This window comes from Bufo gargarizans, unplaced genomic scaffold (assembly GCF_014858855.1).
Source record: "Bufo gargarizans isolate SCDJY-AF-19 unplaced genomic scaffold, ASM1485885v1 original_scaffold_1382_pilon, whole genome shotgun sequence".
Lineage (NCBI taxonomy): Eukaryota > Metazoa > Chordata > Amphibia > Anura > Bufonidae > Bufo > Bufo gargarizans.
The window spans coordinates 11,568-83,656 of record NW_025334331.1 but is presented as its reverse complement, the minus strand read 5'-3'; the positions used below and the strand labels follow the sequence as shown (position 1 = coordinate 83,656).

At 44.3% G+C, this 72,089-nt stretch overlaps 1 protein-coding gene across 1 annotated transcript; it reads left to right on the top strand.

Annotated features, from left to right (window-relative positions):
* The first annotated feature begins 25,737 nt into the window (after nt 1-25,737).
* On the top strand, nt 25,738-71,205 carry LOC122923234 (P2Y purinoceptor 2-like). The gene is made up of 2 exons (XM_044274002.1): nt 25,738-25,881; nt 68,750-71,205. The coding sequence occupies exon 2, from the start codon at nt 68,773-68,775 to the stop codon at nt 69,820-69,822; it is 1,050 nt and encodes a 349-aa protein (XP_044129937.1). The 5' UTR covers nt 25,738-25,881; nt 68,750-68,772; the 3' UTR covers nt 69,823-71,205.
* The last annotated feature ends 884 nt before the right edge of the window (nt 71,206-72,089 follow it).

Here is a 72,089-nt window from a genome sequence, read left to right as displayed (position 1 = left end):
CCAAAATAGCTAGTTCTGCCAGGAGTACAGATATTCTAAATTCCCTACTGGGATTATCTCTACAGCAAGTAGTGGAGGGGCCAACCCGGAAGGAGGCCATTTTAGATTTAGTATTCACAAATGGGAATTTGGTATCTGATATTACTGTAGGGGAAAGCTTGGGATCTAGTGATCACCAGTCAGTGTGGTTTACTATAAGTACAGTGACTGAGTCACACCACACAAAAACAAAAAAGTTTTAGATTTTAGAAAAACTGACTTTTCTAAAATTAGATTAGAGGTATACGAGTCCCTATCAGATTGGAACAGTTTCAATGGAATCCAGGAGAAATGGGACTACTTAAAAGTGGCACTATTGAAGGCAACAGATAGTTGCATTAGGCTTGTCAGTAAAAGCAAAAAAAGGAAGAGAACACTGTGGTACTCAGCACAAGTGGCCAAAATCATAAAAAACAAAAAAAAATAGCATTTAGTAATTTATAAAAAATAAGAAAACGAGGATGACAGGCAAATTTATAAGATTAGGCAGAGAGAGGCCAAACAAGTTATAAGAGCTTCTAAAGCAGAGGCAGAAGAGAAATTAGCTCGGTCAGTGAAAAAAGCCGATAAGACATTTTTCAGATACATTAAAACAAGGAATTAACAAATTAAAAACTAAAGAAGGAAGGTATATGGAAGAAGATAAAAAACTAGCTGACTGCCTCAATAAATACTTCTGTTTAGTTTTTACAAAGGCAAATGAAGGAGAAGGACCTCAGTTAGGAAGGAAGACTAATGAATCTTTTGATGCATGTGTCTTTACAGAGGAAGAGATTCTAAGTCAGCTGTCTAAAATTAATACAAATAAGTCCCAGGGGCCTGATGGGATACACCCAAAGCTATTAAAAGAGCTCAGCGGTGAACTAGCAAAACCATTAACAGATTTAGTTAACCAATCACTGGGAACAGGAGTCGTCCCAGAAGATTGGAAATTAGCAAATGTTGTGCCCATTCACAAGAAAGGTAGTAGGGAGGAATCGGGCAACTATAGGCCAGTAAGCCTGACATCAATAGTGGGGAAATTAATGGAAACCATACTTAACCACCTCCCGACAGCTGTACGCGTATATGCGTCCGGAAGGTGGTTGCTTTATTCCTCCTGGACGCATATACGCGTCTTCTCGCGAGACGCGAGATTTCCTGTGAACGCGCGCGCACAGGCGCGCGCGCTCACAGGAACGGAAGGTAAGCGAGTGGATCTCCAGCCTGCCAGCGGCGATCGTTCGCTGGCAGGCTGGAGATCCGAATTTTTTAACCCCTAACAGGTATATTAGACGCTGTTTTCATAACAGCGTCTAATATACCTCCTACCTGGTCCTCTGGTGGTCCCTTTTGTTAGGATCGACCACCAGAGGACTCAGGTAGGTCAGTACAGTCCCACCAAACACCACACTACACTACACTACAGCCCCCCCCGTCACTTATTAACCCCTTATAAACCCCTGATCACCCATGATCACCCCATATAAACTCCATGATCACCCCCCTTTCATTGATCACCGCCCTGTCATTGATCACCCCCCTGTCAGGCTCCGTTCAGACGTCCGTATGATTTTTACGGATCCACGGATACATGGATCGGATCCGCAAAAAGCATACGGACGTCTGAATGGAGCCTTACAGGGGGGTGATCAATGACAGGCGGGTGATCACCCATATACACTCCCTGATCACCCCCTGTCATTGATCACCCCCCTGTCATTGATCACCCCCCTGTATCCATGGATCCGTAAAAATCATGCGGACGTCTGAATGGAGCCTTACAGGGGGGGTGATCAGTGACAGGGGGGTGATCACCCTGATTACCCTGATCACCCCCTGTCATTGATAACCCCCCTGTAAGGCTCCATTCAGACGTCCGCATGCGTTCTGTGGATCCGATCCATGTATCCATGGATCCGTAAAAAATCATGCGGATGTCTGAATGGAGCCTTACAGGGGGGGTGATCAGTGACAGGGGGGTGATCACCCTGATTACCCTGATCACCCCCTGTCATTGATAACCCCCCTGTAAGGCTCCATTCAGACGTCCGCATGCGTTCTGTGGATCCGATCCATGTATCCATGGATCCGTAAAAAATCATGCGGATGTCTGAATGGAGCCTTACAGCGGGGGTGATCAGTGACAGGGGGGTGATCACCCTGATCATCCCCTGTCATTGATAACCCCCCTGTAAGGCTCCATTCAGACGTCCGCATGCGTTTTGTGGATCCGATCCATGGATCCGTAAAAAATCATGCGGACGTCTGAATGGAGCCTTACAGGGGGGGTGATCAGTGACAGGGGGGTGATCACCCTGATTACCCTGATCACCCCTGTCATTGATAACCCCCCTGTAAGGCTCCATTCAGACGTCCGCATGCGTTCTGTGGATCCGATCCATGGATCCGTAAAAAATCATGCGGACGTCTGAATGGAGCCTTACCAGGGGCGTGATCAATGACAGGGGGGTGATCCGGGAGTCTATATGGGTGATTACCCCCCTGTCATTGATCACCCCCCTGTCATTGATCACCCCCTCTGTCATTGATCACCCCCCCTGTCATTGATCACCCCCCCCCCCCCCCCGGTAAGGCTCCATTCAGACATTTTTTTTGGCACAAGTTAGCGGAAATTTTTTGTTTGTTTTTGTTTTTGTTTTTTCTTACAAAGTCTCATATTCCACTAACTTGTGTCAAAAAATAAAATCTCACATGAACTCACCATACCCCTCACGGAATCCAAATGCGTAAACATTTTTAGACATTTATATTCCAGACTTCTTCTCACACTTTAGGGCCCCTAAAAAGCCAGGGCAGTATAAATACCCCACATGTGACCCCATTTCGGAAAGAAGACACCCCAAGGTATTCCGTGAGGGGCATATTGAGTCCATGAAAGATTGAAATTTTTGTCCTAAGTTAGCGGAAAGTGAGACTTTGTGAGAAAAAAACAAAAAAAAAATCAATATCCGCTAACTTATGCAAAAAAAAAAAAAATTCTAGGAACTCGCCAGGCCCCTCATTGAATACCTTGGGGTGTCTTCTTTCCAAAGTGGGGTCACATGTGGGGTATTTATACTGCCCTGGCTTTTTAGGGGCCCGAAAGTGTGAGAAGAAGTCTGGGATCCAAATGTCTAAAAATGCCCTCCTAAAAGGAATTTGGGCCGCTTTGCGCATCTAGGCTGCAAAAAAGTGTCACACATCTGGTATCGCCGTACTCAGGAGAAGTTGGGGAATGTGTTTTGGGGTGTCATTTTACATATACCCATGCTGGGTGAGATAAATATCTTGGTCAAATGCCAACTTTGTATAAAAAAATGGGAAAAGTTGTCTTTTGCCAAGATATTTCTCTCACCCAGCATGGGTATATGTAAAATGACCCCCCAAAACACATTGCCCAACTTCTCCTGAGTACGGCGATACCACATGTGTGACACTTTTTTGCAGCCAAGGTGGGCAAAGGGGCACACATTCCAAAGTGCACCTTTCGGATTTCGCAGGCCATTTTTTACACATTTTGATTGCAAGGTACTTCTTACACATTTGGGCCCCTAAATTGCCAGGGCAGTATAACTACGCCACAAGTGACCCCATTTTGGAAAGAAGACACCCCAAGGTATTCCGTGGGGGGCACGGCGAGTTCCTAGAATTTTTTATTTTTTGTCACAATTTAGCGGAAAATGATGATTTTTCTTTTTTTTTTCTTTTTTCCTTACAAAGTCTCATATTCCACTAACTTGCGACAAAAAATAAAAAATTCTAGGAACTCGCCATGCCCCTCACGGAATACCTTGGGGTGTCTTCTTTCCAAAATGGGGTCACTTGTGGCGTAGTTATACTGCCCTGGCAATTTAGGGGCCCATATGTGTGAGAAGAACTTTGCAATCAAAATGTGTAAAAAATGCCCTGCAAAATCCGAAAGGTGCACTTTGGAATATGTGCCCCTTTGCCCACCTTGGCAGCAAAAAAGTGTGACACATCTGGTATCGCCGTACTCAGGAGAAGTTGGGCAATGTGTTTTGGGGTGTCATTTTACATATACCCATGCTGGGTGAGAAAAATATCTTGGTCAAATGCCAACTTTGTATAAAAAAATGGGAAAAGTTGTCTTTTGCCAAGATATTTCTCTCACCCAGCATGGGTATATGTAAAATGTCACCCCAAATCACATTCCCCAACTTCTCCTGAGTACGGCGATACCAGATGTGTGACACTTTTTTGATGCCAAGGTGGGCAAAGGGGCACATATTCCAAAGTGCACCTTTCGGATTTCACCGGTCATTTTTTACAGATTTTGATTGCAAAGTACTTCTCACACATATGGGCCCCTAAATTGCCAGGGCAGTATAACTACGCCACAAGTGACCCCATTTTGGAAAGAAGACACCCCAAGGTATTCCGTGAGGGGCATGGCGAGTTCCTAGAATTTTTTATTTTTTGTCGCAAGTTAGTGGAATATGAGACTTTGTAAGGAAAAAAGAGAAAAAAAAAAAATCATCATTTTCCGCTAACTTGTGACAAAAAATAAAAAATTCTAGGAACTCGCCATGCCCCTCACGGAATACCTTGGGGTGTCTTCTTTCCAAAATGGGGTCACTTGTGGCGTAGTTATACTGCCCTGGCAATTTAGGGGCCCATATGTGTGAGAAGTACTTTGCAATCAAAATGTGTAAAAAATGGCCTGCAAAATCTGAAAGGTGCACTTTGGAATATGTGCCCCTTTGCCCACCTTGGCAGCAAAAAAGTGTGACACATCTGGTATCGCCGTACTCAGGAGAAGTTGGGGAATGTGTTTTGGGGTGTCATTTTACATATAACCATGCTGGATGAGAGAAATATCTTGGCAAAAGACAACTTTTCCAATTTTTTTATACAAAGTTGGCATTTGACCAAGATATTTTTCTCACCCAGCATGGGTATATGTAAAATGACACCCCAAAACACATTCCCCAACTTCTCCTGAGTACGGCGATACCAGATGTGTCACACTTTTTTGCAGCCAAGGTGGGCAAAGGGGCACATATTCCAAAGTGCACCTTTTGGATTTCACCGGTCATTTTTTACACATTTTGATTGCAAAGTTCTCACACATTTGGGCCCCTAAATTGCCAGGGCAGTATAACTACCCCACAAGTGACCCCATTTTGGAAAGAAGACACCCCAAGGTATTCTGTGAGGGGCATGGTGAGTTCCTAGAATTTTTTATTTTTTGTCGCAAGTTAGTGGAATATGAGACTTTGTAAGAAAAAAAATAAAAAAATAAATCATCATCATTTTCCGCTAACTTGTGACAAAAAATAAAAAGTTCTATGAACTCACTAGGCCCATCAGCGAATACCTTAGGGTGTCTACTTTCCGAAATGGGGTCATTTGTGGGGTGTTTCTACTGTCTGGGCATTGTAGAACCTCAGGAATCATGACAGGTGCTCAGAAAGTCAGAGCTGTTTCAAAAAGCGGAAATTCAAATTTTTGTACCATAGTTTGTAAATGCTATAACTTTTACCCAAACCATTTTTTTTTTGCCCAAACATTTTTTTTTTATCAAAGACATGTAGAACAATAAATTTGGCGAAAAATTTATATATGGATGTCATTTTTTTTTTGCAAAATTTTACAGCTGAAAGTGAAAAATGTCATTTTTTTGCAAAAAAATCGTTACATTTTGATTAATAACAAAAAAAGTAAAAATGCCAGCAGCAATGAAATACCACCAAATGAAAGCTCTATTAGTGAGAAGAAAAGGAGGTAAAATTCATTTGGGTGGTAAGTTGCATGACCGAGCGATAAACGGTGAAAGTAGTGTAGTGCCGAAGTGTAAAAAGTGCTCTGGTCATGAAGGGGGTTTCACCTAGCGGGGCTGAAGTGGTTAAGGAGAGGATTGTGGGACATCTAAAATCCCATGGATTGAAAGATGAAAAACAGCATGGGTTTACTTCAGGGAGATCATGTCAAACTAATATTATAGATTTTTTTGATTGGGTGACTAAAATAATAGATGGCGGAGGTGCAGTAGACATCGCTTATCTAGACTTTAGTAAGGCTTTTGATACTGTCCCACATAGAAGGCTTATCAATAAAGTGCAGTCTTTGGGCTTGGACTCCCATATTGTTGAATGGATTAGTCAGTGGCTGAGGGACAGACAACAGAGGGTTGTAGTCAATGGAGTATATTCAGACCAAGGTCTTGTTACCAGTGGGGTACCTCAGGGATCTGTTCTGGGACCCATATTGTTTAATATCTTTATCAGCGAAATTGCAGAAGGCCTCGATGGTAAGGTGTCTTTTTGCTGATGACACAAAGATTTGTAACAGGGTTGATGTTCCTGGAGGGATACACCAAATGGAAAAGGACTTAGGAAAACTAGAGGAATGGTCAAAAATCTGGCAACTAAAATTTAATGTTGATGTGCAAGATAATGCACCTGGGACGTAAAAACCCAAGAGCAGAATATACAATCAGTGATACAGTCCTAACCTCAGTATCTGAGGAAAGGGATTTAGGGATCATTATTTCAGAAGACTTAAAGGTAGGCAGACAATGTCACAGAGCAGCGGGAAAGGCTAGCAGAATGCTTGGGTGTATAGGGAGAGGCATTACCAGTAGACAGAGGGAGGCGCTCATGCCGCTCTACAGAGCACTAGTGAGACCTCATCTGGAGTATTCTGCTCAGTACTGGAGACCATATCTCCAGAAGGATATTGATACTTTGGAGAGAGTTCAGAGAAGAGCTACTAAACTGGTACATGGATTGCAGGATAAAACTTACCAGGAAAGATTAAAGGACCTTAACATGTATAGCTTGGAAGAAAGACGAGACAGAGGGGAGATGAGAGAAACTGCTAAATACATAAAGGGAATCAACTCGGTAAAGGAGGAGAGAATATTTAAAAGAAGGAAAACTGCTACAAGAGGACATATACAAACTGAAAAGAATGGTGTGGTATTAAACAGGCAGGAAGTGCTCAAACCCACATGCAGTTGTGCATATATATATACATACAGGGGAGCAAATCCTGCACTTGTGGCCCGTTGCTAATGACGATCCCCAGCAAAAATGCATACAGTGGCGGATGCCCGCAGCGAACCACAAATACCACAATAGACATCCTACACAAGATAGCAATTATGTGGATGTGATAATCAATATAACAATATAACAAAATAACAGTTGCACTCTGCGGTCTTACTAAACCCTCAAACTGATTTTAAAATTGAGAGATTAGCCAACATGTCCTACGGTGTAGGACATGTCTGAGCCCGAGCACCGCGCCAAGGTTTCTCAAGTAGCTCAAGAGGACATCGTTTTAAATTAGAGGGGCAAAGGTTTAAAAGTAATATCAGGAAGTATTACTTTACTGAGAGAGTAGTGGATGCATGGAATAGCCTTCCTGCAGAAGTGGTAGCTGCAAATACAGTGGAGGAGTTTAAGCATGCATGGGATAGGCATAAGGCCATCCTTCATATAAGATAGGGCCAGGGACTATCCATAGTACTCAGTAAATTGGGAAGACTAGATGGGCCAAATGGTTCTTATCTGCCGACACATTCTATGTTTCTGTTTCCCAAAATAAAGTCTGTATAGACCGGCTCTATAAAAATATCACATGACCTAACCCCTCAGGTGAACGCCGTCCAAAAAATGAAATATAAACTGTGCTTATCACTAAAAGTGCAACACCAAGCGATCAAAAAGGCGTATGCTGTTAAAGAAAATATTGATTATTGATATTTATACAAATCTCAATAATTTATATTCATAAATAGGCGTGAGTCGTCTAGTGATGCCTCCGCCTATTTATACCAAATAATCAAACACTACTGATTACCTTACTCTACACTGAACTGAACTACACTGCGGCTATTGCTGCAGCGCCTTACTACTATAACAGACTACACACTGTGCTTAAATAAAAGGTATTTATTACACACTACACGTTACAGTCTAATATTTGCTTATAATTATATATATCTATATCAATGGAATAGATATATATATTTATAGCAGCACACAGCAATATAAGTAAACACACTATAACAACACACTAATACGGTCCTAACTACGCTAACACAGTCCTCCCCAGGATCTAACTACAATTACACTTATATATACATCAATAGCCCACCCAAACTGGCTCTAAGCTGTCCCTAATGGAGTAACGAGGGGATAACACACACTCACTGCTGCTGGGGCAGGCAGGGCAGCAGTGAAGGTGTATTAAGGGATACCAGGGGATCAGGGGTAGATGACAGGGAGATATAGCAGGGGATACCAGGGTTGGTATTACAGGGGTTAAACAGGGGAGAATTCAGGGGAGCACGGGTTAACTGTGCAGGGGGTACCAGGGAGATGCAGGGGTGAATTAGGGTAAATACAGGGGTGTTGGTGGTATAGTGTAGGGGAATGATAAGGGTTAAATGCAGGGGAATAATGCAGGAGAATCGTTGGTGGTATAGAGGGAATAATAAGGGTTAATGCAGGGGAATCGTTGGTGGTATAGGGGGAATAATAAGGGTTAATGCAGGGGAATACAACGTTGGTGGTATAGGGATATGGGGACCAAAAGGGTTAATACAACGTTGGTGGTATAGGGATATGGGGACCAAAAGGGGTTAATAATACTCAGCCAATATTAACCCCTTAAGGACCCAGCCTTTTTACACCTTAGGACCAGGCCATTTTTTGCAAATCTGACCAGTGTCACTTTAAGTGCTGATAACTTTAAAACGCTTTGACTTATCCAGGCCGTTCTGACATTGTTTTTTCGTCACATATTGTACTTCATGACACTAGTAAAATTAAGTCAAAAAAATATTTTTTTTGCACCAAAAAATACCAAATTTATCAAAAATTTTGAAAAATTAGCAAATTTCAAAGTTTCAGTTTCTCTACTTCTGTAATACATAGTAATACCCCCAAAAATTGTGATGACTTTACATTCCCCATATGTCTACTTCATGTGTGAATTATTTTGGGAATGATATTTTATTTTTTGGGGATGTTATAAGGCTTAGAAGTTTAGGAGCAAATCTTGAAATTTTTCTGAAATTTACAAAAACTAAATTTTTAGGGACCATTTCAGGTCTGAAGTCGCTTTGCGAGGCTTACATAATAGAAACCACCCAAAAATGACCCCATCTAAGAAACTACACCCCTCAAGGTATTCAAAAGTGATTTTACATATGTTGTTAACCCTTTAGGTGTTGCACAAGAGTTATTGGCAAATGGGGATGAAATTTGAGAATTTCATTTTTCTGTCTAATATTTCATTTTTACCCATTTTTTCCACTAACAAAGCAAGGGTTAACAGCCAAACAAGACTGTATCTTTATTGCCCTGACTCTGCAGTTTACAGAAACACCCAATATGTGGCCGTAAACTACTGTACGGCCACACAGCGGGGCGTAGAGTGAAAGGTGCGCCGTATGGTTTTTGGAAGGTTGATTTTTATGGACTGGTTTATTTACACCATGTCCCATTTGAAGCCCCCTGATGCACCCCTAGAGTAGAAACTCCCTAAAAGTGACCCCATCTAAGAAACTACACCCCTCAAGGTATTCAAAACTGGTTTTACATACGTCGTTAACCCTTTAGGTGTTGCACAAGAGTTATTGGCAAATGGGGATGAAATTAGAAAATTTCTTTTTTTGCCTTATTTTCCATTTTAACCCATGTTTTCCACTAACAAATCAAGGGTTAACAGCCAAACAAGACTGTATCTTTATTGCCCTGACTCTGCCGTTTACAGAAACACCCAATATGTGGCCGTACACTACTGTACGGCCACACAGCGGGGCGTAGAGTGAAAGGTGCGCCGTATGGTTTTTGGAGGGCTGATTTTTATGGACTGGTTTATTTACACCATGTCCCATTTGAAGCCCCCTGATGCACCCATGGAGTAGAAACTCCCTAAAAGTGACCCCATCTAAGAAACTACACCCCTCAAGGTATTCAAAACTGGTTTTACATACGTCGTTAACCCTTTAGGTGTTGCACAAGAGTTATTGGCAAATGGGGATGAAATTAGAAAATTTCTTTTTTTGCCTTATTTTCCATTTTAACCCATGTTTTCCACTAACAAATCAAGGGTTAACAGCCAAACAAGACTGTATCTTTATTACCCTGACTCTGCCGTTTACAGAAACACCCAATATGTGGCCGCAAACTACTGTACGGCCACACAGCGGGGCGTAGAGTGAAAGGTGCGCCGTATGGTTTTTGGAGGGCTGATTTTTATGGACTGGTTTATTTACACCATGTCCCATTTGAAGCCCCCTGATGCACCCCTGGAGTAGAAACTCCCTAAAAGTGACCCCATCTAAGAAACTACACCCCTCAAGGTATTCAAAACTGGTTTTACATATGTCGTTAACCCTTTAGATGTTGCACAAGAGTTATTGGCAAATGGGGATGAAATTTGAAAATTCCATTTTTTTGCCTTATTTTCCATTTTAACCCATGTTTTCCACTAACAAAACAAGGGTTAACAGCCAAAAAAGACTGTATCTTTATTACCCTGACTCTGCCGTTTACAGAAACACCCAATATGTGGCCGTACACTACTGTACGGCCACACAGCGGGGCGTAGAGTGAAAGGTGCGCCGTTTGGTTTTTGGAGGGCTGATTTTTATGGACCGGTTTATTTACACCGTGTCCTGTTTCAACCCCCCTGATGCACCCCTGGAGTCGAAACTCCCTAAAAGTGACCCCATCTAAGAAACTACACCCCTCAAGGTATTCAAAACTGGTTTTACATACGTCGTTAACCCTTTAGGTGTTGCACAAGAGTTATTGGCAAATGGGGATGAAATTGGAAAATTTCATTTTTTTGCCTTATTTTCCATTTTAACCCATGTTTTCTACTAACAAAGCAAGGGTTAACAGCCAAACAAGACTGTATCTTTATTACCCTGACTCTGCCGTTTACAGAAACACCCAATATGTGGCCGTACACTACTGTACGGCCACACAGCGGGGCGTAGAGTGAAAGGTGCGCCGTTTGGTTTTTGGAGGGCTGATTTTTATGGACCGGTTTATTTACACCGTGTCCTGTTTCAACCCCCCTGATGCACCCCTGGAGTCGAAACTCCCTAAAAGTGACCCCATTTTGGAAACTACGGGATAAGGTGGCATTTTTTGGGGGAGTATTTTTAGGGCAAATATAATTTTTGGTTGCTCTATATTACATTTTTGTGAGGCAAGGTTACCAAAAATAGAAATTCTGATATTTCATCTCCATTTGCCATTAACTGTTGAGGAACACCTAAAGGGTTAATAAAGTTTGTATAATCATTTTTGAATACCTTGAGGGGTGTAGTTTCTTAGATGGGGTCAATTTTAGGGAGTTTTTACTCTAGGGGGGCATCAGGGGGGCTTCAAAAGGGATATGGTGTCAATAAAAAAGGCCATCAAAATCGGCCTTCCAGAAACCATGTCGGTCCTTTCCTTTTGCGGCCTCCCTTTTACGGATACAGCAGTTTACGACCACAAATGTGGCGTTTCTGTAAACTGCAGTATCAGGGTAATAAATTTTAACTTTTGTTTGGTTGTTAACCCTTGTTTTGTTACCGGAAAAAACGGACTGAAATGGAAAAGTGCCAAAAATAGCGGTTTTGGCACCGTTTTTTATTTTTATTTTTTAACCGTGTTAATCTGGGTAGTTAGGTCATGGGATATTGTTATAGAGGAGATTCTTACGGACGCGGAAATATCTAATAAGTCTACTTTTTTTTTACAATTATTTAGGTTTTTGACTATATTATCTTTTTTGATACAACATTTTTTTTTTGGGTATCTCTAAAGTCTAAGTGTCATTTTTTTTTATTTTCTTTTAGCCAATTATCTTATGTGGGGGCTCATTTTTTGCGGGATGAGCGGACGGTTTTATTGGCACTATTTTGGGGGCTATATGACTTTTTGATCGCTTGCTATTAAACTTTTTGTTATGTAAGGTGACAAAAAAATAATTTTTTTGCACCTATTTTTTTTTTTTTTTTTTACTGTGTTAATCTGGGGGGTTGGGTCATGGGGTATTTTTATAGAGGAGATTCTTACGGACGCGGCGATACCTAATAAGTCAACTTTTTTTTACAATTATTTAGGTTTTAGACTATATTATCCTTTTTGATACCCTAAAAAAAAATTGTATCTCTAAAGTCTAAGAGTCATTTTCTATTTTTTTTTTTATCTGATTATCTTATGTGGGGGCTCATTTTTTGCGGGATGAGATGACGGTTTTATTGGCACTAATTTGGGGGCTATATGACTTTTTGATCGCTTGCTATTAAACTTTTTATTATGTAAGGTGACAAAAAAAAACTTTTTTTGCACCTTTTTTTTTTTTTTCTGGACCGTGTTAATCTGGGGGGTTAGGTAATGGGGCATTTTTATAGAGGAGATTATTACTGACGCGGCAATACCTATGTCTACTTTTAATAAATTATTTTAGTTTTTTTGGGTGTCTCAAGTCTGAGAACCATTTTTTTTTATCCGATGTCAGTGCTAAATTGGGATATAAATTTAGTACTCCATGGAAGTGTGATACTCCCTGAAGCAACCGTCAATGCAGAGGCCCGGATGATCGGGGCAAGTGTCGCACTGAGTAGTCGTGTCCTTCCGTATCCCCCTCCTGCGACACACTCTGCACTTTTTTTGGGTTCGTCCCTTCTTTCCAGTATGGGGGACCACACCTGGAAAGTGTTGGCCAGGGACGATCCGGGCGCCTACAGTTCCCGAGGTACTCCGGCCTGCTCTTTCCCGGTCCGAAAAGATCAGGGCCTTGAGGACTGCCTCATAGAACTGGAGGAATGTCCCTGTGCTGCCAGCGCTTCGGGATAGTACAAAAGAGTTGTACATGGCAACCTGCACCAAGTAGACCGCAACTTTTTTGTACCATGCCCGGGTTTTGCGCATGGCGTTATATGGCTTGAGGACTTGATCAGAGAGATCAACTCCTCCCATATACCGATTGTAAGCGACGATACAATCGGGCTTGAGGACCGTTGCCGCGGTACCTCGCACAGGGACAGGGGTGATGCCGTTACCATGAATTGTGGACAGCATGAGGACATCCCTCTTGTCCTTATACCTGACCAGCAACAGGTTTCCAGTGGTAAGGGCACGGGTCTCACCCCTGGGGATAGGTACCTGGAGGGGGTGGGCAGGGAGGCCGCGTTGATTTTTCCGCACGGTCCCACAAGCGGACGTGGATCTGGCGGCAAGGGACTGGAACAAGGGGATACTGGTATAAAAGTTATCCACGTACAAGTGGTAACCCTTATCCAGCAGTGGGTACATAAGGTCCCACACAAGTTTCCCGGTAACACCCAGAGTGGGGGGACATTCTGGGGGTTGAATCCGGGAATCTCGCCCCTCGTATACACGAAATTTGTAAGTGTACCCTGAGGTACTCTCACAAATTTTGTATAGCTTCACGCCATACCTCGCCCGCTTGGAGGGCACATACTGGCGGAAAATGAGTCTCCCCTTGAACGCAATGAGAGACTCATCAACCGCGACCTCTCTTCCAGGTACATAGGCCTCCATGAATTTGGCCCCAAAGTGATCGATGACCGGCCGTATCTTGTACAGACGGTCATGGGCAGGATCACCTCGGGGGGGACATGCTGCATTATCGGAATAATGCAGACATTTCCGGATGGCCTCAAACCGGGAGCGTGTCATGGCTGTACTGTAAAGTGGGGCCTGGTATAGGACGTCCCCACTCCAGTACAGCCTGACACTGGGTTTTTTGACCAGGCCCATATGCAGCACGAGGCCCCAAAATGTCCTCATTTCGGCTGCACTGACCGGCGTCCAGCCACCGGGCCTGGCCAAAAAGGAGCCCGGGTGTTGAGCGACGAACTGTTGGGCGTACAGATTCGTCTGCTCCACCATCAGATTTACCAGTGGGTCACTGAAAAAATGACAAAAAAAGTCATATTCAGTGTAGCCCACTGTGGAAATCTGGATTCCTGATTGGCCTACAAAATCAGGAATCACAGGCTCGTATCGCTCTGGGCTACACCAGACAAGTTCACCGGCAGGGGGCTCCGGTGGATTTAACTGGTGGGCCGGGAAACCAGTACGAGCCCCAGAGCTGCTCGTACTAGTGTGGGCCACAGGGTCCCTAACATGGCGGTCCCCTTGCTCCGCCTGGCGGCGTCTCCGTCGCCTTGGGGGCTCATCATCATCGTGGCAGCACCCCTGGGGGGTCTAGGGTCACACAGCTGTGCTGTGGACCCCAGACACCCTAACTAGGGTGATGCAATCAAAGTTCAAAAACTAACTTTCCCTTTTTTTTTCCCTGCCTAAACCAAACTTTCCCTAGCTGTCCCTATGTACCTGATGGGGTCCTGGGGGGCACAGATCGGGTCCTGGGGGGCACAGATCGGGTCCTGGGGGGCACAGATCGGGTGCAGCAGACACGTGCAGGCAGCTCCTCTCTCCTCCGGCTCCGGAACACAAAAGGAGGAGGAGAGGAGCGCCTGCCTCTTTTGAATCTGCCGCCGGACCGCCCACAGACCAATCAGAAAGCGATCCTGAGTGGTGATGTCACCATCACCACTCAGGATCGCTGGATGGTGATTGGTGGAGTGAAATCACACCACCATCACCATCCTGTTCCGGGTTATCGGGACTTCAGAGACCCGAATAACCCGGAAACGCAGAAAACCGCAGGGATGAATTGACCTGCGGTTTTCTGCGATCGCATACATGGGGGGGTCACCGGACCCCCCGGCGCATTTGCTCCAAGTGCCTGCTCAATGATTTGAGCAGGCACGGGGTTCCGATCACCGCCCGCCGTGCGGCGGTGATCGAAAATGCACAGGGCGTACATGTACGCCCTGTGTCCTTAAGTACCAGGGCACAAGGGCGTACCTGTACGCCCTATGTCCTTAAGAGGTTAATGCTCATTGTCCAGGGGATGCTCGTTTCTCCAGGGGCTGATCCTCTCCAGCTGGTGGTTGTAATAAATGTCCTGAGCGTAGTGCCGCTGGACTATTTAAGTTCGGCGGTGCTCGCTCCCGATCCCCCAGTGCTGCGGCGCGGTGATATGACGTCACCGCGCCGGCCCGCGCATCCCGGAGCACGCTTCCAGGCGGGGGAATCCTTTGATCCTCCCGCCTGTGGAGCGGATGCACACCTCCGGCGCTGTAATTACAGGAAGTCAGCCACACACAGGGGCATGGTAACTCTTTGTTCCCATGTTCCTGTTAGTCACACCATCTCCGGCACTGCCAGAGATGGTGACAAAGGGCAGAGGATCTTATTGATCTTCTGTCTTTTTAAGAGGCCGACGCTGGACATAATTGTCCAGCTGTCGGTCTCTTCCACCCTTCCAGCAGGCGCATTCCAGTGGGGGGGGGGGGGGGGGGGCAGGGGAGACTGGCCATAATTCCTTTGCACATATATGTTTATAGATACTTGGGGCACATCTATAAACATATATGAGTGGACATAATATATATATATAGGGGGCAGGTATACATTTTATATATATATATATATATATATATATATATATATCTGGGGGATAATAAGCCCACCTATACAATATATTATATACATAGAGATGCATGCTGCTGAGGGGGCATACATACACTCACCTAAAGAATTATTAGGAACACCATACTAATACGGTGTTGGACCCCCTTTTGCCTTCAGAACTGCCTTAATTCTACGTGGCATTGATTCCACAAGGTGCTGATAGCATTCTTTAGAAATGTTGGCCCATATTGATAGGATAGCATCTTGCAGTTGATGGAGATTTGAGGGATGCACATCCAGGGCACGAAGCTCCCGTTCCACCACATCCCAAAGATGCTCTATAGGGTTGAGATCTGGTGACTGTGGGGCCATTTTAGTACAGTGAACTCATTGTCATGTTCAAGAAACCACTTTTCCAGTCTTCAACAGTCCAATTTTGGTGAGCTCGTGCAAATTGTAGCCTCTTTTTCCTATTTGTAGTGGAGATGAGTGGTACCCGGTGGGGTCTTCTGCTGTTGTAGCCCATCCGCCTCAAGGTTGTGCGTGTTGTGGCTTCACAAATGCTTTGCTGCATACCTCGGTTGTAACGAGTGGTTATTTCAGTCAACGTTGCTCTTCTATCAGCTTGAATCAGTCGCCCATTCTCCTCTGACCTCTAGCATCCACAAGGCATTTTCGCCCACAGGACTGCCGCATACTGGAGGTTTTTCCCTTTTCACACCATTCTTTGTAAACCCTAGAAATGGTTGTGGGTGAAAATCCCAGTAACTGAGCAGATTGTGAAATACTCAGACCGGCCCGTCTGGCACCAACAACCATGCCACGCTCAAAATTGCTTATATCACCTTTCTTTCCCATTCTGATATTCAGTTTGGAGTTCAGGAGATTGTCTTGACCAGGACCACAACCCTACATGCATTGAAGCAACTGCCATGTGATTGGTTGTCTAGATAATCGCATTAATGAGAAATAGAACAGGTGTTCCTAATAATTCTTTAGGTGAGTGTACATCTCTATGTATATACCCATCTATAAATATATAGATTCCTATATATGTATATATGGCAGGGCATATATATATATATATATACAAACCGGATTCCCAAAAAGTTGGGACACTAAACAAATTGTGAATAAAAACTGAATGCAATGATGTGGAAATGGCAAATATTTTATTTGTAATAGAACGTAGATGACGGATCAAACGTTTAATCCGAGTAAATGTATCATTTTAAAGGAAAAATACGTTGATTCAAATTTTCACGGTGTCAACAAATCCCCAAAAAGTTGGGACAAGTAGCAATAAGAGGCTGGAAAAAGTAAATTTGAGCATAACGAAGAGCTGGAAGACCAATTAACACTAATTAGGTCAATTGGCAACATGATTGGGTATAAAAAGAGCTTCTCAGAGCGGCAGTGTCTCTCAGAAGCCAAGATGGGTAGAGGATCACCAATTCCCACAATGTTGCGCAGAAAGATAGTGGAGCAATATCAGAAAGGTGTTACCCAGCGAAAAATTGCAAAGACTTTGCATCTATCATCATCAACTGTGCATAACATCATCCGAAGATTCAGAGAATCTGGAACAATCTCTGTGCGTAAGGGTCAAGGCCGTAAAACCCTACTGGATGCCCGTGATCTCCGGGCCCTTAAACGACACTGCACCACAAACAGGAATGCTACTGTAAAGGAAATCACAGAATGGGCTCAGGAATACTTCCAGAAACCATTGTCAGTGAACACAATCCACCGTGCCATCCGCCGTTGCCAGCTGAAACTCTACAGTGCAAAGAAGAAGCCATTTCTAAGCAAGATCCACAAGCTCAGGCGTTTTCACTGGGCCAGGGATCATTTAAAATGGAGTGTGGCAAAATGGAAGACTGTTCTGTCGTCAGACGAGTCACGATTCGAAGTTCTTTTTGGAAATCTGGGACGCCATGTCATCCGGACCAAAGAGGACAACCCAAGGTGTTATCAACGCTTAGTTCAGAAGCCTGCATCTCTGATGGTATGGGGTTGCATGAGTGTGTGTGGCATGGGCAGCTTGCATGTCTGGAAAGGCACCATCAATGCAGAAAAATATATTCAGGTTCTAGAACAACATATGCTCCCATCCAGACGTCATCTCTTTCAGGGAAGACCCTGCATTTTTCAACAAGATAATGCCAGACCACATTCTGCATCAATCACAACATCATGGCTGCGTAGGAGAAGGATCCGGGCACTGAAATGGCCAGTCTGCAGTCCAGATCTTTCACCTATAGAGAACATTTGGCGCATCATAAAGAGGAAGGTGCAACAAAGAAGGCCCAAGACGATTGAACAGTTAGAGGCCTGTATTAGACCAGAATGGGAGAGCATTCCTATTTCTAAACTTGACAAACTGGTCTCCTCGGTCCCCAGACGTCTGTTGAGTGTTGTAAGAAGAAGGGGAGATGCCACACAGTGGTGAAAATGGCCTTGTCCCAACTTTTTGGGGATTTGTTGACAACATGAAATTCTGATTCAACATATTTTCCCTTAAAATGGTACATTTTCTCAGTTTAAACTTTTGTTCCGTGATTTATGTTCTATTCTGAATAAAATACTAGAAGTTGGCACCTCCACATCATTGCATTCAGTTTTTATTCACGATTTGTATAGTGTCCCAACTTTTTTGGTTTGTATATATATATATATATATATATCTCACACTTCCCTTAACATATGCCCCTCAAAATAGTACCAATCTAACAGTCACCTCATCCCGCAAAAAATGAGCCCCTACATAGGACAATCACCCAAAAAATAAAAAAAAATATTGCTCTCAGACTATGGAGACACTGAAACATGATTTTTTTGTTTCAAAAATGCTTTTATTGTGTTAAATGTCCGTAACAACCGGCTCTATAAAAATATCACATGACCTAACCCCTCAGGTGAACATCGTAAAAATAATAAAATAAAGACGGTGTAAAAAAAAGCTATTTTTTGTCACCTTACATCACAAAAAGTGTAATAGCAAGCGATCAAAAAGTCATATGCACCCCAAAATAGTGCCAATCAAATCAGGCCAATCAGGACTCCGATGTTCCCCTACCTCCGCCCTCTGGCGACGCAACGATGGACCGATTAGCCCAATTATTTGAGGCCATAATGCATCGCCAGAGGGCAGGTAGGAGCCGCCAGGCGGACTACGAGGATCTCACAAGGCTCGTTTACGAGTCCTTGATGGGATTCACAAATGGAGTTGCAAGATTGGAGGATAATTTGTGTCGTCTTCAGGAGGGGGTGGTGTTGACGTCGCAAATGAGTCCGGTGCAACATTTTTTTTATTTGTTAGTCCCTGTGATGGAACACTTTGCTCCTGACCAATTGTTTGAGGCCAGAAGACAAGTGGACTGCGCCTGGTGGCAAGTACAACAACGACCCACATCCTTTCCCCCGCCCCAGCCCTATCCCCCATCCCACACCTTTGCTCCGGTTTAATCCGCGGCTGCAATAAGGTTTAATTAGATTGCCACACATCTGAAACGCTTCGTCACCAAACAACACGAAGGGCATGGGGGGAGCATCAGAACCTGGTAGAGGTTGAGGTGGTGGAAAATCAAATTGTCTCTTGTATAGCCTTTGCCCCATGAAAAAAAACAATACAAGCTATATTGGTTGGCCTAGTTTGGGGCCTTAAACTGGCCATATCACCGTTAAATGCTCCAATGCTTTGTTCTGTGGTGATTCTCCCAAGGCAAAGGACATTCTTTGGAAATCCAGTGATGGAACGGGCTCTCCATGGAGAACGATCGGCGTATGCTTCTGGCTAGCATTGCTCACGGTGAAGTCAACGTCTCTAATGGTCGAGATAAGGGGTAAAGCCTGACCATAGGAGCCGGTGAAGTCACAGTGAACAATACTAATGCAGCGCGTCCATAGCCCTTGGCCTGCGCAATCAAGAGCTGCGCTAGGTAGAGTACAGTATCAAATACAGAAAATCTTCGTACCATGGGGTAGGGAAATATGTCTGGGTTCAGCTTTGAACCCGGAAAAGCTACGCTAAAAAATTATACAAACAGTTACTAGCAAAATATTAAAATTAAAAAGCATTAACCGTTCTGCAGGTGAAATACTTCGACGGAAAATGGTGTCCTGTCTTTCGATACGATGTAGCAGATCGTCCAAACTGCAGACGCTCATCCGTAGGTAGTTAAGAAACTTGTCCGGATAATTCCGCAGTTCGGGAAACCAAACTTCAAATGCTCCCCTTCTCATTCTGGCAGAAGTGATCGGATGCACCCAATAGCGACGGCGCCGTCCGGCTCGAAGGCGTCTCCTCCAGCGGGAAACAAGGATTAGAGCCTGAAATCCAAACCGAATGTGGTCCGGCATCATCTGTGCTATCTTCTGAGGGCAGTCGGTTGTCTTTTATAGCCACTGTACAATTTGCATCTGAAATTGGTTATTTTGATCTTTGAAAAATTTAAATACCGGATCCGTTATTCTGTTTGAAATCGGATGATAACGGATGAGACGGATCCGGTATTTCACGGACCGTATACGGAACGCAAAAAAACGTTTGTGTGCATGAGCCCTTAGCCATATTGTGTCCCAGTGCTCTGGATGCTGCTTGCAGTGTAAAGAATGGAGGTCCTGTCCTATGGATACACACTTTATCCTCCTGTACACATTAGATATACTACTAAAAACATAGGCTATATTCATGTATGAAAAGTCTGACAGCCTATACATAGTAACCAGAATAAAAACCTCCATTCTTTACACTACTGGCTGCATCCAGAACACTGGCTTAGTGGGCTTCCATTGTCATATCTGTAGGGGGGTCCAGTTGTCGGACATTGGGTTGTGTCTGGCCTTGCAGCTCAGCTCTATTTACATGGATGTGGTTGTGGACAGGTTTGTCACCATTTATGGATGAAAGCAGCTGTTTTTCTCATCCTGGAGAGTCTTCTAGAAGAGTTATCATATTGGTAATTTTTACACTAAAAGTGATGAAATACTGCAAATTTGTCTTAATTTTAGCATTAGCATAAAAAAAATCTGAATCATTTGGTTTTAAACATCCTCTTTGGTGCTGCTGGAGTCTGACTCTGGGCTGAATCAGTCTTCTTCCCCTTCTGACAGCTGACAATAGCTCCTTCTTGCTTCCCCTGCAGAACGTCTCTTCCCAGCTATGATACCATGCTCCTGCAGAGGTTTTGCTCCTCTTATGAGCGGACAGCTATTTCTGTTGGTCCTTGTGAAGTCTTCTCCTCTCTGGAGGCAAATTTGTGATCAGTGAGTGAACATTTAAAGGAACGCTAGACCTAGAACTGAAGAATAAAAGTAAACAAGAGACCTAGTTACAGTTCTGTCAGTCTGTCCAAAGGTTAATCTCCAGCTGATCTGTCTTCGGCTGGTGGCCAGATGTAGGGTGGGGCTTAGTAAAGTTGGCAGGTCTCAACAATATTTTAGTTTTGCTGCAGACAAGGCAGAGAGATGGGAGAGGCTTCTGCTGCAGCCAGTTGTTTTACAGCCAGACCAGGACAGTGTGAGGAGGAGGGAGGATATGGCTGTTAGGTGGAGAAAGAGGCAATTGTTCTTACATATCAGATTTACTACTGATTCATGAAAAGTTGTTTATAATCAGAGATACACTTTAAAGGGGTGTCACAGGTTGAAAATTTCTTGCAAAGGCTCAGAATGGTTTAAAAAAGTAAGAAACACCTCATTGTTCCCACGCTGCTCCCATTCTGGCACTTTCCAGGACCCTGCTGGTCTCTCATTCTCATCCCCCTCGACACACATCACCACTGCTTTCTCCTTCTGGTCCTTCTTGATAGGCAGGTCCCCACTGGTCTCTTCTACTAGTCCCCCTCAATGACAGGTCCCCACCTGTCTCTCCTTCTGGTCCCCCTCAACAGTCAGGTTCCCACCTCTCTCTCCTCCTGGTTTTCCTCGACACACGTCCCCATTGCTTTCACTTTCTGGCCCCCTTCAATAGAAAGGACCCCACAGGTCTCTTCTTCTGGTCCCCCTCAACAGTCCGGATCCCACTGGTCTCTCCTCCTGGTCTCACAGGTCTCTTCTCCTGGCCCCTCTCAACAGACAGGTGCCTACTGGTCTCTCCTCCTGGCCTCCCTTGACACACAGGTCCCCAGTGGTTTCACCTTCTGGCCCCCTGTAAATAGAAAGGTCCAGTGACCTAACTACAAATGACTGTGCCCCACAGTACATTTTTGAACGGTGCTCCCACCCTGCAACTTCTTTGCAACTGCCCCTCCCATGGCTAGTCAAGATCACACTCTCAGATCAGGCCGGGCAGCCGCTCTGTCCATTTCCTCCTCCTGCTCCACTTGATAGACAGGTGCCCACTGGTATCTCCTTCTGGTTCCCCTCAACAGACAGGTCCCCAATAGTATTTCTTCCTGGTCCCCCTTGATAGACAGGTGCCCACTGGTATCTCCTTCTGGTTCCCCTCAAAAGACTGGTTCTCAATGGTTTCTCTTCCTGGTCCCCCTTGATAGACAGGTGCCCACTGGTATCTCCTTCTGGTTCCCCTCAAAAGACTGGTTCTTGATGGTTTCTCTTCCTGAATAGACAGGAAATGACTACTTAGCCAATCACTGGCTGCAATGGTGGCCTACCTCTTTAGTCACTGATTGGCCGGGTAGGCATTTGCTGTTTGTTAAGAGGGACCAGGAAAACCAGTAAAGTAAAATTTCATTCTGTAACCTCGTCAGCAGGTAATAGCAAAAGGAGCCCTGGCCAGGCATGTGAAGACAATTAGAAGAGGAGACAAAAAGTCTCTGAGTAGAAAAAACTCATAGCAGAACGTTAGGACCCAGTGAAGATGGAGAACAAGGCAAAATCACTGCAACCCAGTGAGACAGACTGCGTAACTCGGAAAGGCTTTTAATGTCAGCCGTCTGCACTATCGGTGCACGTCCTCGTCTATCTGGTGTAATGGGTCTGCATATTTGTTAAGTACATGTTCAAATACAGCATCACAAAGGGGGGAGGAAGGGCGTTAAACCGATTCCATTTGTACATTTCTTTTCTTTGTTTTTATGTTTGTTTTCAGTAAATTTTATCGCTCTCATCTAGAAGAACAAAAAACAAATGTGAGAAACCTGCAAAGTGTGAATACAAGTGTATAAACATATGTAAATAATAAAGAATTTAAAGGGAACCTGTCACCTGGAAAACACAAATTAAACCAACCACGGTACCTTAAAGTATCGCCCAGTGTGCTGCTAATCATGATTTTCTTTCCTCATTCTGTCTCCTCATTTTTGTTAAAATCGCAGTTTTAATGTCTGTTGGCGCCTTCTCCAAGTCAGGCTTGAAGTCAAGAGGGCAGCGGCCTCCTTGCTTCAAGGCACCATAAGACCACCCCATACCCCTCCTCTCTACATTGTGATGGACATCTTGCCGTGATGCCGGGACTATGCTCTTGTCGCACAAGGCTCACTCACCGCCCTCATTTTGCAGACTGCGCATGCGCCGTTCAGTTCCATTGCGCTCGCGTCCGGCCGTCGCTTCTAGTCTTTAGCGTGAGCGTGATCACTGGCTTCAGGTGCTGGAGAACGCAAGCCAGTGATCACGCTTACGCTAAAGACGAGAAGCGACGCCGGGGCGCGAGCACGATGGAACTGAGCAGCGCATGCACAGTCTTCAAAATGAATGCGGTGAGTGAGGGAGCCGGAATTGTGCTGTAATAGGCAGCGCACGCCGCATGTGCGTGAAGAGCGCAGTCCCGGCATCACGGCAAGATGTCCATCACAATGTAGAGAGGAGGGGTAAGGGGCGGTCTTATGGTGCCTTGAAGCAAGGAGGCCACTGCCCCGTTAACTTCAAGCCTGACTTGGAGAAGGCGCCAACAGACATTAAAACAGCAAGGAAAGAATGAGGAAAGAAAATCATGATTAGCAGCACACTGGGGGATACTTTAAGGTACTGTGGTTGGTTTAATTTCTGTTTTCCAGGTTACAGGTTCCCTTTAAATAACCCGTCTCCCCCATAGAAATCTCTGTATATTCTTGTACGTAGAGGCAGTATTATAGTAGTTATATTCCTGTACATAGGAGCAGTATTATAGTAGTTATATTCTTGTACATAGGAGGCAGTATTATAGTAGTTATATTCTTGTACATAGGAGCAGTATTATAGTAGTTATATTCTTGTACATAGGAGCAGTATTATAGTAGTTATATTCTTGTACATAGGAGCAGTATTATAGTAGTTATATTCTTTATATTCTTGTACAGAGGAGCAGTATTATAGTAGTTATATTCTTGTACATAGGAGCAGTATTATAGTAGTTATATTCTTGTATATAGGAGCAGTATTATAGTAGTTATATTCTTGTACATAGGGGCAGTATTATAGTAGTTATATTCCTGTACATAGGAGGCAGTATTATAGTAGTTATATTCTTGTACATAGGAGGCAGTATTATAGTAGTTATATTCTTGTACATAGGAGCAGTATTATAGTAGTTATATTCTTGTACATAGGAGGCAGTATTATAGTAGTTATAGTCTTGTACATAGGAGGCAGTATTATAGTAGTTATATTCCTGTACATAGGAGCAGTATTATAGTAGTTATATTCTTGTACATAGGAGGCAGTATTATAGTAGTTATATTCTTGTACATAGGGGCAGTATTATAGTAGTTATATTCTTGTACATAGGAGGCAGTATTATAGTAGTTATATTCCTGTACATAGGAGGCAGTATTATAGTAGTTATATTCTTGTACATAGGAGCAGTATTATAGTAGTTATATTCCTGTACATAGGAGCAGTATTATAATAGTTATATTCTTGTACATAGGAGCAGTATTATAGTAGTTATATTCCTGTACATATGAGCAGTATTATAGTAGTTATATTCCTGTACATATGAGCAGTATTATAGTAGTTATATTCCTGTACATAGGAGCAGTATTATAGTAGTTATATTCTTTTACATAGAAGTATTATAGTAGTTATATTCTTGTACACAGGAGGCAGTATTATAGTAGTTATATTCTTGTACATAGGAGGCAGTATTATAGTAGTTATATTCTTGTACAGAGGAGGCAGTATTATAGTAGTTATATTCTTGTACATAGGGGCAATATTATAGTAGTTATATTCTTGTACTTAGCAGTATTATAGTAGTTATATTTGTGTACATAGGAGCAGTATTATAGTAGTTATATTCTTTTACATAGGAGAAGTATTATAGTAGTTATATTCTTGTACACAGGAGGCAGTATTATAGTAGTTATATTCTTGTACATAGGAGGCAGTATTATAGTAGCTATATTCTTGTACATAGGAAGCAGTATTATAGTAGTTATATTCTTGTACATAGGAGCAGTATTATAGTAGTTATATTCTTGTACATAGGAACAGTATTATAGTAGTTATATTCTTGTACATAGGAGGCAGTATTAGGAGGCAGTATTATAGTAGTTATATCCTTGTACATAGTAGCAGTATTATAGTAGTTCTATTCTTGTACATAGGAGCAGTATTATAGTAGTTCTATTCTTGCACATAGGAGCAGTATTATAGTAGTTATATTCTTGTAAATAAATGGTAGTATTATAGTAGTTATATCCTTGCACATAGGAGCAGTATTATAGTAGTTATATTCTTGTATATAGGAGGCAGTATTATAGTAGTTATATCCTTGCACATAGGAGCAGTATTATAGTAGTTATATTCCTGTACATAGGAGACAGTATTATAGCAGTTATATTCCTGTACATAGGAGGCAGTATTATAGTAGTTATATTCTTGTACATAGGAGCAGTATTATAGTAGTTATATTCTTGTACATAGGAGGAGTATTATAGTAGTTATATTCTTGTACATAGGAGACAGTATTATAGCAGTTATATTCCTGTACATAGGAGGCAGTATTATAGTAGTTATATTCTTGTACATTGGAGCAGTATTATAGTAGTTATATTCTTGTTCATGGATGGCAGTATTATTGTATTATCTCTCATGTTTTTGTGCTGTCGTCTTATAATGAAGTCAATGAACGTGAGTAATCTAATCTTGATTCAGATCTGAAATGTACCATTGACTATTGACCTTGATCGTGCACACATTCTGTCCCTTGCCCCTGGCTAGCTATCTGGAGCACTGTGCGGTGCTGTACATGTTTATTGCGTGCCTGGTGAATAGTGAGTCTCTCCCAGTCACTCCCAGCTCCTCTTCCTCCCTCCTACAGACTTTTACTAGGTATTTAGCTCTAGTGAGAGGAGGGGATTGAGCCTGGGCTGGTGGTGAAGTCTATGCTTCTCCTGTAGACTTTGTATGCTGGGCTCAGTCACACTTCCCTGTGAAGACATGTGTTCTACTGAGGTCTAGTCCTCAACACTTCCTGGATCAGACTTAGGTGAGTCTTTGCCCTGTGTACTCTATATACCAGGGTCTCTGATAGAAGTTGGAGTGGGGGGTTCTTGTTATTTTAGGTATTTTTAGGTGTGTTTTTAATAAGGGACAACTCTTCTCATCATGCAGTACTACTACTACTACTCTCAAAGTTATATGTGTGTCCAACTGTGATTTTTATTGTATTAATGGTTAATACATTTCCACAATTTTTCTGAGTTTTGGCTGGAAACTGTTTCCCATGCGCTGTATCCGGCTGGAAAGACTTGCTGGGACTTGTAGTCCCACTGCTGATTCATAACCTTTTCTTATGGGTTGGACAGTCTGAGAAATTAGCTGTTTGCTGAGTGTAAATCGCTATGTGCGCCTTTATTTGCTTTTCATGGGATCAAGAGATCAGAGTGAGTTTGGCGCATTCAGGAGATATTGTGCTCAGGAGCTTACAATCTACAAGGCGACCCAGGCTGGACCGCAGGGCTAAAAGGGTCACTTTCCTCAAGTGTGCACCATTGAGTGACCTCCATCTCCTCTCTGCAACTCCACATTCAGTCCACTCCATCTGGGCTCCAGATATTGTTCACATGGGCACTATATAGCAATTGTGTTTGTGGACTGTATGATTATGATAGGACTTCAGTGTATGACTGTATTATGTATAGCAGCATTACACAAGCACTGCATGGCGGTACAGTTTATGTACAGTATAACTTTAATTGGCATTGCGTATTTACATACAGTGTGGCAGCATTACATGAGCATTGTATAGTGGCATAATTTACCAACTGTATGGCAGCATACATTCTATAATGGTATAATTTAAACACAGTGTGGCAGTATAACATGGCATTGTATGGTGGTATAATAAAATACAGTGTGGCAGTATAACATGGCATTGTATGGTGGTATAATTTAAATACAGTGTGGCAGTATAACATGGCATTGTATGGTGGTATAATAAAACACAGTGTGGCAGTATAACATGGCATTGTATGGCGGTATAATAAAATACAGTGTGGCAGTATAACATGGCATTGTATGGCGGTATAATAAAATACAGTGTGGCAGTATAACATGGCATTGTATGGCGGTATAATAAAATACAGTGTGGCAGTATAACATGGCATTGTATGGTGGTATAATAAAATACAGTGTGGCAGTATAACATGGCATTGTATGGCGGTATAATAAAATACAATGTGGGAGTATAACATGGCATTGTATGGTGGTATAATAAAATACAGTGTGGCAGTATAACATGGCATTTTATGGCGGTATAATAAAATACAGTGTGGCAGTATAACATGGCATTGTATGGCGGTATAATAAAATACAGTGTGGCAGTATAACATGGCATTGTATGGCGGTATAATAAAATACAGTGTGGCAGTATAACATGGCATTGTATGGTGGTATAATAAAATACAGTGTGGCAGTATAACATGGCATTGTATGGTGGTATAATAAAACACAGTGTGGCAGTATAACATGGCATTGTATGGCGGTATAATAAAATACAGTGTGGCAGTATAACATGGCATTGTATGGTGGTATAATAAAATACAGTGTGGCAGTATAACATGGCATTGTATGGCGGTATAATAAAATACAATGTGGCAGTATAACATGGCATTGTATGGTGGTATAATAAAATACAGTGTGGCAGTATAACATGGCATTGTATGGCGGTATAATAAAATACAGTGTGGCAGTATAACATGGCATTGTATGGCGGTATAATAAAATACAGTGTGGCAGTATAACATGGCATTGTATGGCGGTATAATAAAATACAGTGTGGCAGTATAACATGGCATTGTATGGTGGTATAATAAAATACAGTGTGGCAGTATAACATGGCATTGTATGGTGGTATAATAAAACACAGTGTGGCAGTATAACATGGCATTGTATGGCGGTATAATAAAATACAGTGTGGCAGTATAACATGGCATTGTATGGCGGTATAATAAAATACAGTGTGGCAGTATAACATGGCATTGTATGGCGGTATAATAAAACACAGTGTGGCAGTATAACATGGCATTGTATGGCGGTATAATAAAATACAGTGTGGCAGTATAACATGGCATTGTATGGCGGTATAATAAAATACAGTGTGGCAGTATAACATGGCATTGTATGGTGGTATGATTTATGTACAGTGTGACAGATATTTTACTGGCACTGTGTAACGGTATAATTTACATGCAGTGTGAAAGCAATGTATACTGGTTTAATTTACCTATAGTATGGCATTGCATAGTGGTATAATTTACCTGCGGATTGGTAGTATAACATGGCATTGTATAAATGTACAATTTACAATTCCTGTACATCATGGCAGTATTAAATTGCCATTGTGAAGTATTATAATTTACATACAGTATGGCAGTATTACAGCATTACATTACAGTATAATTTATATATCAGAGTTGTCAGGAAGCAGTTGTTGCTCAGATTGTGGACTTATTGAGTGCTTGACATTAATTAATGTATTTATTTTTTACTGGGCCTAATGACGTCACTGGTTCCAGTCTGGGGGACCAGCTCGGATAGCAGCCCCCTTCTCTTATTAAACCTGCAGGACTTGCCAAGATTACACGAACTGATGCCCAGTCCGCATGTAATCATTATAATGTCCTGTAGGAAAATAGAGGCTGCCTCATTGTTGATTGGCTGCTTAGTGACAATTAATTGTATGCCCTCCTGTGTCAGTCTAGACTGCAATTGTGGCATGCTATTCAGACAGTGATCAGAAAAGAGAAGTATGTACTTCCCAAATAGAGTCCTTCAGTGTAAGGAATAGTGGGCAAAAGATGAATGAAAATAATATAATGGCCACATGATATAAAACACACGTTATTAGCATCAAGTGACCCGTCCTGGGTAGTGACGTGTTGTGTTGTCTGGGTGGATGTTTGTTTTGTAGTCAATACCTGAGAAATCGAATTATTACTGATTCTGATGAGATGAATATTATAACACCAGGATTTATGGTTTTCTGGGCGGCTGTTTGGGGATAATATAGGATGAATGGTGGAGATTAGCATAGAGCATGGCCAAACCTGCAAGACAATGAGGGTCAAAGGAGGTCACTGTTTACAAAATAAATCCAGTCTTCCCATCATCTGCTGCCCCGACTGGATTTACTGTACATTCTCCACAGGTGACCTCCCTGATACTGTAAGACCTGAAGAAGGAGGAGGCCACAATAGGATTTACTGTCTATCTATCTGGAAGTATTTAGAGATGAAGACACATATATTACTGTCATTCCATAATGTCCTGCCACATATCACGCCTCAAATGTGCAGAGTTTGCTGCAGGGTCCATCCCAAACCATTACTACTTATTATTCTCTTACGGATGATTATGATGAAGCTTCTTTATAGCAGTTGAGGAAGTCTCTCTAAGGGTACTTTCACACTAGCGTTAGAGGAATCCGGAAATCCGTATGCAAATGGATACCATTTGTTTCCGGATCCGGTTGACAAATGCATTGAAATACCGTATCCGTCTCTCCGGTGTCATACCGGATCCATTTTTCCGGAACACTTGGTACCGGATCCGGCATTAATACATTTTAATGGAAAATAATGCCGAATCTGGCATTCCGGCAAGTGTTCCGGAATTTTGGCCGGAGAAAATACTGCAGCATGCTGCGGTATGTTCTCTGGCCAAATTCCGTAAAAGTGACTGAACTGAAGACATCCTGATGCATACTGAACGGAATGCTTTCCATTCAGAATGCATTAAGACAAAACGGAAGTGTTTTTTCCTGGTATAGAGCCCCTAGGACGAAATTCATTACCAGTAAAAACTTTAACGCTAGTGTGAAATTACCTAATTTACAAAAATGTCACCTGAATAGGAAAAAAACTACGACATGAGAGTGAATATATGTCGCCAAAACAACCCCATTCAGATGCATGGAACTGGATTTCAATTGCAGAATTTTTTTTGCAACACAATCTGCTACATGTGAAGGTCCCTTAAGAAAATCACTGGTGCTCCCTCCTCCCCCTCTCACAGCATGCTGCCTTACAGTCAGATCCTGCAGCAGCACCTCCCTCCTCTCCCTCTCACAGCATGCTGCCTTACAGTCAGATCCTGCAGCAGCACCTCCCTCCTCTCCCTCTCACAGCATGCTGCCTTACAGTCAGATCCTGCAGCAGCACCTCCCTCCTCCCCCTCTCACAGCATGCTGCCTTACAGTCAGATCCTGCAGCAGCACCTCCCCCCCTCACAGCATGCTGCCTTACAGTCAGATCCTGCAGCAGCACCTCCCTCCTCCCCCTCTCACAGCATGCTGCCTTACAGTCAGATCCTGCAGCAGCACCTCCCTCCTCTCCCCTCTCACAGCATGCTGCCTTACAGTCAGATCCTGCAGCAGCACCTCCCTCCTCCCCTCTCACAGCATGCTGCCTTACAGTCAGATCCTGCAGCAGCACCTCCCTCCTCTCCCCTCTCACAGCATGCTGCCTTACAGTCAGATCCTGCAGCAGCACCTCCCTCCTCCCCCTCTCACAGCATGCTGCCTTACAGTCAGATCCTGCAGCAGCACCTCCCTCCTCCCCCTCTCACAGCATGCTGCCTTACAGTCAGATCCTGCAGCAGCACCTCCCTCCTCTCCCTCTCACAGCATGCTGCCTTACAGTCAGATCCTGCAGCAGCACCTCCCTTCTCTCCCCTCTCACAGCATGCTGCCTTACAGTCAGATCCTGCAGCAGCACCTCCCTCCTCCCCTCTCACAGCATGCTGCCTTACAGTCAGATCCTGCAGCAGCACCTCCCTCCTCTCCCCTCTCACAGCATGCTGCCTTACAGTCAGATCCTGCAGCAGCACCTCCCTCCTCTCCCCTCTCACAGCATGCTGCCTTACAGTCAGATCCTGCAGCAGCACCTCCCTCCTCCCCCCTCACAGCATGCTGCCTTACAGTCAGATCCTGCAGCAGCACCTCCCTCCTCCCCCTCTCACAGCATGCTGCCTTACAGTCAGATCCTGCAGAAGCACCTCCCTCCTCCCCCCTCACAGCATGCTGCCTTACAGTCAGATCCTGCAGCAGCACCTCCCTCCTCCCCCTCTCACAGCATGCTGCCTTACAGTCAGATCCTGCAGCAGCACCTCCCTCCTCCCCCTCTCACAGCATGCTGCCTTACAGTCAGATCCTGCAGCAGCACCTCCCTCCTCTCCCTCTCACAGCATGCTGCCTTACAGTCAGATCCTGCAGCAGCACCTCCCTCCTCCCCCTCTCACAGCATGCTGCCTTACAGTCAGATCCTGCAGCAGCACCTCCCTCCTCCCCCTCTCACAGCATGATGCCTTACAGTCAGATCCTGCAGCAGCACCTCCCTCCTCTCCCTCTCACAGCATGCTGCCTTACAGTCAGATCCTGCAGCAGCACCTCCCTCCGCTCCCTCTCACAGCATGCTGCCTTACAGTCAGATCCTGCAGCAGCACCTCCCTCCTCCCCCTCTCACAGCATGCTGCCTTACAGTCAGATCCTGCAGCAGCACCTCCCTCCTCTCCCTCTCACAGCATGCTGCCTTACAGACAGATCCTGCAGCAGCACCTCCCTCCTCCCCCTGTCACAGCATGCTGCCTTACAGTCAGATCCTGCAGCAGCACCTCCCTCCTCTCCCTCTCACAGCATGCTGCCTTACAGTCAGATCCAGCAGCAGCACCTCCCTCCTCCCCCTCTCACAGCATGCTGCCTTACAGTCAGATCCTGCAGCAGCACCTCCCTCCTCCCCCTCTCACAGCATGCTGCCTTACAGTCAGATCCTGCAGCAGCACCTCCCTCCTCCCCCTCTCACAGCATGCTGCCTTACAGTCAGATCCTGCAGCAGCACCTCCCTCCTCCCCCTCTCACAGCATGCTGCCTTACAGTCAGATCCAGCAGCAGCACCTCCCTCCTCTCCCTCTCACAGCATGCTGCCTTACAGTCAGATCCATCAGCAGCACCTCCCTCCTACCCCCCTCACAGCATGCTGCCTTACAGTCAGATCCTGCAGCAGCACCTCCCTCCTCCCCCTCTCACAGCATGCTGCCTTACAGTCAGATCCTGCAGCAGCACCTCCCTCCTCCCCCTCTCACAGCATGATGCCTTACAGTCAGATCCTGCAGCAGCACCTCCCTCCTCTCCCTCTCACAGCATGCTGCCTTACAGTCAGATCCTGCAGCAGCACCTCCCTCCTCTCCCTCTCACAGCATGCTGCCTTACAGTCAGATCCAGCAGCAGCACCTCCCTCCTACCCCCCTCACAGCATGCTGCCTTACAGTCAGATCCTGCAGCAGCAACTCCCTCCTCCCCCTCTCACAGGATGCTGCCTTACAGTCAGATCCAGCAGCAGCACCTCCCTCCTCTCCCTCTCACAGCATGCTGCCTTACAGTCAGATCCTGCAGCAGCACCTCCCTCCTCCCCCTCTCACAGCATGCTGCCTTACAGTCAGATCCAGCAGCAGCATCTCCCTCCTCTCCCCTCTCCATTATTCTTTACTGTTGTACTGATATAATAAAATACAGTGTGGCAGTATAACAAAGCATTGTATGGTGGTATGATTGATGTACAGTATGACAGATATTTTACTGGCATTGTGTAACGGTATAATTTACATGCATTGTGGAAGCAATGTATACAGGGTAAGGCTGTGTTCACATCTCTGTTTTGGTATTTCGGCCTTCTGTTCCAGCAGAGTAGCCGGCTGTGCCATATCTGGTATAGCCGGACACCGTTTGAACCCCATTCAGTATAATGGGCTCCAGCAGTTATCTGGCGGGTTTCTGACATAAATTCTTGCTTTCAGCAGTATTTTTTCCAGTAGAAAGCCAGCATTTATGTTGGATCCCATTGTAGTGAATGGGGGTCCGGCGGTGTCCAGAATTTCAAAACGGAGATGTTACCCTAGCCTTAAACTGACATAGAAAGGCACTTAAGAATTTTAGCAATTGGTGCCAGGCAGCTGCTGCCAAGGGCAACAAGATCTTGGGGTGCATTAAAAGGGGCATCTGCAGCTCAGCGTATCCAGTTGGGGGGTCCCCTCCCCGGTCTCACACTCTCCAATCAGACCATGCAGGGAAACACCCCCAACTAGTAGCAGTTAGTTATAATCTTCTAGTAGGAAGTATAAAGCAATGGCGCAACAAGATGCTCCAAAATTGTTATTACATGTGAAATGCAATTATTTCCTACAGATACATGTGAGGAGAGGAGGGGTTGTGATCCCCTGTCGCTGGGGGTCCACCGATCCTAAAAATGGGGTTATGATGGGGCGGCAGGTCCATCCATTCTCTATGGGACTGCTGGTGATACCGAGTACAGCGCTCGCCCCTGCCATTCTCTGCTTTCAGATGGGGTGGTGCCATGTGTCTCCTGGGCCCTGGTGCCCACAGCTCTGTATCTAATGGCTGGGATGAGATGTGATCCATGATTCATCCTCCTGGAATGTGCAGCCGGAATAATCACTTTTGTGGGAATACGATCCTCTGCTCGGCTTTGTTGGGACAAGAGTGTAAACCGTATAGACCTACATATACGATCCACAGTTTGTATCCTGCTTTATCCTCCAATCACACCCAAAGCTGCATTCCAAACCCTGCTGACTTCCTGTTAGAATATCCAACAAGGCAATGTAGGGTAGGTGGCCGTCCAAGCAGGTGAGGGCCGAAAAATGATTAACCTCGCTAAATCATACATATGAGTGCACTTGGCCCTTTAATGATCAGCGTCCCATGAAAGGACGGCGCCACTGATCTCCTCAGCCGCTTTTGCCTTTATCTAAGTAAGTTGCTCATCACCCATAGCCGAGTTTGGACCATCTGCCAGTCCTATAGATAAGCGTCCCATTGACGTACCGCACCCCCTGGACGCCGCTTCTCACACCTGTCGGCCCTCAGGTTAATGCGGATCTGGAAGGATGTCCGCGAAGCAGAGGTGGCGATTGCCTCCTGCACACAGAGGATGTCCGCGAAGCAGAGGTGGCGATTGCCTCCCGCACACAGAGGATGTCCGCGAAGCAGAGGTGGCGATTGCCTCCCACACACAGAGGATGTCCGCGAAGCAGAGGTGGCGATTGCCTCCTGCACACAGAGGATGTCCGCGAAGCAGAGGTGGCGATTGCCTCCCACACACAGAGGATGTCCGCGAAGCAGAGGTGGCGATTGCCTCCTGCACACAGAGGATGTCCGCGAAGCAGAGGTGGCGATTGCCTCCCACACACAGAGGATGTCCGCGAAGCAGAGGTGGCGATTGCCTCCCGCACACAGAGGATGTCCGCGAAGCAGAGGTGGCGATTGCCTCCCGCACACAGAGGATGTCCGCGAAGCAGAGGTGGCGATTGCCTCCCACACACAGAGGAAATTACAGTAATTCGAATTTATCACCAGGAAGAAATTACAGAATGGGTTTTATGAATTGGGGCCAATTTTAAGAAGTCCACCTTAAGAGAATCGAGCATTTCCACCTTAAAAGAAGACGCGCTATGAGTTGTGTGTGCGAGGTCTATGCCGGGTGACAACCACTGGTGGCCACCATTACCAGCCCCACTGGGGTGGTCATCCTGCACATAGGGCTATTGGGGCCCCTGAAGCACATGGGGCCTATACACTTCTACTTACAGCTCCTCTCCAAGATGCCTAACTGAAAGTCTGACAACTCCAGCCGGGATGTGTGCCTGACCCCTACAGAACACTGCTTGTTACAATGTATCAGTCTGCAGTCCAGGCTGGTGCCTTCACAGAGGATCGTCTGGACCTGATACAATTGTATCCACTTCCCAGATGAGAAGTATCAGGTTATAAACCAGTTCACACTTACTGACAGCAAGCAGAGATCTGTAAATGGGGGAAGAATTGAAGCATAGAACAGATTAGAAAGCTGCGGAACTTCATTTTACAATTGTTAAAGGGGTATTTGGTGACATATATCACTAGGATATGCCCTCAGTGTCAGACAGGTGAGAACGGGCCCCTCAGAGTGAAGGAGAGCCCATAGGGATGCCCCGCTCGCATAGCGTGAGTGGAGGGTGGCGACCCATGTGCGGCGGCTGCTCTCCCTGCTCTCCCTTGGAGATAGAAGCCGGTCCCAGAAGTAGGACCGTCACCCATCTGACATTGTGCCCCTTGTAAACACATCTTACAGAAGATCACCCATCTCACCGGACTTAGGATACTTGCGTTGTTGTTTGCCGGATCTCAATACCGGGGGAAAAACGTTTCCGCTTAGTCCTCGTGCATTGTGAATAGAAAGAGATCGGTTCAGGATGCACCAAGATGTCTTCTGTTCCATTAGTATTCCGTTTTGTGTCCAGTCATAAAAACATTAAAAATTGATCCGTTACTGAAAACAGTCACTGGTGACGGATCCGTTTTTTCCCCCATTTGATTTAACGCAACTGCATCCTAACGGAGTGGATGCATCCTGATGTCCAAAATCAAAATGGACCTGTTTAATTCCGGTATTGAGATCCTCTGCCAGATCTCAATACCGGAATTACAAACGCAAGTGTGAAAGTAGCACCGCAGTACACGGGCACCGTTCCGTTGTCTTTCCGCATCACGGATGCGGACCCATTCATTTCAATGGGTCCGCAAATCCGGAGATGCAGAATGGAAGCATGGAACGAAACGCTACGGAAGCACTATGGAGTGCTTTCTGGGGTTCCATTTCTTGCCTCCGCACCGGAAAAAGATAGAACATGCTCTATCTTTTTGCGGAACAGAGGGATCACGGACCCCATTCAAGTGAATGGGTCTGCGATCCCCATGCGCCTGCCCCACGGAAGGTGCCTGTGCATTGCGGACCGCAATTTGCGGTTCACAGCATGGGCATGGGACACCAACGGTCGTGTGAACGAGCCTGAGCTGCATGGTGAAGCTGGGAGCGGACATTTCTCCACCACCATTTCAATCAACTGTCTCCGCGCCCTCAGTATAGGTCATCAATATCAGTTCGGTGGGGGTCCGACTTCCAGAAACCCCACCGATCAGCTGAAGAGATAATGGAGCTCCTGTGAGAGCTGCAGCGTTCAAGAAGCTTACCAAGCACAGCGCCGTCCCTTGGATGGTGGCTGCGGAACGGACTGAGCTGGGCCTAGACTCCTAGACAACAAACTTTCTTCTTGAATGTTCTTTCAATTTTGCACATTTTTCTAACGGAACGGATGCATCCTGATGTGCAAAGTGAAAACGGATCCTTTTAATTCTGGTATTGAGATCCTCTGAAGGATCTCAATACCGGAATTACAAATGCAACTGAGAAATGTCAGTGACCGGAGGAACATTCACACTGCTCGATACAATGGCTGACGTGAGGATGGCTCCACTCCTGGCGGAAACGTCAGCGCCATCTCTGGACAGTAAATGTTTACTTCTGATATCTGAACTCCAGGACTGAGCAAACAGGAAAATATTCCCTCACATCTATCTATCTATCTCTCTATCTATCTATCTATCTATCTATCTATCTATCTCTTATATTTCCTTCACACACAGGATGTCACCTGCCGGTCGCAGTGAATCTTCATATAACCCGAGGGAATTCACCTGAACATTACGTTGCTTATTTCCGTCGTTTCCGCATGTTTCTAGTTCTCATCGATCTGTTCTATTCATCCAGGAACTTTCTAAGCTCATCAGCCGCAGTTCTTGTGACCCACACAATTCTTCCATCCAGTAACTGGAGAATGGAGATCAGATGTCACTTTCTCTTCTCCTTTCAGATCACATTGTGAGGACATTTGTTCTTGTAGTTATGAAAAGACTTCACCTAAAATACCTCGATCTTCCTGTTACTTCTCCATTTTTACAGTTTGACAATGTAACTAATTGTAAAGACATGCCTTCCCTAGAGATGAGCGAATTTAGCAAAAATTCAATTTGGACGGTTCGCCGAATTTTCCGAAATGATTAGATCCGAATTTGTTCACGGCGAATCACCTTAAAAACAGCTATTTCCCCTAGAGAGTGGAGAGGGGGTCAGCAGTAGGTTGGTGTTGACGTCACTGATTATTTTGTCCTTCCTCTGATCCATCAGAACGATAACCCACAAAAAACGGATCCTGTCTGTGGAGCATCCGGCTTCATTTCAGCATTTGGTCAGTAATCCATCAGTATTGCTAATGCCAAAAAAACAGGAGTGGATCCAAAACAGAGATGACACGTGAATAGAATATTTGCATGTCTTCTGTGTTTTGTACCCACTCCTTCTTTTGGCTACCAAATCACAAGCCATTTCTGATTCATACAGGCCTTATAGCTGCTACACAGACAGGATCCATTGTGCGTCTCATTTTTCCTTCCTTCGGACAGATCAGAAGAAGGGTCAAATAAATGATGATGTCGGCCAGGCCGAAAGGCAAAATAGTGGCCCAGTCATGAAGTGGGAAGGGGGGGGGGGGGGGGGCAAAGCATGAGAAATCTATAAGTGGCCTTATGACATAGTGGTGAGGTGGAAGCAGCATGAGGAGACCACAGAGTGTCTAGGTGACATAGTTTGGAGGTGGGTGGCAATAACAGTACTCGCTAACGATGGTGGGTGTAAGAAGGAGTACTTGGCATCAGATTTGTGGTATCAGGCAGGTGGCAGCATCAGAATAGTAGCTGAGGCAGGTAGCCAGAAGAAACAAGTCTCTTTTGTCAAAGTGTTGGTGTGGCACCATGGATGATCATGTCTGATGCATCAAGCATTGGTGGGTGGAAATCCTGGCTGATCCTCGTCTGATTCATCTTGACAAAGGTCAGTCTCTCCACATCTTGGGTGGACAGGCGAGTTCTCCTTGGGGTAACTATGGTCCCCGCCGCACTAAACACCTCTGATGCCACACTACTGGCAGGGCCGTCTTTAATATTGATTGGACCCTGGGCAAAAATTTACTTGGGCCCCCTGGATCCTGCCTTCCCACACCTTAGCATGCAATCACGCCCTCCACCACAACACACACACAAAAAATCCACACATCTGGTAAAGTTTAGTGAATGACTGTAAATACTTCCAGTTCTGAAGACTCCAGCGGCTCAGGATCAACGCTCTGGGCAGCTGGGCTCAGGCTGGAAGTGGGCACCGCTCTGCAGGAAGGAGACCGGGGCTCGGCTCACCCTAGCGTTACAGTGCACTCCAGCACCCCACAGTATGCAGTATAGCACCCTATAGTATACAGCAACCCACAGTATGCAGTATAACACCCTCTAGTATACAGCACCACATAGTATGCAGTATAGCACCCCACACTATACAGTACCCCACAGTATATAGTAGAGCAGTATAGCAGCCCACAGTATACAACACCTCACAGTATACAGTAGAACAGTATAGAAGCCCACAGTATACAGTAGAGCAGTATAGCACCTCACCGTATACAGCCCCCTAAACTATACACGATACAGCACCCCACACTATACAGTACAGCAGTATAGGACTCCACAATATACAGCACCCACAGTATACAGCCCCCCACAGTATACAGCCCCCCACAGTATACAGTACAGCAGTATAGCACTCCACAATATACAGCACCCACAGTATACAGCCCCCCACAGTATACAGTACAGCAGTATAGCACTCCACAATATACAGCACCCACAGTATACAGTATACAGCCCCCCACAGTATACAGTATACAGCCCCCCACAGTATACAACCCCCACAGTATACAGTACAGCAATATAGCACTCCACAATATACAGCACCCACAGTATACCGTATACAGGCCCCCACAGCATACAGCCCCCCACACTATACAGCACCTCACTATACAGTAGTTTACAGTATATTAGCATAACAGCCCCTGTCACCTTTTTCTGATGTAATCTTCACACAAAAAAGCTCCACAGTTAAGGCAAACTTCTACAGCAACACTCCTGGTAGAGAGAAAGGACCTTGATGACCTCATAGCCATGTGACCAGTAATATTGCTAGGTTACTGGTCACATGGTGATGATGTCATCTAAGGTCCTAGAGAATCACAGCTCTCACAGTATGCTGCCTGGAGTGCCGACAGGCATGGCATGGCAGCACCCCCTGTGTACATATGTTTAAAGAGACAGGGGGCACACCAAATACTTACAGGAGTGCAAGGGGTGGTGCAACTGCATACGACAAAAATGATCCAACCCAAGAGAGAGTCAAAAGATCCACCCCATAAATGCACATCCAACCATTATAGAATAAAATATATGTATAAAGTTTATTAGACACAACAACACACACGCATTAAAAAATTGTATACAATCTAGAACAAAGTGCGGTATGCAATAAATAAATGTAACCGACACACACAGGTCCACTGAATTGTCACAAGAAAATATATGCGTTTATAAACCAGCATATAAAGCAATACAATTAATCACATATAGCAAATGTAAGGTAAGGTAAGACCACTAGAATTAAATGTGCAAAAGGACCGACATGGGGTCAAATATCAAGAGCCAAACCTACATAGCCAGCTGGTACAGTGGACCTGGAAACATAGCAAGCGCCCAACGCGTGTCGCCGGAGCAATCCGGCTTCCTCAGGGGTAAAAACCCCCTGTGTAGCTGACAACCTGACACCCGGGGCAGTGGCCAGCAGGGCTCAAGAGGCAGCTGCCCCTTTTGCCCCTTGTTAAAGACGGCCCTGACTACTGGCCAGGAAGGACAGCTTTTCCAAGGCAAACTCGACCAGTTGAGGCCACAAGTCCAGTTTGGCTGCCCAGTAGTCCAGCGGATCTTCGATGATGGGTGGCAGGGTGCTGTCCAAGTATGCCACCACCTGCTGGGTCAGGTCCTGCTCCAGGTCTACCTGCTGCTGCTGGTGAGTAGTTTCTTCACTATGCAGGTGAAGAAAGCTACTCATTAGCGACTCTAGACTCAGGCTGCTGCTGATGGAGCTATAACGGCTCCGGCCACCCCCCCTCCCTTAGCAGCCATGACAGAGGAACGTGAGCACAGAGGGCCCCCTGGTCATACCTGCGACAGGATGGACGATAGCGCAGATAGGCAGCGGCCAACTGACTACATAGGATGTCTCTATAGTAGTTCAGTATGTCCTCCCTCTCAGCGGGTGTAAAAAAGGCCACCATTTTGGACCCGTAGCAAGGGTCTAACAAGGTGGAGAGCCAGAAGTCATTCCTCTGCTGAATAGTGACAATTTGGCTGTCACTACGCAAGCAATGAGCATGCAGCGGGCCATTTGCACAAGTGACTCAGAGGGACTCCTTGCCTCCATCTCCACTGCATACTGCCACGGTGTGCCTGGGTCATCTGCCTCGTCTTCTTAATCTCCCTCTTGCTGCTCCTGCTGCTCCTGCTGCTCCTCTCCTGTCACCTGTGTAGAAAAACCACCCATTTCGCTACACATTGCTTGTACTCCAATGTCCTCCTTCCCCTCCTCTTCCAGTTCAGCCCCCACAGGGCTCATGTGGCCTTGAGATGTAGGCGCCACGTCTCCAGTCCCCTGACCAGCCAAATTTATCAGCATCTGTTCCAGGACATGAATCAGTGGAATGACGTTGTTCATCCCGTAGTCCTGGCGACTGAAAAATAGTGGCCTCCTCAAAGGGCCTGAGCAAACAACAGGTGTCACACATGAGCTGCAACTGGCTGACATCAAAGTTACACAGGGGAGTACCTCTGTCCACCTGTATCATCAAGAAATCGTTTATGGCCTCTCTCTGTTCATACAGTCGGTCCAACATATGGAGGGTGGAATTCCAATGGGTGGAAACGTTGCATATCAGCCTATTTTGGGGGATGCTGTTCTGCCGCTGCAGCTCAAGCAGGGTGTGGTTGGCGGTGTACAAGTGGCTGAAGTGAATGCAAAGTTTCCTGCCCATTTTTATGATGTCTTGCAGATGGGTGGAAGACTTCAGGAACCGCTTGACAACCAGACTGAACACGTGGGCCATGCAGGGCACATGGCTCAGCCCTCCTTGACGCAGCGCCGACACCATGTTCTTCCCGTTGTCGGTCATCGTGGTTCTGATTTGTCGCACAGAAAGCCAGGATTTGATTTCTTGATGAAGGACACGGAGCAGTTCCTCCCCTGTGTGACTCCGTTCACCCAGGCAAACAAGGTGTAGAACAGTGTGACACCGCCGTGCCCTGCACATGTGGTGTCCTGGAGGGGCACTGTAAATTGTCCCTGCAGTGGAGGCTGAGGACATGGTGGAGGATGAGGAGGCAGAGGTGGACATTGTTGCAGGACAACGATGTGAGAACGTGGAGGCGGAAGCAGCGTCACCTGGCCAAGTTTCTGGTGTGGCTGGGCAGGAGCCACATTCACCCAGTGGGCCGTAAAGGACATGTATTGTCCCTGACCGTAGGTACAGCTACCGACCAATTTTCCCAAAAAAGGCTGTATCACAAACAAATTTCACCACTGAATGGCTAATCGACGCAGTTACTCAGTCCCTACAGAAGAAAGTCTACTTTTAAAAAAAAAATCACCACTGAATGACAATGTAAATTCACCGCAGAACGGCTAATAACTAGTGATGAGCGGCAGGGGTCATATTCGAATTCACGATATTTTGCGAATATTTTGTAGAATATTCGTCGAATATTCGCAAATTCGAATATTCGCTATATTCAATGATTTTTTTTGCAATATGTGAATTTTCGTAATGCGAATTTTTATTGCAAATTTTTCTACTTTTAGACAAAGAATATTATAGCACTATATTAGCTAAATTGTTCTATATTTGTTTTTTTGAATATTCGCTATATTGCTATAACTTAGTTTTTTCGAAAATTCTTAATATTCTAAAACAAGAATATATAGCAATATAGCGAATATTCGAAAAAAAACAAATATAGAGCAATTTAGCTAATTCAGTGCTATAATCTTCTTTGTCTAATAGTTGTAATTTTTTTCTCATCTGAAGTCCAGATTGGAAAAAAAATTACAACTATAAAAAAAAAAGATTATAGCACTATATTAGCTAAATTGCTCTATATTCGGGTTTTTTTTTTCCCGAATATTCGCTATATTGCTATAACTTTGTTTTTTCGAATATTCGGAATATTCTAAAACAAGATTATATAGTGAATATTCGAAAAACAAAAACAAATATAGAGCAAAATTCGCAAACACTACTACTCCTAAAGTCAAGTATATTGCAGCCTTATTATTGGCCCACAAGCTAGAAGCAGGGAGGGATCATGTGTACTGATAAAAAAAAAAAAATCGAATATAAAAAAAAAGGGGAAAAAAATATCCAATATTCAAAATTACGAATATATATCACTATATTTGAAATATTCGCGAATTTTCGAAGTACCTATATTCGTGATAAAAATTCAAAATTCGAATATTCGTGATCAACACTACTAATAACACATACTTATTTTTCCCATTAATACACCCCAACAATGGCTGTATAACAATGTCGGTTCACTGTAGACCGATTAATAAGAGGTATTCTTTTTCCTATTAATACACCCCAAATAAATATAACAATCACAATTCACCGCAGAACGTCTAATAGGATGTACGTATCTATCCTATTAATACACCCTGTAACTGTCTGTAGTACAATGGAACTTCACCGCTGAGCGGCAAATAATATTTTTGGGGCATTAATACACACCAAAAAGGGCTGTAATTTTCGCACTTCACCACACAAAGGCTAATGAGCCCTTTTCCCCACTTATACACGCCAAAAAAGCTTTAGAAACATATAACTGCACCGCTGAATGGCAAATATTTTTTTTTTGCCAGAAAATCTATCTCATATCTATCTATCTATCTATCTATCTATCTATCTATCTATCTATCTATCTATCTACAGTGAGGAACAGAAGTATTTGAGCACCCTCCGATTTTGCATGTTCTCCCACTTAGAAATCATGGAGGGGTCTGAAATTCACATTGTAGGTACATTCCCACTCTGAGAGACAGAACTTAAAAAAGAAATTCAGGAAATCACATTGTATGATTTTTAAAGATTTTTTTTGTCTCGCACTGCTGAACATAAGTATTTGAACACCTGAGAAACAGCAAGAATTCTGGCTCTCAAAGACCTGTTACTGTGCCTTTAAAAAGTCCACCTTTACTCCACTCATTCATCTAACTTAGTAGCACCTGTCTGAGCTCTTTAGACCCCTGTCCACCCCACAGTAAGTCAGATGCCAACTACTACCATGGGCAAGACCAAAGAGCTGTCAAAAGACACCAGAGACAAAATTGTGGACCTCCACAAGGCTGGAAAGGGCTACAGGACAATTGCCAAGCAGCTTGGTGAAAATAGATCAACTGTTGCAGCAATTGTTAGAAAATAGTAGAGTCTAAAGACGACTGTCAGTCTCCCTCGGACTGGGGCTCCATACAAGATCTCACCTTGTGGGGTATCACGGATGATAAAAAAGGCGAGGAATCAGCCCAAAACTACAAGGGAGGAGCTGGTCAATGACATGAAGAGAGCTGGGACCACAGTTTCAAAGGTCACTGTCGGTGGAACACTACGCCGTCATGGTTTCAAATCATGCATTGCACAGAAGGTTCCCCTGCTCAAGTCATCACATGTCCAGGCCCGTCTGAAGTTTGCCAATGACCATCTGGATGATCCAGAGGAGGCATGGGAGAAAGTCATGTGGTCAGATGAGACCAAAGTAGAACTTTTTGGTCTAAACGTCACTCGTGTTTGGAGGAAAAAGAAGGATGAGTTGCATCCCAAGAACCCCATCCCTACTGTGAAGGGGGTGGTAACATCATGCTTTGGGGGTGCTTTTCTGCGAAGGGGACATGACGACTGCACTGTATTAAGGAGAGGATGAATGGGGCTATTTATTGTGAGATTTTGAGCAACAACCTCCTTCCCTCAGTCAGAGCATTGAAGAAAGGTCGTGGCTGGGTCTTCCAACATGACAACGACCCGAAGCACACAGCCAGGATAACCAAGGAGTGGCTCTGTAAGAAGCATATCAAGGTTCTGGAGTGGCCTAGCCAGTCTCCAGACCTAAATCTAATAGAACATCTTTGGAGGGAGCTGAAACTCCGTGTTGCTCAGCTACAGCCCCGAAACTTGACAGATCTAGAGGAGATCTGTGTGGAGGAGTCGGACAAAATCCCTCCTGCAGTGTGTGCAAACCTGGTCAATAACTACAGGAAACGTCTGACCTCTGTAATTGCAAACAAAGGCTTCTGTACCAAATATTAACACTGATTTTCTCAGGTGTTCAAATACTTATGTTCAGCAGTGCAAGACAAATACATTCTTTAAAAATCATCATACAATGTGATTTCCAGATTTTTTAAAATAAATTCTGTCTCTCAGAGTGGGAATGCACCTACAATGTGAATGTCAGACCCTCCATGATTTCTAAGTGGGAGAACTTGCAAATTCGCAAGGTGTTCAAATACTTCTGCTCCTCACTGTATCTATTATCTATCTATCTATCTATCTATCTCATATCCAGTGGCATAGCAATAGGGGTCACTGTGGTCGCAATTGTGACAGGGCCCTAAGCCCACAGGGGCCCCTTGCCAGAAATGCACTGCCACATTGCACAGTGCATCTTATAAAGCGAATACTAGTGAGCGCTTCCATTAGTTAAGCACAAAACGAATATGGAGGAGGAACGAGGAGTGAAGCGCTGTACTCACCCCTCCTCTCTAGGCCGCGGTGCTGTGTCTTGACTGTACAGCATCAGGACGTACAGCGCACACTATGACCTGATGCTGCGCGCAGTGCAGTGTGGGTCGTGGGAAACCAGGTAGCGGGGACTGCAGGTGAGGATGCCGGACTTGGAGTAGCAGCGGACAGGAGAGGTAAGTTAATTTATTTATTTTGGGTGTGATCTGAGGTCTGATATGGGGGTCTGACTCTGATCTGAGATCTGATATGAGGGTCCGAGAATCTGATATGGGGGTCTGAGGATCTGATATGGGGTCTGATCTGAGGTCTGATATTAGGTTCTGATGATCTGGTATTGGGGTCTGATCTGAGGTCTGATAAGGCGGTCTGAGGATCTGATATGAGGGTCTGAGGATCTGATATGGGGGTCTGAGGATCTGATATGGGGGTCTGAGGATCTGATATGGGGGTCTGATCTGAGGACTGATACGGGGGTCTAGGGATCTGATGAGGAGGTCTGAGGATCTGATAAGGTGGTCTGAGGATCTGCTATGGGGGGTCTGATCTGAGGTCTGATAAGGGGGTCTGAGGATCTGATAAGGTGGTCTGAGGATCTGATATGGGGGTCTGATTTCAGGATCTGATATGGGGGTCTGATCTGAGTTGTGATATGGGGGTCTGGTCTGAGGATCTGATATGGAGGTCTAAGGATCTGATATGGAGGTCTGATTTGAAGTCTGATATGGGGTTCTGAATTCAGGATCTGATATGGGGGTCTGATCTGAGGATCTGATATGGGGGTCTGATCTGAAAGGTAAGAGGGTATTTTTTGTACTAGTGCACATTGTAATGGTGCACTCTATAAGGGGGCTTTTTTGTACTGGTAAACATTATAAGTTGGTATTTTTTTAGTGGCACACCTTTTAAGGGTATTTTTGTGCTGGCACACATTATAAGGAGAATTATTACTACTGGGGGACAACAGAGAACATGATTACTATTATGGGCACAATGGGGACATTATTACTATTGGGGGCACTATTAACACTATGCACCCTGGCAGATAATGATTTCTATTGGTGGGACTAAGGAGCACCATTAGGCAAAGTATCAGCTTAGCACAATTATTTTTGAAGGACACTGTTTATGGCACTATAAGTTTCAGGGACACTATTTGCTGGGTGCGTTATTTTTTAGGGCACTGTGTGCCAATCATTATTGAAGGGGCACTATCTGTGTGGTAATAGTATTTTCAGGGGGAAGGTTTCTGCAGTATAGTATTGGGGGGACAGGGTGGGGTGTTCAGAAGGTGGGAGGATGATGGAAAAGTAGGAAACTAAGACGTCTGTTCGTCAAACTCAAGGACAAACTACAAGGACAAGAGATGGCGGAAAGAAGTCATCATGGCGGTCTGGTCTGAATGTAGAACATGAGGAAAGAGAACATCTACAGCAAAGGAGACGTCACTGGATGTATGTATTGTAGCAATGTATGTAATGTTTTCCAAGTATGTTTTTAATAGTAGAGCTGGATGGAGGGGGTTAGGTTCAGAATTTGGCATGGGGGGGGGGGGCTTTCAATTTTTGCCTCAGGCAGCAGAAAGGTTATGTGCAACAAAGCACTGAGGGAAGAGGGGCCCAAGCTGAACTCTTTCATCAGGGCCCATCTAACTATTATCTATCTATCTATCTATCTATCTATCTATCTATCTATCTCATATCTATCTATCTCTCTATCTATCTATCTATTATCTATCTCATTATCTATCTCCTATCTATCTATCTATCTATCTATCTATCTATCTCATATCTATCTATCTCTCTATCTATCTATCTATTATCTATCTCATTATCTATCTCCTATCTATCTATCTATCTATCTATCTATCTATCTATCTCATATCTATCTATCTCTCTATCTATCTATCTATCTATCTATCTCTTATATTTCCTTCACACACAGGATGTCACCTGCCGGTCGCAGTGAATCTTCATATAACCCGAGGGAATTCACCTGAACATTACGTTGCTTATTTCCGCCGTTTCCGCATGTTTCTACTTCTCATCGATCTGTTCTATTCATCCAGGAACTTTCTAAGCTCATCAGCCGCAGTTCTTGTGACCCACACAATTCTTCCATCCAGTAACTGGAGAATGGAGATCAGATGTCACTTTCTCTTCTCCTTTCAGATCACATTGTGAGGACATTTGTTCTTGTAGTTATGAAAAGACTTTACCTAAAATACCTCGATCTTCCTGTTACTTCTCCATTTTATACAATCTGACAATGTAACTAATTGTAAAGAAATGTTTTCACTATTTATAATCCCAATTCTGTGCCCCCCCCCCCCCCCCCCCCAGCAGAAAGATATCTATCTATCTGATTTATCCACTAGTGGGGTCTTAGCACCTGGACTAAAAACTTCTGACATGTCAAAAATGTTATAAAATGACAGATACGCTGTATCATAAATCATCTGCAGGGAGGACGTACACGTAGGTTTTTCTGGTTTGGACACATAATAAGACGTTGCTCGGGCTGCGGGGATCTCTGGTAAGTTTGCTCTGAGGCACATTGATCAGTGTTTATGTATTGTTGCTAGGTGTAGTAAGAGCTTGTGTATACTCTGCTGTATACACGGTATTATATACTGTTTACTTACAGCAGTAGTGTGACCCAGGGCGGCACTACATACACATAATAAAACACCCATACTGTACCCCTAATGGGATGGGGAGCATAATGCAGGATGTAACTGAGGATCAGTACAGGATAAGTAATGTAATGTATGTACACAGTGACTCCACCAGCAGAATAGTGAGTGCAGCTCTGGAGTATAATACAGGATGTAACTGAGGATCAGTACAGGATAAGTAATGTAATGTATGTACACAGTGACTGCACCAGCAGAATAGTGAGTGCAGCTCTGGAGTATAATACAGGATGTAACTCAGGGTCAGTACAGGATAAGTAATGTAATGTATGTACACAGTGACTGCACCAGCAGAATAGTGAGTGCAGCTCTGGAGTATAATACAGGATGTAACTCAGGATCAGTACAGGATAAGTAATGTAATGTATGTACACAGTGACTCCACCAGCAGAATAGTGAGTGCAGCTCTGGAGTATAATACAGGATGTAACTCAGGATCAGTACAGGATAAGTAATGTATGTACACAGTGACTGCACCAGCAGAATAGTGAGTGCAGCTCTGGAGTATAATACAGAATGTAACTCAGGATCAGTACAGGATAAGTAATGTAATGTATGTACACAGTGACTGCACCAGCAGAATAGTGAGTGCAGCTCTGGAGTATAATACAGGATGTAACTCAGGATCAGTACAGGATAAGTGATGTAATGTAATGTACACAGTGACTGCACCAGCAGAATAGTGAGTGCAGCTCTGGAGTATAATGCAGGATGTAACTGAGGATCAGTACAGGATAAGTAATGTAATGTATGTACACAGTGACTGCACCAGCAGAATAGTGAGTGCAGCTCTGGAGTATAATACAGGATGTAACTCAGGATTAGTACAGGATAAGTAATGTAATGTATGTACACAGTGACTACACCAGCAGAATAGTGAGTGCAGCTCTGGAGTATAATACAGGATGTAACTCAGGATTAGTACAGGATAAGTAATGTATGTACACAGTGACTGCACCAGCAGAATAGTGAGTGCAGCTCTGGAGTATAATACAGGATGTAACTCAGGATTAGTACAGGATAAGTAATGTAATGTATGTACGCAGTGACTACACCAGCAGAATAGTGAGTGCAGCTCTGGAGTATAATACAGGATGTAACTCAGGATCAGTACAGGATAAGTAATGTATGTACACAGTGACTGCACCAGCAGAATAGTGAGTGCAGCTCTGGAGTATAATACAGGATGTAACTCAGGATTAGTACAGGATAAGTAATGTATGTACACAGTGACTACACCAGCAGAATAGTGAGTGCAGCTCTGGAGTATAATACAGGATGTAACTCAGGATTAGTACAGGATAAGTAATGTATGTACACAGTGACTGCACCAGCAGAATAGTGAGTGCAGCTCTGGAGTATAATACAGGATGTAACTCAGGATCAGTACAGGATAAGTAATGTATGTACACAGTGACTGCACCAGCAGAATAGTGAGTGCAGCTCTGGAGTATAATACAGATAATAATGTCATATATATATGTTATAAAGTCACAGTGTAATAACCATGTACTGCTAGTTATGCAACGCAAATAATGTGTTTTACATGTCCTTCTCGTGGTGATAAGCTCCTCTTGTTGTTGAGTGGTTGCACGATCATTAAGTCTTTTTCTGTGAATGGAACAATGAAAAATGCTCTTATGTCAAGAGGCTGATCAGTAATGTGATGTTACTAAGGTCGGACTGGTTGCTCAAGTCTTACTGGTTGTTGGTCAAGAATTGTAACCAGGAATTTTTGCCCTAAGGTCCCTGCAGAACTACACTGAGCAAAAATATAAACGCAACCCTTTCGGTTTTGCTCCCATTTTGCATGAGCTGAACTCAAAGATCTCAGTCATTTTCTACAGACACAAAACACCCATTACTCTCAAATATTGTTCCCAAATCTGTCTAAGTCTCTGTTAGTGAGAACTTCTCCTTAGCCGAGATAATCCATCCTACCTCACAGGTGTGGCATATCAAGGTGCTGATTAGACAGCATGAATATTGCACAGGTTTGCCTTAGACTGCCCACAATAAAAGGCCACTCTGAAATGTGCAGTTTGATCACACAGCACAATGCCACAGATATCACAACGTTTGAGGGAGCGTGCAGTTGGCATGCTGACTGCAGGAATGTCTACCAGAGCTGTTGCTTGTGCAATGAATGTTCATTTCTCTACCATAAGCCGTCTCCAAAGGTGTTTCAGAGAATTTGGCAGTGCATCCAACCGGCCGCACAACCGCAGACCACGTGTAACCACACCAGCCCAGGACCTCCACATCCAGCATGTTCACCTCCATGATCGTCTGAGACCGGCCACCCGGACAGCTGCAGCAACAATCGGTTTGCATAACCAAATAATTGTCAGAAACCGTCTCAGGGAAGCTCATCTGCAGCTCGTCCTCCTCATCGGGGTCCGGACCTGACTGCAGTTCGTCATCGTAACCGACTTGAGTGGGCAAATGCTCACATTCAATGGCGTCTGACACGTTGGAGAGGCGTTCTGTTCACGGATGAGTCCCGGTTTTCACTGTTCAGGGCAGATGGCAGACAGCGTGTGTGGCGTTGTGGGTAAGCGGTTTGTTGACGTCAACGTTGTGGATGGAGTGGCCCATGGTGGCGGTGGGGTTATGGTATGGGCAGACGTATGTTATGGACAATGAACACAGGTGCGTTTTATTGATGGCATTTTGAATGCACAGAGATACCGTGACGAGATCCTGAGGCCCATTGTTGTGCCATTCATCCACGACCATCGCCTCATGTTGCGGCAGGATAATGCACGGCCCCATATTGCAAGGATCTGTACACAATTCCTGGAAGCTGAAAACATCCCAGTTCTTGCATGGCAGCATACTCACCAGACAGGTCACCCACTGAGCATGTGTGGGATGCTCTGGATCGACGTATACGACAGCGTGTTCCAGTTCCTGCCAATATTCTGCAACTTCGCACAGAGGAAGAGGAGTGGACCAACATTCCACAGGCCACAATCAACAACCTGATCAACTGTATGCCACGGAGATGTGAGGAAAATGGTGACCACACCAGATACTGACTGGTTTTCCGACCCCCCCCGTAAGGCAAAACTGTGCACATTTCAGAGTGGCCTTTTATTGTGGGCAGTCTAAGGCACACCTGTGCAATATTCATGCTGTCTAATCAGCACCTTGATATGCCACACCTGTGAGGTGGGATGGATTATCTCGGCAAAGGAGAAGTGCTCACTAACACAGATTTGTGAACAATATATGAGAGTAATGGGTCGTCTGTGTATGTAGAAAATGTTTCAGATCTTTGAGTTCAGCTCATGCAAAATGGGAGCAAAACCAAAAGTGTTGCGTTTATACTTTTGTTCAGTGTAGTCAGGGCTGGCCTTAGGTGTTCAGGCGACCTGTGCAAGCTAATCTTGTGCCCCCCCCCCGGTTCACCTAAACACACACAAAGAGGAAAACAATCTTTCGAACAAACAGTTTTTTTTTATTACAGATAATTTAAGTGCAAACAAGTACAATCATACCCAGTGTCACCCATAGCCAGTCCCCTGCCCTTATTAATCATACCCAGTGTCACCCATAGCCAGTCTCCTGCCCCCTCAATTAGACCCTGCCCCCTTAATCATACCCAGTGTCACCCATATCCAGTCCCCTGCCCCCCTTAATTAGACCCTGCCCCCATTTAATGAAAGATATTTGGTTTAAAAAAAACTAAATAAAAACCTATAAGAGCAGGTCCTCACTATTTGAAGTCTTCTGCTCCCTCCCTGTCTGCTGAGCACCGGCCGCCGCCCTCACACATTGAGCGGATCCTTCCGCGGCTCTCTGTGAAGGCGCAGCACTTGGACGCTGCGCCTGCGCCGCTAAGCTCCTCCTCCACGCTCCGGAGCCTGACCTGGCAGCTGCAGCGGCTCAGCTTGCCAGGCTCGCCTCACACAATCTCAGGCCGGCCTGCTGTAAGAGACCGACTGCGAGCTGTGTCGGCCGCCGGGCGCCCCTGTTGCCATGGCGCCCTGTGCGACCGCACAGCTCGCACACCCCAAAGGCCGGCCCTGAGTGTAGTTAAAGAGCTTTATGGGACTAGAATATTGATGGCTTAGGGCTCTTTCACACCTGCGTTCTTTTCTTCCGGCATAGAGTTCCGTCGTCGGGGCTCTATGCCGGAAGAATCCTGATCAGTTTTATCCTAATGCATTCTGAATGGAGAGAAATCCGTTCAGGATGCATCAGGATGTCTTCAGTTCCGGAACGGAACGTTTTTTGGCCGGAGAAAATACCGCAGCATGCTGCGCTTTTTGCTCCGGCCAAAAATCCTGAAGACTTGCCGCAAGGCCGGATCCGGAATTAATGCCCATTGAAAGGCATTGATCCGGATCCGGCCTTAAGCTAAACGTCGTTTCGGCGGATTGCCGGATCCGACGTTTAGCTTTTTCTGAATGGTTACCATGGCTGCCGGGACGCTAAAGTCCTGGCAGCCATGGTAAAGTGTAGTGGGGAGTGGGGGAGCAGTATACTTACCGTCCGTGCGGCTCCCGGGGCGCTCCAGAGTGACGTCAGGGCGCCCCACGCGCATGGATCATGTGATCGCACGGAAACGTCATCCATGAGCATGGGGCGCTCTGACGTCACTCTGGGGCGCCCCGGGAGCCGCACGGACTGTAAGTATACCGCTCCCCCGCTCCCTACTACTACTATGGCAACCAGGACTTTAATAGCGTCCTGGCTGCCATAGTAACACTGAAAGCATTTTGAAGACGAATCCGTCTTCAAATGCTTTCAGTTCACTTGCGTTTTTCCGGATCCGGCGTGTAATTCCGGCAAATGGAGTACACGCCGGATCCGGACAACGCAAGTGTGAAAGAGGCCTTACTTTTACCAGGTACGGCGCCTTACCATGGTTGTGTCTGGTACTGCAGCTTAGTCCCATTTGAATTGATGGACTGATCTATGGTACCAAGTGCAAACACTAACAAATGTACAAATATTCACTTGGTAAGGCCCCTTTCACACTAGCGTTGTTGGATTCCGGCAGGCAGTTCCGTTACCGGATATCATGCAAACGGATATCATTTGTTTACGGGTCCGGATCAGTCTGACAAATGCATTGAAATGCCGGATCCGTCTCTCCGGTGTCATCCAGAAAAACTGATTTATTTTTTTCACATTTTTATAGGTCTGCCCATGCGCAGACCGGAAGACCGGATCCGTCAATGCGGAGATTTTACTAATACATTTGAATAGAAATTAATGCCGGATCCGGCATTCCGGCAAGTGTTCCGGAATTTTAGCCGGAGAAAATACCGTAGCATGCTGCAGTATTTTCTCCGGACAAATACCGTGAAAGGGACGGAACGGAAGACATCCTGATGCATATTGAACGGATTGCTTTCCATTCAGAATGAATTAGGATCAAACTGATGCATTTTATGATATTGAGCCCCTAGGACGGAATTCAATACCGGAAAACTTTAACGCTAGTGTGAAAGTGCCCTAAAGTGGAAGGAGGCACAGCAAGCGCTAAACACCGCTCCCCCTTCATAATGTCGCTCAGCGGTGCATCGAGTCAAACCTTTCCAGATCAGACATTTATCCTAAGGACAGGCCATCAATTTTCTAGTCTTTGAAAGCCTCTCTAATGTTGACACTTGTTTAATATAAAAAAAAATCAGGATCTCTGCTTGCTGTCAGTGTACTCTTGCTTCCTTTCAGATGCTTTAAACCTGTCCACAGCTCGTCCTGCTCTCAGCTGAGAAGTGGATACAATTGTATCCAGTCCAGACAATGCTCTGTGAGCTAACAGCCTCCAGACTGATACATTGTAGCAAACCTGCAGAGAGATCTGTGCAGCTGCTGCTGATGGGTTCAGGCTACTTTCACACTAGCGTGTTTACTGGATCCGGCAGGGTTCAGCAAAAACGCTTCCGTTACTGATAATACACTGTCTGCATCAGTTATGAACGGTTGTATTATCAGTAACGGAAGAGTTTTTGCTGAACCCCGCCAGTAAACACGCCAGTGTGAAAGTAGCCTGAACCCATCAGCAGCAGCTGCACAGATCTCTCTGCAGGTTTGCTACAATGTATCAGTCTGGAGGCTGTTAGCTCACAGAGTATTATCTTTAACATGGCCAAGACGGATCCGTCATTAATTCCAGTGACAGTCAATGGGGGATGGATCCATTTTCTATTGTGTCATCTTGCTCCGCATCCCAGGACGGAAAGCAAACCGCAGCATGCTGCTGCTCTCCGGTATGAGAACGGAACGGAATGCATTTTGGAGCGCTCCGTTCTGTTCAGTTACGTTTTCTCCCCATTGACAATGAATAGGGACAAAACGGAAGCGTTTTTTTCCGGTATTGAGACCCTATGGCGGATATCAATACTGGAAAATATTAACGCTAGTGTGAAAGTATCCTCAGCTGCATTGTCTGGAGTGTGACTACTTTTTCGCCACACCATCTGGGTGGTTCCTTCAAATTAGGACTTGACGTCTGTATGAAGGTTTGTGATCGTAAAAGATTCTTTATGACTAGTGTTGAGCGAACTTCTGTTTTAAGTTCGGCGTCTAAAGTTCGGCTTCCGGTTAGCGGAGAATCCCGATATGGATTCCGAATACCGTTGTGGTCCGTGGTAGCGGAATCAATAATGGCCGATTATTGATTCCGCTACCACGGACCACAACGGAATTCGGAATCCATATCGGGATTCTCCGCTAATCGGAAGCCGAACTTTAGACGCCGAACTTAAAACAGAAGTTCGCTCAACACTATTTATGAGCAATTCTTTTTTTTCATCATGGACAATCCTTGTGTTCTCGGTGGCGGCCGCTCTTATCGCGAGTCATGTGCCCTCAGCAGCGTCATAAAACCGCACGCTTAATCCTCTCCTACGACGTTGATTACTAATGGCCGCCCAATCTGCTGCGTCTTTTGTACAGTTTTCCGTGCTGGTGATGGATCACTTGTCAGCAGTGTAAACAGGAGAACGACTTGTAGGAAGAACCCGGACGGCGAGTGTCAATAAGACAGCGCCACGTAAACTGGCGGAGGCCAAGTCCGACCAAGCCCTCTGTACTCAGGTCACCCCTTTGTGCCCTGTTGTTTTTTTTTCCCAGTATACCCTGCTCCTTAAAAACAGGCCACACCCCCTAGTAACATATCAAGTGCTTCCAATAACAGTGCCAGTGAGTGCCCTCAAAAACAGTGCCCTCCCAGCACGCTGACCCACAAAGTGATGTCAGTGCCCCTCAACAACAGCAAGGTAACTTGAGAGCACATGTCAGCAGGATCGACCCCAAGAGTGGGTTAATCCTGCTGATCAAGATGATCAAGCATTCCCTAAAAAAAAATATATATATATTTTTTGCCAGTGAGGGCTTCTGTGCCCCAGGATCAACCCTACCAGGTGATAAGGCAGGTCTAATAAGGTTGATAGTGCTGACGGGTCCTTTGTAATAAAGAAGTTTGGCTGCCTACACCCGCCACTAGGTGGAGCTCACTAAACACTGTCAATGGAAGCAATGTAAACACATTTGCAACTGATGCTGGGTGTAACTTGGGGTCCCTGGGCCCCCCACTTGTAGTATGCACCATGAATAATACTGGTCTCTTCTCCTGATGCATCAAATTCCTGGATGGACAGCTCCCTCTGCATCCTGTGCCTAGACGGTGCTCCTCCATCAGTCCCATAGAAGTAAATAGAGCGGTGGACCAACTGTGTACACTAGTGCTCCGTTCAGAGAGGTGACTTGGGGACTCTTCATCGTCAGGATCACTGGGGGTCAAGTGGTCCTTTGTATGGGACTTTCATGGGATAATCCCTTAATTGCTCACTGGGAGGAGCAAAAACAAGTCTGTGAAGGCCAGAGAGGCGGTCTGCCGTACAGCATTCCTTTAAACTCTACATGGACTAAATGGTGGTCACCCAGGTGATAAGTCAAGTGGCCGTCATACAGCCTATAATAATGTACAAGCAGATCACACCAAAGAGGTGGAGCTAGTGGAGAAGGAAAGTCCCGCTGAAGACTACACCATCTTTTTGGATTTGACCATCACTTTGGCCTCCTGATAGGCCCCTTCGCTTCCCATGTGGCATCTATATACTAGAATACCTTAGTCCCACATCTGGGCACTACTAGGGCATGGACAATTCAGACCTGGTCACCAATACATGAAACATTTTGGGTTATTTTACGGTCAGTTTATATGGCAATTCTTGGCTGGTGACCAAAAAAGTCAAGCTGGCTCCTAAAGTGTCTGCCTTGTCCAAAAAACCCACCCAGTCATGTTTCCTGCACCCAAGTGGCCTCTGAAGTCACTTCCATCGCTGTGTCCTGTGGGAACGTGTGGTGTCTCACAGAATTCTCAACCCTTATAAGGACAACCTTGTGCCGGGACAGTCAGAACTTCAGCAGACACGAATTATGACCTGTATGTAACCCTACTGATTGGGACATTTCCTCCATGGTCTTTTCAAGATGTCTTTGAAATTTTTAGCTCTCACGATGAATCGCATCACTCATCTTGAAAACAAATTTTTTGGTCTTGTCTTTTGGTTGGTGCTGATGTCATTACTTCTCTTAACCACGTACGTATCTTTCCTCAAATTGGATTTTGTATTTTATTTGCTTTTTGTGTTGCCTTCAGATTTTATTTTTTTATTTATACTGTTTTATATGCAGATAGGGTATGGATTTTGTATTGTTGACTTTTTTTTCTTGTAGGGTAAGCATTACCTTTCTATGTTTTTGCTTTTATTGGGTTGATGGCATGAGGAACAGATTTTGTAGTTGGCTTCGTTCTGTAATTTTTTGTGTGTGTTTTTACTTTTTATTGGGTTGAGTGGGTATGGATCAGAGTTTGTGTAGTTTTTTTGTTGGATTGTTGTTGTACATTGATGTTTTTTGTTGCCCTGGGTCAGGAGTTTCTTACATATTTTGTTTCTTTTCATTTTTATTTTTTTTCTTGTTTGGGGTTTGTGTGGGTCAGGGTTATTTATTTATATTTGCTGCTGTTTTTTTTTATATAGGGTTAGGCTTAAAGGTTTTTTGGAGTAGAGCATTGATGAGTTAGGGCTCATGCACACGAACGTATTTTCTATTCGTGTCCGTTCCGTGTGCATTCCATTTCCGTATATTCGTATTTCCTTTCCGCAAAAAAATAGAACTCTTGTTGTCCGCATTATGGACAAGGATAGTACTGTTCTATTAGGTTAAACATATTCCTTTTTAGAATTTTTTTAAAAAATATCCTCATTATATTTAAAAAATTTTAATCATGAAATTCTGTAATTTTCACCATGGCCACTAAACCTAATAATTTGTCGAGACTTCCTGTTCTGTAAAAATCACTTCTTAGCAGTCTTCTCATTATCATCACAGGCAGAATTCCAATGACAGGCAACATCTATCGATAGATAACACGGGATCCACCATTCACAATAGGCGAGGTTACATCTTATCTAGTTCTCCTCCCTGCAGGATGACCTATGCAGAGATCACAGAGCATGCCCACAACACTCTCCCATTAAAGTCAATGAGTTCTCTTCAGACTGCAGAATTTTTTGGCCCAAGTGGTTGCTGTAAGGCAAATCTCTAAATACAGTTTTGCTGCTCAGGCAAGAAAGTGTACCCCCCAACATCAAGCGCATACACCCCAAAAAATTTTTTTTTAACAAGTTTTAAAAAAACTACAATCAGAAAATAAAAACAGACTGGCACCGGCTCCTCGTGGCATTTACAAGCCGAATAACTTGCATAACTGCAGTCAGAGTCCGGTCTGCAGCTCGGATCAAGGACAGTCTCGCTAGATTGTGATCTCACTTTACGAGGCCGGTATCAGTGTCACATGATTAATAATTTATGGGGTTTACACCGCCGTTCTCTTGTGTTTGTCACATAGGCCCACCACCTCACTGCCCGCTTCTCCCTCCATTGCTGACTGTCACCATAGTCTAGTTGACTCCAGCGTACATCAACATAACTGGGAATCCTAATGAAATCTGTGTAATCTAAACAACAACCCTAGAGATTTTGGTCAGTTTCGGACATGGAAACCATCAGCAAGCAGGCTTCATGATGTTGGTGGATTCTTTCTTTATGTCCTGGCTCTAGAAACAAAACCATGCGGATAATCTAATCGATATATATATGTTTGTGCTGTGTATTCATACGGGGGGGGGGGTATTAAGGGGTTAATGGGGCTGCGCATAATTGTACTATAGAAAGGTCCCTAATTTTGACTATACACATTTGGAAAGTTGTTGGGATTCACCAGAATCTGTCCCAGTCTGTCTCCCAACATCCGTCCTCAGCAGCTTGCTGATGGTTTCCACCAGTTTAAAGTATTGGGACGAAAGAAATGAAATGCGTAATTGGTATGGGGGAACCGTGACACCACCGAGCCGGAGTCTGATCACAGGCTGTGTAGGTGTCTCAAACATATATTAGCTTTCTAGAGATAAGCGTCGTAAAGTGGGGCGCGTCCGGGATCACGAGGCGGTTTATCACACACGGTCAACACAAGTCGTTCTCCTTTGTAAATATGGGTAAAATAAACAGCTTAATTATTTGTGTGCGGAGGAGCAGATGTGACCCCGGGGCGATTATCCGGCTATAAAGTTTCATGTGAATTTCAGAAAGTGGCGGCATGGAGTCGTGTACTGTCCGGCGCGGGTTTCGGCAATCCCTCTGCCAGCACATGGCATTCCGAGCCCATGACAAACCTTCTGGAACATCGCTATATGGCTGCGCGGCAGGGGTCGCCCCCATCAGTCCTGCATAAATATACAGACAATGAAAAGTGAGGCACAGTTCTATACAAAAAAAAACATTGTGTTCCAGTTCCTCGCCATTGTCAAGATCACTGCTTGATGTCAGTGAATAAGGGCATTCAGAGGCGAAAAATCTGTCCTGATCAATTTCAACTAACACAAATGCAGGGCACTGGTATGTGATATGGTGAATGTGATTGTTATGGGGGCACTGTGGATGTCACTGTTATGGGGGGCACTGTGGATGTCACTGTTATGGGGGCACTGTGGGTGTCACTGTTATGGGGCACTGTGGATGTCACTATTATGGGGACACTGTGGATGTCACTGTTATGGGGGCACTGTGGATGTCACTGTTATGGGGGCACTGTGGATGTCACTGTTATGGGGGGCACTGTGGATGTCACTGTTATGGGGGCACTGTGGATGTCACTGTTATGGGGGCACTGTGGATGTCACTGTTATGGGGGCACTGTGGATGTCACTGTTATGGGGGCACTGTGGATGTCACTGTTATGGGGGCACAGTGGATGTCACTGTTATGGGGGCACTGTGGATGTCACTGTTATGGGGACACTGTGGATGTCACTGTTATGGGGGCTCGGTGGATATCACTGTTATGGGGGCACTGTGGATGTCACTGTTATGGGGCACTGTGGATGTCACTGTTATGGGGGCACTGTGGATGTCACTGTTATGGGGGCACTGTGGATGTCACTGTTATGGGGGCACTGTGGATGTCACTGTTATGGGGGCACTGTGGATGTCACTGTTATAGGGGCACTGTGGATGTCACTGTTATGGGGGCACTGTGGATGTCACTGTTATGGGGGCACTGTGGATGTCACTGTTATTGGGGGCACTGTGGATGTCACTGTTATGGGGGCTCGGTGGATATCACTGTTATGGGGGCACTGTGGATGTCACTGTTATGGGGGCACTGTGGATGTCACTGTTATGGGAGCACTGTGGATGTCACTGTTATGGGGGCACTGTGGATGTCACTGTTATGGGGGCTCGGTGGATATCACTGTTATGGGGGCACTGTGGATGTCACTGTTATGGGGGCACTGTGGATGTCACTGTTATGGGGGCACTGCGGATGTCACTGGTATGGGGCACTGTGGTTGTCAATCATATGGGGGGCACTGTAGATGTCACTGTTATGGGGCACTGTGGTTGTCACTCATATGGGGGACACTGTGGATGTCACTGTTATTGGGGGCACTGTAGATGTCACTGTTATGGGGGCACTGTGGATGTCACTGTTATGGAGGCACTGTGGCATTATAAGGATGCTATGGAGGTTAATGTTGTGAGGCACCATGGCTGTGACTTATGTGAACCTACTGTGGGGCAACTAACACTCATGGGAAAATCAAAAGCATGGGGGTGTGGCCTGATATAAGGGTGGGGCTTATACAGGGAATTTGCACCGCCCACTCCCACATTCTTTCTTATAAGTAAGCAGCAGTTGATGAAATGTCAGTAAAGCGCCCCCCCCCCCCCCCCCCCCCCCCCCACACACACACACATATAAAATCGGTCATTTCCAGACAGGCGGCAGGTAGAAACAATTTATAATAACTGATCTTCAGACTAAAAACAGGAAACGGGAGCAATTATCAGATACAAACTGAGAGGAAGTCTTGACCCTGGAGACACCTCAGGACTCCATTTATAGCTGACGTTTCCTGGGTTTGCCTCTGTTTTTGGGGCTTGAGGACAATAAAACAGTTCACATACGTGGAGCAGGTACTGAATGTCACATCTAGTAAAATACAGTCCATCTGGAGGAAGTCCATTCATTGAAGGGCTGGCTTTGCTTCATTTTCCCTCTAATTATGGACATTTTAACTAAAAATGGCAAGTTAAAGAAAAGAAGACATGCCCTTTAAGAGTTAAAGGGACAGTACCCTATGTTTTTCCTTTGTTATTTTTTTGTATGGTTAGAATAATACTGTAAACTATGTATCCATATGGAGAGAGCGGTGTCCAGTTTTTCCCTTGTACAGTTTTGAGGAGCCCTATTAATGAAGGTCTCAGATTACTAGGATTGGTTCTATGCTTGTGACAGCACAGGGCGCGTTCAGTCACCGAGTTCATCTGTTATCTACATGGATGGTGAGATCTGATAAGGAGGTCATAGAGTCACCAGAAACTGAGCAGAGATATCGGTGGGAAAATATTTCCTGCAATAATAGCTCTGTTTTCTGTGAAAAGCTTTTTTTTATTTATTTATTTAACTTTAGGGCAATATTACACCCACAGATTATCTAACCAATCTATATCCAAACAGACCAATAGTTGGAATGTCTAACAAAAGATCTGTGTGTGTAAATGACCATCTGACCAATCACTGTCTGTTGGTGTAATACAGTCCTAAGCAGTCATTACTACAGCCACCAGGAGAGGGAGCTCAGGAGCTTACTGCATGTGATTTATACAGTCACCACTAGAGGGGGCCCAGGAGTTTACTGCATGTGATTTATACAGCCACCACTAGAGGGAGCTCAGGAGCTTACTGCATACAGATATATACAGCCACCACTAGAGGGAGCTCAGGAGTTTACTGCATGTGATTTATACAGTCACCACTAGAGGGAGCTCAGGAGCTTACTGCATACAGATATATACAGCCACGACTAGAGGGAGCTCAGGAGCTCACTGCTTGTGATTTATACAGTCACCACTAGAGGGAGCTCAGGAGCTTACTGCATACAGATATATACAGCCACGACTAGAGGGAGCTCAGGAGCTCACTGCTTGCGATTTATACAGTTACCACTAGAGGGAGCTCAGGAGTTTACTGCATGTGATTTATACAGTCACCACTAGAGGGAGCTCAGGAGTTTGCTGCATGTGATTTATACAGTCACCACTAGAAGGAGCTCAGGAGCTTAATTTATGTGATGTATACAGCCACCAGGAGAGGGAGCTCAGGAGTTTACTGCATGTGATTTATACAGTCACCACTAGAAGGAGCTCAGGAGCTTAATTTATGTGATGTATACAGCCACCACTAGATGGGGCTTCTGAGCTTAATGCATGTGATTTATACAGCCACCACTAGAGGGAGCTCAGGGGCTTACTGAATGTGATTTATACAGCCACCACTATGACAGCTCAGGAGCTTTCTGCATGTAATTTATACAGCCACCACTATAGTGAGCTCAGGAGCTTACTGCATGTGATTTATACAGCCACCACTAGAGGGAGCTCAGGAGCTTAATGTAAGTGATTTATACAGCCACCACTACAAGGAGCTCAGGAGCTTACTACATGTGATTTATACAGCCACCACTAGAGGGAGCTCAGGAGCTTACTAAATGTGATTTATACAGTCACCACTAGAGAAGCTCAGGAGCTTACTGTATGTGATGTATACAGCCACAACTAGAAGGGGCTCCTGAGCTTAATGCATATAATTTATATAGGCACCACTAGAGGGAGCTCAGGGGCTTACTGCATGTAATGTATACAGTCACCACTATTAGAGCTCAGGGGCTTACTGCATGTAATTTATACAGCCACCACTATAGTGAGCTCAGGGGCTTACTGCATGTGATTTATACAGCCACCACTAGAGGGAGCTCAGGAGCTTACTGCATGTGATTTATACAGCCACCACTACAAGGAGCTCAGGAGCTTACTACATGTGATTTATACAGCCACCACTAGAAGGGGCTCCTGAGCTTAATGCATATAATTTATATAGGCACCACTAGAGGGAGCTCAGGAGCTTACTGCATGTGATTTATACAGTCACCACTATGAGAGCTCAGGGGCTTACTGTATGTGCTTTATACAGTCACCACTAGAGGGAGCTCAGGAGCTTATTGAAGTTATGGCTTTTGGAATACAGGGAGGAAGAAATGAAAATTGTTTATGGTGCCAGGGGGTTTACATAAAAAAAAAAAAAAAGAAAGTCCAATTTGTCATAAATTTTTTTTTTAAATAAAAAACTAAGAAAATGTAGTTGTTTGATCCGTACATGCAAGATCAAGAATGGATCCTGGGGGAAAGGGGTTAATGCAGGAACAAGTGCCAGATTTTCGGATTATCAGATACTGGATTAATTGAATTTCATTGCACTAAGGACCACAGTTTGGCCCCCGCCAGGAGCCAGTTTTACCTTTTTTGTTGGGCTGCTAGTAAATATCAGTAAAATCTCGTTACTTTTTTGTACCTTTTGGTGCAGTGTTTGTCCCAGTGACCTATTGATCGCTATGGGAGTGCTGACCGTTCGGACAATTTATAGGTCATTTTTGTTGGGTTCATCTTGGAGGATGCAAGTTACATGTTTCTTAGCCTTAAATGTGTTGAAGATGGCGGGCAGAATATATTACTCACCTTGTCTTACCACACAAGGGAAAATAATAAGACGCCAATTAAGATGTTTTTGGAGGAAGCTGAGGTACAAGGAGACAATATGTAGATGCTGCCCTGGCCAGACACGAACCCAAGACCCCAATGCTCCAAGACGACATTATCTAAGTTTTGTGTGCATTATGTATCTGGGCACAATGTGGCACTATCTGAGAACTGTATGTACTATTTATCTGTATACACTATGTATGAACTATGTATCCAGATGCAGTGTGACACTATCTCTGAACTATGAGTGTTATTGATCAGGACACAATGTGGCACTGTCTGAGAACTATATGCACTATTTATCTGAGCACAGTATGGCACTGTCTGAGAACTATATGCACTATTTATCTGAGCACAGTATGGCACTGTCTGAGAACTGTATGCACTATTTATCTGAGCACAGTATGGCACTGTCTGAGAACTATATGCACTATTTATCTGAGCACAGTATGGCACTATCTGAGAACTGTATGCACTATTTATCTGAGCACAGTATGGCACTATCTGAGAACTGTATGCACTATTTACCTGAACACAGTATGGCACTATCTGAGAACTGTATGCACTATTTATCTGAGCACAGTATGGCACTGTCTGAGAACTGTATGCACTATTTATCTGAGCACAGTATGGCACTGTCTGAGAACTGTATGCACTATTTATGTGAGCACAGTATGGCACTGTCTGAGAACTGTATGCACTATTTATGTGAGCACAGTATGGCACTGTCTGAGAACTGTATGCACTATTTATGTGAGCACAGTATGGCACTGTCTGAGAACTGTATGCACTATTTATCTGAGCACAGTATGGCACTGTCTGAGAACTGTATGCACTATTTACCTGAACACAGTATGGCACTATCTGAGAACTGTATGCACTATTTATCTGAGCACAGTATGGCACTGTCTGAGAACTGTATGCACTATTTATGTGAGCACAGTATGGCACTGTCTGAGAACTGTATGCACTATTTATGTGAGCACAGTATGGCACTGTCTGAGAACTGTATGCACTATTTATGTGAGCACAGTATGGCACTGTCTGAGAACTGTATGCACTATTTATGTGAGCACAGTATGGCACTGTCTGAGAACTGTATGCACTATTTATCTGAGCACAGTATGGCACTGTCTGAGAACTGTATGCACTATTTACCTGAACACAGTATGGCACTATCTGAGAACTGTATGCACTATTTATCTGAGCACAGTATGGCACTGTCTGAGAACTGTATGCACTATTTATGTGAGCACAGTATGGCACTGTCTGAGAACTGTATGCACTATTTATGTGAGCACAGTATGGCACTGTCTGAGAACTGTATGCACTATTTATGTGAGCACAGTATGGCACTGTCTGAGAACTGTATGCACTATTTATCTGAGCACAGTATGGCACTATCTGAGAACTGTATGCACTATTTATGTGAGCACAGTATGGCACTGTCTGAGAACTGTATGCACTATTTATCTGAGCACAGTATGGCACTGTCTGAGAACTGTATGCACTATTTATCTGAGCACAGTATGGCACTATCTGAGAACCGTATGCACTATTTATCTGAGCACAGTATGGCACTGTCTGAGAACTGTATGCACTATTTATCTGAGCACAGTATGGCACTGTCTGAGAACTGTATGCACTATTTATCTGAGCACAGTATGGCACTGTCTGAGAACTGTATGCACTATTTATCTGAGCACAGTATGGCACTGTCTGAGAACTGTATACAGTATTTATCTGAGCACAGTATGGCACTGTCTGAGAACTGTATACAGTATTTACCTGTATACACTATGTATGAACTATGTATCCAGATGCAGTGTGACACTATCTCTGAACTATAAGTGTTATTGATCAGGACACAATGTGGCACTGTCTGAGAACTATATGCACTATTTATGTGAGCACAGTATGGCACTGTCTGAGAACTGTATGCACTATTTATGTGAGCACAGTATGGCACTGTCTGAGAACTGTATGCACTATTTATCTGAGCACAGTATGGCACTGTCTGAGAACTGTATGCACTATTTATGTGAGCACAGTATGGCACTATCTGAGAACTGTATGCACTATTTATCTGAGCACAGTATGGCACTGTCTGAGAACTGTATGCACTATTTATCTGAGCACAGTATGGCACTGTCTGAGAACTATATGCACTATTTATCTGAGCACAGTATGGCACTGTCTGAGAACTGTATGCACTATTTATGTGAGCACAGTATGGCACTGTCTGAGAACTGTATGCACTATTTATGTGAGCACAGTATGGCACTATCTGAGAACTGTATGCACTATTTATGTGAGCACAGTATGGCACTGTCTGAGAACTGTATGCACTATTTACCTGAACACAGTATGGCACTATCTGAGAACTATATGCACTATTTATGTGAGCACAGTATGGCACTGTCTGAGAACTGTATGCACTATTTATCTGAGCACAGTATGGCACTATCTGAGAACTGTATGCACTATTTATGTGAGCACAGTATGGCACTGTCTGAGAACTGTATGCACTATTTACCTGAACACAGTATGGCACTATCTGAGAACTATATGCACTATTTATGTGAGCACAGTATGGCACTGTCTGAGAACTGTATGCACTATTTACCTGAACACAGTATGGCACTGTCTGAGAACTGTATGCACTATTTATCTGAGCACAGTATGGCACTATCTGAGAACTGTATGCACTATTTATGTGAGCACAGTATGGCACTATCTGAGAACTGTATGCACTATTTATGTGAGCACAGTATGGCACTGTCTGAGAACTGTATGCACTATTTATGTGATCACAGTATGGCACTATCTGAGAACTGTATGCACTATTTATGTGAGCACAGTATGGCACTGTCTGAGAACTGTATGCACTATTTATCTGAGCACAGTATGGCACTATCTGAGAACTGTATGCACTATTTATGTGAGCACAGTATGGCACTATCTGAGAACTGTATGCACTATTTATGTGATCACAGTATGGCACTGTCTGAGAACTGTATGCACTATTTATGTGAGCACAGTATGGCACTGTCTGAGAACTGTATGCACTATTTATCTGAGCACAGTATGGCACTGTCTGAGAACTGTATGCACTATTTATGTGAGCACAGTATGGCACTGTCTGAGAACTGTATGCACTATTTATCTGAGCACAGTATGGCACTGTCTGAGAACTGTATGCACTATTTATCTGAGCACAGTATGGCACTGTCTGAGAACTGTATGCACTATTTATCTGAGCACAGTATGGCACTGTCTGAGAACTGTATGCACTATTTATGTGAGCACAGTATGGCACTGTCTGAGAACTGTATGCACTATTTATCTGAGCACAGTATGGCACTGTCTGAGAACTGTATGCACTATTTATCTGAGCACAGTATGGCACTGTCTGAGAACTGTATGCACTATTTATCTGAGCACAGTATGGCACTGTCTGAGAACTGTATGCACTATTTACCTGAACACAGTATGGCACTATCTGAGAACTGTATGCACTATTTATGTGAGCACAGTATGGCACTGTCTGAGAACTGTATGCACTATTTACCTGAGCACAGTATGGCACTGTCTGAGAACTGTATGCACTATTTATGTGAGCACAGTATGGCACTGTCTGAGAACTGTATGCACTATTTATCTGAGCACAGTATGGCACTATCTGAGAACTGTATGCACTATTTATGTGAGCACAGTATGGCACTGTCTGAGAACTGTATGCACTATTTATCTGAGCACAGTATGGCACTGTCTGAGAACTGTATGCACTATTTATCTGAGCACAGTATGGCACTGTCTGAGAACTGTATGCACTATTTATCTGAGCACAGTATGGCACTATCTGAGAACTGTATGCACTATTTATGTGAGCACAGTATGGCACTGTCTGAGAACTGTATGCACTATTTATGTGAGCACAGTATGGCACTGTCCTGAGAACTGTATGCACTATTTATCTGAGCACAGTATGGCACTGTCTGAGAACTGTATGCACTATTTATCTGAGCACAGTATGGCACTGTCTGAGAACTGTATGCACTATTTATCTGAGCACAGTATGGCACTGTCTGAGAACTGTATGCACTATTTATGTGAGCACAGTATGGCACTGTCTGAGAACTGTATGCACTATTTATGTGAGCACAGTATGGCACTGTCTGAGAACTGTATGCACTATTTATCTGAGCACAGTATGGCACTATCTGAGAACTGTATGCACTATTTATGTGAGCACAGTATGGCACTGTCTGAGAACTGTATGCACTATTTATGTGAGCACAGTATGGCACTGTCTGAGAACTGTATGCACTATTTATCTGAGCACAGTATGGCACTGTCTGAGAACTGTATGCACTATTTATCTGAGCACAGTATGGCACTGTCTGAGAACTGTATGCACTATTTATCTGAGCACAGTATGGCACTGTCTGAGAACTGTATGCACTATTTATCTGAGCACAGTATGGCACTGTCTGAGAACTGTATGCACTATTTACCTGAACACAGTATGGCACTGTCTGAGAACTGTATGCACTATTTATCTGAGCACAGTATGGCACTATCTGAGAACTGTATGCACTATTTATCTGAGCACAGTATGGCACTATCTGAGAACCGTATGCACTATTTATGTGAGCACAGTATGGCACTATCTGAGAACTGTATGCACTATTTATGTGATCACAGTATGGCACTGTCTGAGAACTGTATGCACTATTTATCTGAGCACAGTATGGCACTATCTGAGAACCGTATGCACTATTTATGTGAGCACAGTATGGCACTATCTGAGAACTGTATGCACTATTTATGTGATCACAGTATGGCACTATCTGAGAACTGTATGCACTATTTATCTGAGCACAGTATGGCACTGTCTGAGAACTGTATGCACTATTTATCTGAGCACAGTATGGCACTGTCTGAGAACTGTATGCACTATTTATCTGAGCACAGTATGGCACTATCTGAGAACCGTATGCACTATTTATGTGAGCACAGTATGGCACTATCTGAGAACTGTATGCACTATTTATGTGATCACAGTATGGCACTGTCTGAGAACTGTATGCACTATTTATCTGAGCACAGTATGGCACTGTCTGAGAACTGTATGCACTATTTATGTGAGCACAGTATGGCACTGTCTGAGAACTGTATGCACTATTTATCTGAGCACAGTATGGCACTATCTGAGAACTGTATGCACTATTTATGTGAGCACAGTATGGCACTGTCTGAGAACTGTATGCACTATTTATCTGAGCACAGTATGGCACTGTCTGAGAACTGTATGCACTATTTATCTGAGCACAGTATGGCACTGTCTGAGAACTGTATGCACTATTTATCTGAGCACAGTATGGCACTGTCTGAGAACTGTATGCACTATTTATGTGAGCACAGTATGGCACTGTCTGAGAACTGTATGCACTATTTATCTGAGCACAGTATGGCACTGTCTGAGAACTGTATGCACTATTTATCTGAGCACAGTATGGCACTATCTGAGAACTGTATGCACTATTTATGTGATCACAGTATGGCACTGTCTGAGAACTGTATGCACTATTTATCTGGGCACAGTGTGGCACTATCTGAGAACTGTATGCACTATTTATGTGAGCACAGTATGGCACTGTCTGAGAACTGTATGCACTATTTATGTGAGCACAGTATGGCACTGTCTGAGAACTGTATGCACTATTTATGTGAGCACAGTATGGCACTATCTGAGAACTGTAAACAGTATTTACCTGTATACACTATGTATGAACTATGTATCCAGATGCAGTGTGACACTATATCTGAACTATAAGTGTTATTGATCAGGACACAATGTGGCACTGTCTGAGAACTATATGCACTATTTATCTGGGCACAGCATGACATCGTCTTAGAAGTGAATGCATTATTTATCTGGGCACAGTGTGACGCTATCTGAGAACTGTATACACTATCTGGGCACAGTGTGACACCATCTTAGAACTGTATACACTATATATTTAGGCACAGTGTGGCACCATCTGAGAACTGTATGCACCATTTATCTAGGCACAGTGTGGCACCATCTGAGAACTATATGCACCATTTATCTAGGCACAGTGTGATGCCATCTGAGAACTGTATGCACAATTTACCTGGGCACAGTGTGACATTGTTTTAGAAGTGTATGCATTTTTTTATCTGAGCACAGTGTGGCACCATCTAAGAACTGTATGCACTATTTATCTGGGCACAGTGTGGCACTATCTGAGAACTGTATGCATTATTTACTCGGGAACAGTGTGACATTGTCTTAGAACTGTATGCACGATTTATCTGGGCACAGTGTGACATTGTCTTAGAAGTGTATGCACTTTTTATCTGGGTACTGTGTGGCACTGTGGCATTGCTTATTTGAGAACTATACATGTGTTCTATTACAATACATCCTTAAAAAATATTATTTTTTTCTATTCCAGAAAAGCAACCACTTGAGTGAACCATGGATAATACAGATAATTCTACGTACAAGTGTAAATTCGATGAGGATTTCAAATATATTCTACTACCAGTGTCTTATGGGATTGTGTTCTGTGTCGGCCTTATTCTAAACGTTTCGGCTCTTTACATTTTTCTTTTCCGAATCAGACCTTGGAATGCATCCACCACCTACATGTTCAACTTGGCCATCTCAGACATGTTGTACATCATCTCACTACCGCTCCTGGTATATTATTACTCTCAAGGTGACAACTGGCCGTTTGGAGTGGCATTGTGTAAGATTGTTAAATTTTTGTTTTACACCAACTTGTACTGTAGCATCTTCTTCCTGCTCTGCATCAGTATCCACCGGTTCCTTGGCATCTGTTACCCAATGAAGTCACTCGGTTGGCTCAAGGTTCGAAATGCCCGGATTATATCGGTCATAGTGTGGGTGGTAGTAGCCTCTTTTCAGTCTCCTGTATTATACTTTGTGACCACCAGCATTAATGGGGAAAACACAATTTGCCACGACACTTCAAGTGCAGATTTGTTCGAAACATTTGTGGTATACAGCTCGGTGAATTTGGCCTTGCTCTTCTGTGTCCCTTTCGTCATCATCATCGTGTGCTACGTATTGATGACCCGAGCTCTTCTGAGGCCATCAGCAGCCTCTTCACAGACCTCAAATTCCAGGAAGAAGTCGATTAAAATGATCATAATTGTATTATTTGTCTTTATCATTTGTTTTTTACCTTTTCATGTGAACCGGACTCTTTATTATTACTTTCGAAAGCTGGACCTTGACTGTTTTACTTTAAATGCTATCAACATTGCCTACAAAGTCACAAGGCCACTAGCCAGTGCCAACAGTTGCTTCGACCCAATCTTGTACTTTCTAGCTGGTCAAAACGTTCGAAGGAATATTACTCTAAGGTCTGGAATGACAAAAGTCAAAAACAAATTTACAAGTTATGTGAAAGAAAATAATTGGAGTTCCGTTACGAATGAAAATGTTGGTGACAATACCTCAAACCCTAGCCCATGTCCTACAGTAATCACTAGGATGTGAATGCCACAAAGTTGTGAGTCCAAAGACTAACGGGTGAAGACCTTACAAGTTGAAAATTCAAGGAGGTGACCTTGGCTTACTTTCATCAGCATTTTATGGACGTTCCTTCTCCCATTAGACAATCCGAGATGTCAATGATTGGGTAGAACATTCCCTGTTTGATTGAGTGCAAGGTCTGCCATGATTAGCTTAACTCCCCTTGAGGTAACTTTGTATTTTTGGAGTAGCTAAACTTGAACATGTGACTTCATGGTCATTAACAGTAGAACTTTTTTAGACGTTGAACTTAAAAAGACTTGTGTCTTCAAGGTCATTAGCAGTAGAACTCTATGGTAGTGGTTGAACTTGACCCACGCTTGTGAAAATGTTGGTCGATATAAGTGATTAGTGCTGAGGGATACCATAAAGCTTTCCTCCAGAAAGAATGCTACCTATAGGGGACTATAATGTAAGACAATGTCCAATCCCCTAAGGAGCCTTAAAAATAAGTTACCAGCTAAACCAGAACCAACCACTGGTAGACATCAGTGTTTCAGAGTTGTAGTTTCTATGTAGGTTCCTGGTTCTCTTGAGGAAAGGACCTTAAACTTTATAGGTTTATAGGCTCAGTCTTTGAGTGACTGAGGTTGCTGAAGATGATCTTCGAGTGTTGAACGGGTTGACTGGTTGAGCTAAATGAGCTTAACTATGACGTTGTTTAGGTTTGTCTTGAGAAAATGACCTATTTTGACACAAAAAGAGACTTTATAAAAAAAATCCCATCTCACATACTTCATATCTTTACCAATCCCAGTACACCTGCAGTAGTGACAGTTACAGTGTCCCAATAACAGTGCCAGTAAAAGTGCACATTAACAGAGCCAGCTATTGTGCCCCCATAAGCGTGCCAGTCACAGCTGCCAGTTTTACGATCCTATCAGAGTGTAATATGGATGCTCTAAGCCATATATATGTATGTAATATGTATGTATATACTGTATAGATATATGTACCTACAGTTTTATATGTCGCCATGTGGTGTACAATGTTTTCCAGTATCAGGCTGTAAAGAAAAGAGTGGCAGCTGGGCAAAGAGAAGATACCTACTGGTGGATGCCAAAAAGACTCTCTTTTGTCAGGGTAGGTGCTGAACATACATCACTGAGCACAGTGTGAACAAGGCCTTATTCTGAGATCCTGACCTGTGGCGATCCTGTAACTATTCATGTAAAAGGGATGTACGATCTGTAACCTGTGGTGAAACTAGAACTCTCAGCATGTCACAGGTTGCAGAGCACTATATAAAAGGGTATGTCTAACAAATACTGATATTTACCTAACAATGCCCTCGGCTGATACTTTTTGTTTCCTGTTGTATCAAGAATAAACTGGTTCTCTTCTGAACCTGTGTTACAATGTGTTTGTCTGAATAACTTTCCATGGGGCCCAAGTAGAGAGGGGGCCCAGCCCTGGTTAGTCCCATCCTCTTTGGGTGGAGAGAATTTGTGCAAGACTCCCCACCCCAGAGGAACTATCTTGAAAAAAAAAATTGGGGGTGGTAAGAATTTTGAACTTCTAGGACATGTGTACTGCTTACTGAACATCTTTGGGAGGTAGGGTCTGAAATGTATAAACTTTTGTGCACAAAGACAAAGAACTGAGCTCTAAAGAGAACATCATCCAGCTAGGATTTTCTCTCTCTTGTATAACCATGGGGCTTTGGCCATGTGCTAGATTGGTAGCGTGGCAACAAGATCTCCCCTATTGTGTTGCAGACGAGGTGATTGTTATTTACCTTTACTACTATTTTTCTCAGATAGATAGTGTCCAGTCCCAGTCCAATTAAACCTCCTAGGCTGTCCAGTGGGTCTCTAGAAGTGGTTTACTGGGTCATTTGGCCCAAACCTCCTTCTCTATGAGAGGTATGAGCCTTAAAAGGGTTTCCATTCTTCACTTTTTAATGTTTTGTTTCAGGCCACCTCTCCCTCAATCTCTAGAATTAGGCGCTCTGTTCTGAGCTTGATGCCCTCCTCTGTGCTCATCTCCAAAGATTTCTGGATCTAAATATTGATAGAGCATGGACTATGTTTGGATATGGCCTCTACATTTCAGTGCTTAGTATAGGTCCTATTCGATGGACCTTGTTAATTAAAGCTTCAATACTAAACCAAAACTCAAGCTTTATCCTATATGCTTACTGTTTTGCATAGATACACATACCCTAAGACCATTCCTGCAGTTGTCATGTGGCATAAGGAGAGGTTAACTAGTCCAGTAGGCCCAAATAT

Bases quoted from the DNA above. Each gene is read 5' to 3' on its own strand.
- LOC122923234 (XM_044274002.1), top strand. From the start codon at position 68,773: ATGGATAATACAGATAATTCTACGTACAAGTGTAAATTCGATGAGGAT.